General features: G+C 36.5%; 1 protein-coding gene across 1 annotated transcript; it reads right to left on the reverse strand.

Moving 5' to 3' along the window:
- Positions 1–21298: 21298 nt before the first annotated feature.
- Positions 21299–25186, reverse strand: 18w (18 wheeler). The gene has a single exon (NM_001123349.1). It carries the CDS (start codon positions 25184–25186, stop codon positions 21299–21301), a length of 3888 nt encoding a protein of 1295 aa, NP_001116821.1.
- Positions 25187–72089: the final 46903 nt, after the last annotated feature.

Consider the following 72089-nt stretch of genomic DNA (forward strand, 5'->3'; position numbering starts at 1 on the left):
CAGCGCATCGGGCTTCGTCCACGAGATATTTTACCATTGACCCTACCCTGAACAACAAGTTTCTCAATAGACTCAGCTGGCCGTCGCGATACGTGTCCAAAATATAGCAGATACACATATTACGGGTACAATTTCATGATCAAAAGCGCACTACGGTAGCTTGTGATTCTGCTACCAGTTAAGGTGCTCATAATCTATACAAAAAGCAGCCCAGTGCCTTACACGGCTGCCCTCGCATTGACTATCAATTGAAAATTAAATACGAAATGATGCATGACCTACATGACCTAACACAAGATGTGCTTAGGAGCTTTTGTAAAAAACACAAAATATAATTTTAAACATAATTAAATGCGAAAATATATCATCATCATCATCATCTTAGGCCTTACAGCCCACGGTGGGCCTTAGCCTGGTCCAGTATGTCTCTCCAGACTGCTCTGTTCAGGGCTTTCTCCTTCCAGTTCTTGACGCCGATATTTTTGAGGTCGCGCTCCACGCCATCCAACCATCGGAGTTTGGGTCTGCCACGACTTCTGCGGCCCTCTGGTTGGCCATAGAGCAATTGTCTCGGTATTCTGGTACTCTCCATTCGAATCAGTAGTAGTCAGAAAAATATATCAGTTGTTCTTAAACAGATAATCCATAGATCGGAAACATTTGAATTAAAAATGAAATGAGATTTTGTTTATTTATCAGTGTTAAGAATTTAACGCGTCAGATACCGTGTACCCTAGTTGAATATAATTTGTGTAATGTATCTATTTAATGTTTTTAATAATCTGCTTAGTAATGGTTTTGGTATGGAAATCTTACAAATAGCTTTTAATAATTTGTTTAACAAGTGAGAAGTTTTTTACTGTGTCGCAACATACACTGATTTGTAATTCATGGAAATGATTTGGAAATGATCGAGGCATTACATGAGCGATTAAAACATCAAAAATATTAATGAACGGGAAACCTAACTAACATACGCAGATTATATTAGAAAGTAACATATTTGGAGGGCTATTTTTATATAATTAGTATATCTATGACAATTAGTATATTATCTGCCAGTATCTTTCTCTATACCAGTTGAAACATTCTAAATCTTTATGTATTCTATCAAATTTCAGTTGTTTCAACATGTACTTTATTGCTTTTTTCCTTCGAAGCAGGAATTCGTTCCAGTTTGAGTGGTGAGGTAGCTGCTCTTACTATCGAACTGAGACTCATGTCTAAAAGTGGGTGGTGGCATTTACGTTGTTGAAGTCTTTGGACACCGGTAAACAACTAACATCGAGTAGGATCTAAGCTCGTTCATCTGACTAAGTATTAAAAATATATTATCATCAAAAGCCGAAAAAAGTATACCAGCATTCCATAGCATCCCAGATATACCAACATGAGCAAGGCAATTCCAATAAATCAATACCGACAACAAAACCCGGAATAGCGTGTCGTAGTTTTGCTAATTAATTAATACTAGAATCGCGCCTACAGAATTCGGTAGCCAAGTAAAAGTGTCGCCCACTACACCCACAGTGTAACTCATAACACGCCACATCCTCTACCACTGGCTTCGTTCTTATGGTAATGTGTTTAATAACTCCAAAAACTCATTATGTAAGGCGCGTGTCACATTTGGAGTGAAATTCAAATTCAATTTTTCGAGTTCGACGAGTACGGCTACCGGGATAAATATCCACTCTTGTTCTAGTATTTACAAATGTAAAATTAGACTTAGTCATTGATGATATTTGACTAAAAAAATAAACCATTAGCAGTATGAGTGGAACTTAACTAAATGAAGAAGTTGACTAAGAAACTATCGATTTAGTTGCATTAGTATAAAAGAATGAATAAAAATCATGTTATCATACACCTACAGATTAAACAGTATTTATTTATAATAAAATTAATCAGTTTATAATATATGAAATATTTCTAAAATCAATTTACACTTTCGAGATAATAAATAAGGTGAGGCCTAATAATAAAACTGTTTGTACGAGCAAATAAAATAAAATTTAGTTCATCTAGAAAACTCAAAAAAAAAACTAACAATATCTATTTGCAGGTTTTGTTAGTAGTACTTTATGAATTTTAATATGAAAAAAATGAAAATACTAAAACAATTTAATTATCAATTAATAATTCGTCCCGTTGTGTCTCGGTATTAAACATGAAATGTCTTCCATTACCGAAAAGATATCTCACCAAACTTTATGCATAGGTAGAGGTGTTAACGTTTTGTATGAAGTCATTCCTTTGAACACCCGTTATCTACATTATGGATATTGTAGAAAGTGTCACATATAAAATTTTATTAGTACGAGTGAATGCGATAACGTATTTTACGATTGTTGCACAATTATCGTTCTTTAATGGGTCGTTGATTGGGTGAATATGGGCAGTTGTCGACCGATCGTGACGTCGTTTCTTAAGTACTGACCTTGGAATGCTTTACTTAAAGTTTTCAATCGTGAAATGGAACATATTGTAATATTAGAAATGCTTTCTTTTATCATAAATAAAGCTTAAATAGCCTATAAGATATACATTGCTTCATCGATTCGATCTAATGGCCAGGCGACCTTACATGATAAAATAAATCTACTTACTTCCACTTTATTAGTCCATAGTAATAATATTCTAATCTTATATTTCTACCTATTTTAATATCAGTTGTAGTGGGTATCGTGAATCGAATTCTTCCCGCGAAACAACCACTTAATTGTCCATGGACCACAGCTACTACTCAACATTAGGTAAGCTCTGAGCTCAAAAGCTCAATTTATCAAAAACAATTAAAGAACCAACTATTCAAGCATACTACTATAAATAATATAGTTATAAACATAAGTAAGTAGACTAATTGAGATCAACAGAATACCTACTCCATTCCCTTTAGCGTTTATAAAATCAGCGAACAACAGCCACCTCTAACGATATGAGGTATTGTAAGCTGTTGAGCTTTTTACCTTTTTTTGGCAATTTTAAAAGAATATCCCCAGTAAGTTTAAAACACTACGAGTAATAGTTTCATCGACTATCCCACCGAACGCAATGTCGTCAGAGACTTGTGAAAGTGGTACCTATTACATATGCATCGAACTATAAATATTTACGATAAGGAACGCTAAGGCATATTCAATCGGTCCGCTTAAAGTTCCGAACTTCATTATTAATTGTAGGGCAAGTCGTCATCCCGCATCAGAGAGTACAACTACCACCATCTTGCTCCCATTCAATTCGTATGAAGCAGCAATTTTTTAAAGTCGTAATTACCCGATAAGTCGTTCGATGCACACCTATCAAGCAACGAGACTATGCCTTGTTTCAAGTCTCGCAGGCTAGACCAATTATTTTGAATAAATAAGTCGAACACGTATTCACGATGTAGGGGTAACATCGTGTAATAATTTGGCTGTGTCGTATCCTAGAATAGCACAATCCTTTCTCTTCCCCTGAGTGTAGTAAAGGCGACTAAGGTATTCACCGGGTAGTACTGCAATGCTCTCTAAGTATTAATAATATATGGACTATTTATTTCATAGAGTTTTATTTATAATATTATTTAAATTATAAATAAAATTATAATATTACGATACTGCCATTGCAAACCGGTATATTATAAGCCTGCACAGGTACCTATTGCCTATTTCAGCCGTAAAGCAGTCATGGGTTCCAATTTCAATAGTTTGGGACAATAATTATGTGATACTACACAATAAAGACTTGGGAGACCCAATAACTCGACTCCTAACTCCATATGGCCGTGAGAAAGTTCACGCGTCTGTGCAAAAACAAAAGTAAGTAATTTCTCAAATAAACAATATTTTTGGGTAATTAGGTATTTGTGTTGTAGTGGCAATGAGCTTTTTTTTTATTCCTACCTATGCTGATAGCCTTGAGAGGCTATATCAGCTACACCCTAAGGTGTAGGTGAGCTCATGGGGCTCAAACCGGAGTGTTGCTAACACTGGCCTTAGCAAGAGCAGTGCTTCGCAGAATCTACCACCGGATTGGAAACGCGACCCACTGAGAAGATCCGGCAAGAAACTCAGTAGGCTGTATCTGTGGGTTAATTTACTCGTCGAGCCCTTCGTCGCAAGCGAAGAGTTCGACTAGTACGGTGACCGGAATGAGCTTAGTTAACAACTTAACTTTACTAAAGATTTAAAACATTAATGTCCACCAAAGTTTAGCGTACTCGAGAATTTCACTTACGAAATACACATTTGATTGTTGCATTCATATGTTTCGAGTGCGGGATTACAAGAAACATACCAGATGTTCGATTTAAAGTTATCCAGATAAGAAATGACCCAAATCTCAGCTTTGCGGGAGCGAAAACGGCACAACTGAAATATTTCATTTTAAATACGAACTTTTAAATTGTGTTCCTCTGTCTTAAGGTGAATACAGTATTCATATTCTACTAGACACGGCTGTTATTTACGCCAGCTTTGTTGAACCAGTTTTAGTTTTTCATACACAGATGCAACCATCTTATACAAAGCCCAAGCACAACATAAATACCACCGCAGAACTTAAGATCGGAATCTTAAATTTACTGCCTAGCGACTGCTTTACAATTGATAACAATATGTTTCGTAGCAGGAATAGGCAATCCCTATCAATACGTATTCAAAAAATGTACCAGTAAGTAGGTCTACAGTAAAAGTACAGAGTATTGCGTCTTCAATTCGTTGTTACCTCTACCTACACAATGTGTAGTTACCTCATCGTGAAAATCATTCGCGAACACGTATTAGGTAACCAAAATAAAACGGTAAACAGATTCTTTTCTTCAGCACACGCGAAATTGTCGCTCACTCAAATAATTACGATTCCCCGAACAAAATTAACAAAGAATCAAAATCGGGTACGTTTGTACCAGAAAAAAAAAGGTTGTCGTAAAAAGGAAATCGCTTCGGAAGTATAAGTTCCGAGCGCACGATCGTTTCAGTCCTTGAATAAATTAGTTTTCGGTACGGACCGACCCAATAAAGTTTTAAACAAAAGAAACATAAAACCGGCTGAAGTTCAGTAGCAACAGTAGTACAATGATTTACGATAGGGACACAATTGGCTCCGAAACTTTTCAAATAACTAGCTCTGGAATTGACTCAAACACGTGCTCATCTGGTTCGCCTTCGCGTTGTCCTATATATCTTAATATTGTTTATAGTTGTAGTGTAATTGTTCTCCCTGCGTCACCAAAAACGCTACTGTATATAATATTAATAAATGAGATCACTACTACTGTTTGCCAGAGCAAGATCTCTCTATTCCGCTTCCACCGGCTTAGCTTAAATAAGGATTTTTCGAGTCCGCAAGGAGTAGGGAGTTAAGTTCATCCATCCTGATGTCCATAAGCGACGGTAAACGCTTACGATCAAGTGGGTCGTATGCTCGTCGTCTACCTACGAGGACAATAAGAAAATCTATTTTCTTGTATTACAAACTCAAACATTTTTTACGTTTACTATATAAAACGCGATATTCCAGGACAATGTTACGTCACTCATTTGAGACTTAAAATAATTATCTTCACTAGCACAATATCTAAGCATTTGAAAAATAATAAATTTCCGACACCAAACTCACTGTTAAGTTATCATGATATACCATCGTTATTATTAATTTGGCTCAACTCCTTATCTATTATCCGAAGTTCATTAACATGTATGTGATCAAAGCGAATGCAATAACACTAAACACATAGATAAAACGCGATGGGCGATAAAACCAAATTGAATTTGCTACCTAAAAAGTGACCATTCGAATATCCTTAATTAACTCCAGCATGTATAAAATACTGCATAACCAGTATTAAATTGTGCAGAGCGACTGCTATGGTCTGCTGAATTCCCATATGTAATGCCGACAGCTTACAAAAAAAAAGTAATAAACTATAACCCTTTTTAGCTTTTTTGTGTCTTAGCACCGGCCGCTTTGATGTATGCGAAATACTTTTAAAATATTCTAGAAACATCGAACCTATTACGTTAATTCATATCAACAGTTATCAATATAAATTAATGATGCTAGAAGTATTGTAAGTTTTTACTGGGAAGTATAAACTTCAAGTTGATCCGTTCGCTGTTAACATTTAATTGTTTTTATCTGTTTTAAAGTATTTTTATTTGATCGTCATTTAGATAGGAGATTATTTAGATCTGTACATTTAACGTTTATTTATTTTAAAAAAACATATTAGAACCCACGCTAATTATGTTGATTTTTCAATAAACACTTTATTTTAAAGAAACGAGTGATTATTCAGATTTAACGGGTGTAAAGAAGATGACGATATTAAAAAAAATTATAAGCAATTATTTGGACCAAAAATAAACTATCCCGAACAGGAATTCGAACTTCCTATAAACGTTACGTCTTTCAAAAACTAAAACAGCTTTACGACTCAATAAAAACAGGACACAGAACAATAAACGTCATAGTCCTCAAATCTTTTGTCGTCGGCTCATTACGAAACAGAAGCCATGTTTACCATTGTCCCCTAAAAAATTTAGTCAATACGAAGAAAAAAAAGAAATGTTATGTGTTATACCGTCGCAATAAACTTAGCTGGAAGTTTTACAACATCCCTTATTTCTCTGTCGGTAGCAAGCAAAGTCCTTTGTTTTAGAAACGGGCAAGTCAACATTTTACGGCTCATTTTGCTTTATTCACTCACGTTGCTTTTAACTTTTAAATAAGATGTTCTCCGTGTTCGAAATATTTGAACGGAACTTTCTCTTTATCTGTTTCGGGCCTATTTTATGGTCATTTGTTTTTTGACTAGAGTAAAAATATGCGTGATTAAGAAATAGTTAAGGATGTACATAGTGACGAACAATAGATAAATAATAGATAAAGATATAATTAGATAAATAAAAATAATCGCGGAGTGATGTTTATCAATACGGTTTTATTAGCTACAGACGTATGTATGTTAGTATTTAACGGGATCTTTGAACATGATTTTGACCCCCTTCAAAACGTCGGATTAACTCGAAATTTGGTATACTTATTAAGAACCGAAGACAATTCAATATTAAAAAAAAAAAAAAAAAAATTAATAATAGTTTACAACACAATCAAATCATTTTTTCTTACACTACCTATTTTTAATTCAAATTTATAAATATTTTTTTTCTATTTTTAGTTGGATTTTCTATAAAAGCGTATTTTGTTAGTTTTCTTAAACTATTATTTATTTTTATGTTCATTTTGTATTCTGGGGCGTGCTTTATGCTCGCATGGGTAGCTATTTACTATGATCATATCTATCTGTGCCACGAAACATAGTGCGTTCAGGTCTGAAGAGTGGGTTAATCTTTGATCAATTCAGTTGAGTCTTGAACTATAATATGTCTTTTGAAGGTAACTATTTAATTTTCTGCAAATGTTAATAATAATAAATGTAAATTTATTTTTGCCCGTGTAGGCAGACTAGCACCTGAGGGTAAGTAGTTACCATCGCCCATGGACTTCAGCAATTCCTGTGGCCAAGCCGCAGGTAGGCAGAGCCAAGCCGCTGCCTACCGTTAAGCACTCTCCACAAGCCTCGTAATAATATGTTTACGGGTAGACATTATCGACACTTGCTAATTGACGCCAAAGCTATACCAATACCGAAGTTTGAGAACTTCAAAACCTTCCGAAAAATATACCTACGTATTTCACGGTCCAATGAGCCCTTTGTACCCGTAAGCCGGTGAATGGTAATCATTTTATATGATGCGATAAAAGATAAATTAAAATCACGCTTCAACAGTTCCGACACAATGAGTTATTAAAGTAACTCATATTTGTTTGAATATTCGTTGCGTTTCAGTCTCCCTCCATTGCTTTCAACGCGTCAAAATTCAAACTTCATTTTCGAAATAATTTAATTGAATACACCTATTAAGTGGTTTAATAAAACTACTAGTAATCATTAGGTGGTAGGACCTCTTGTGAGTTCGCACGGGTAGGTACCACCACCCCGCCTATTTCTGCCGTGAAGCAGTAATGCGTTTCGGTTTGAAGGGTGGGGCAGCCGTTGTAACTATACTGAGATCTTAGAAGTTATATCTCAAGGTGGGTGGCGCATTTACATTATAGATGTCTATGGGCTCCAGTAACCACTTAACACCAGGTGGGCTGTGAGCTCGTCCACCCATCTAAGCAAAAAAAAAAAACGTTTTAACTAAAATACTTTCATAGCTGTAAGTACTTTTTTTTTTTTATAACCTCTAAGAGGCAAACGAGCAAGACGGGTCACCTGATGGTAAGTGATTCACCGCCGCCCACGGTCACCAGCGTTTACGCCAGTGCGTTGCCTACCCTTCAGGTAAGAATATGCTCTTTTCTTGAATAACCCAATGTCGCAGTTGTTGGGGAAGACCGCTGATGGCAACAAATTCCACTTCTTCGATGACTGATATATTAAAGAGCGTTTGCTTGGAAACATATTATTATGGCCTACAGGAATTTTTAAATAGGTACATAGTAAACTGTATTTAAATTATATAACTGTGCATGTCTTGCAAAAACACATCGAGCCGCCGTGTATCGATAATTTGAAAAATGTAATTTATAAGGCTTTTTTTTGTATGAATTTCTCTCATATCCTATTTTGTTTTAAGTAACTCACGGAACCTATAAATACATACAAAAAAAGTGAATACTGATATCTAGTAAAATTGTATTAGTGGCTGTTTCAGAGCAGAAATACACAGAACGCTTACACGTATTTACAATTTTTTTTTTTTTTTTTTTCTCTTGAGTTTGAGCTGAGCTGAAGTCACGGGGCTCAAACCGAAGGTGTTGCTAACCCTGGCACTAGCAAGGGCAGTGTTTCGCAGAATCTACCACCGGATCGGAAACGCGACCCACTGAGAGGATCCGGCGAGAAACTCAATAGACGCCATTGCCGTACAGCCAATTATTACCCAAATAAAAACAATTTTTGATTGCGAAAACGATCTCCGCTCGGGGTCAGAATCATGCAGAGCAGGGGTGTTCCCGCGGTGAACACTACAACCAGACTCTCGGCGCTACCCCGAAGATGTCCAACCTACGGGTCGTCGAAGCGATCGTCGACGACCAACGACGCCGACCTTCGCGGGGACGACCAAGCGATCCTTAAAAAAAAAAGTGTGGTGTCTTGGAAGACCGGATAGGAACGAAGTTCCTTATTATAAAAATATTAATTTTATGTGCAATTCGAGGTATAAAGTAAATAATTATTCGGGTAAACCTATTTTATTATGTTTTATTTATTGATAAAAATAAAAATAAAAACTACTTTACCATGTTATCAACTTTATTTTATTCACATGATTTATAAAAATTATATAATAAAAAAATATGTTATTTTTTGTACATTATTACAAAGTTAAGTCGTAAACTGTGTACATTACTAATAAAAATCTTACGTTACGGACGTTTTAACCTGGTTAGGGTATACCCCTCCGCATCGTCCCATAAGGGACTTCGTTCCAAGAAAAAAAGGAAATAGAAATGGTATCCTTCAAAAGCCTCAAGCAAACTCAACTTGAAAGCACCGATGCAAAATGTAACTGTTGTTTTAATGATTCTGTTTCGAAATCCGAACATGAGGCAGGTAGTTCGTGACTATATTTAATTTCGTCACAGTTGAAGTATAGATTTATTGGAAAGTGTGGTGAATTAGCAATGCGTTGTAGAATTTACCGCCATGAACGTGAAATTGTCAAAAATATACGTTTCACTGGAAACAATCACTTTTTACTTACTTGCTTGAAGATTCTCTAATTCTTATACTGGCTTAGCAGTTATCTTTTTATTTATTTAAATAATTCTGATACTGGCTGAGCAGTTATATTTTTTTCTATTTAAATGGATATGCAGCTGAACCACTGTTCACATGATATTAAGTGACGCAAAACGAATAGCGTTCAATTTTTGACATCATGTAAAAGTCTCAATAGAATTTTCACTTTTATAACCTGACTTTCTTTTTTCCCACGGTCAGATCAAAATTAATTCGGCTGCGACGTTGCTAGATATATTTTTCGTACCTACGGTATCTAGATCTACTAGTTTTTAGGTGGCACATATGCATGTTTGTGGCAAAAACAGTGCGATAAAATCGTACCTTAGATCTGTGATATGGAATCTTTAACCTACCTAATATACATATACCTAATACTTTAATTTATGGTAAAACATAAAACCGTACCGATCGCGTTCAAGTCCAAATTTACTTTTTTTTTAGACCTATCCTTGAGAGGCTATTTCAGCCTCGCCCTAACATGTAGGTAAGCTCACGGGGCTCAAACCGGAGTGCTGCTAACACTGGCCCTAGCAAGAGCAGTGATTCGCAGAATCTACCACCGGATCGGAAACGCGACCCACTGAAAAAATCCGGCGAGAAAGTCAGTGGGCTGTATCTATGGGTTAATTCGCTCGTCAAGCCCTTCGTCGCAAGCGACGGGTTCGTCGCGGACGGTGACCGATGCTTGCGGTACCTAAAAGCACCGTTAATGGTTCGGGAGGATCTGTAATGACGTGTTTTGGGCGAAGTCGACTACAGGATCGGGTATGTAATTCCCAAATTAACAATACCGTTTTTCAATATAGAAAACTACTGACATGTCTATAGACATGCCTGTCTAACAAATCCGACCTCTTTGCGATTCCTTTTTTTTTTTTTTTTTTTTTCGGGTAGAGGGCCGAACCTCCTACGAGGTCCCCGCGCAAAAGGGGCGCGCGGGGTATGTGAGACTCAACGATCTGCATGGTGTTGTGAGCAGACCGCGGGCCCAAGGATTTTAGAGCCCACCCACTAAACGACTCCTCTGCACTCTTACACCCGACGTCCGATCCCCTCCGAGGTCAGAACCCGGATGAGGTAGGGGGGCTACCGCGGTCAACACTACAACCAGACGGCGCGGCTCACCCCAAGGACGCCCAGCCGACGGAGCCTTCGAGGCGAATCGAAGGCTCTGAAACGTCGGCCGTCTCGGTACGGCAGCCCGTCGGGCCGCCCAGACGGTGCCGCTGGTGTCCCGGAATACCCCGCTGGACCAGAACCAGCCTGCCGGGTCGGGACGCGATACACCGTCGACCGGTCGCTCTTTGCGATTCCTCCTCCATCATTGTTTTTGACCAAAATCGTGAATTTATCACCTAGCGAAAATTCACATTCAGGTTTTTGCACACTATATCATTGTCAAAAAACGAAACGAAATTTTCGTAACACAGTGAAAGTATCGTCAGATGTGAACGGTCCTACTGGAGCGTAACATACATGCATACATACTGTAACGTATTTATAATGTACGGTTTGAATTTCGTAAAACGTAAAGAGAAAGCATGTAATGAATCATGAATATGTGTGAATGGGGATTAGTGAATGAAATGACACACAAGTCAATGTTGTTAGATTGTCATTAGTGTAACACAGTGATTCTCAACCACTGTTCCGCGGCACTTTTGTGTGCCGCCAAATTCCAATGGGTACCGCCAAATTTTGCGAATATATAATAATGTTAATATTATTAAATTATATCATTTTAAAAGAAAAATATTTTAAACATGAATATATATTTAAATCCAAAAAAAAAAAAATTATAGTATATTTTACTTTATTTCGTATATTAAAAATTTTTGATAAACTATTTATGCAGTGTGTTGTAGTAAGTAAATAATTTTTATCTATTTTTTTTGTGTGCCGCCAAATTTTGAAATCATTAAATATGTGCCGCACCAAAAAAAAGGTTGAGAATCACTGGTGTAACATAATGAAAATACTTAAAGTGTCATTAGTGGCAAAAGTACAATATTGATGATACTCGCAACACAGTGTTTGCTCAAATAGCATTAGTTGCAAAATCAGGCATTTCTATTTTTAATGTTCTAAATTGATAGATTAGCTCACATTTTCTCGGATATTAAGTGGCTACTATACACACCCAGTACTCCATGAATAACGACTCAACTGTTCCATCCTGCCTATTGACAGGACGAAATCGCCTGTTTTCAGCCTACATTTTGCCGATTTTTTTTTAATTACTTAGATGATTGGACGAGCTCAAAGCCAACCTGGTGTTAAGTGGTTACTGGAGCCCATAAACATCTATAACGTAAATACGCCAACGTGGCCTAAAGGATAAGACGTCCGGTGTATCCGTGATGAGCGATGCACCGGTGTTCGAATCCCGCAGGCGGGTACCAATTTTTCTAATTAAATACGTTCTTCACAAATGTTCACGATTGATTTCCACGGTGAAGAAATAACATCCTGTAACAAAAATCAAACCCGCAAAATTATAATTTTCGTAATTACTGGTGGTAGGACCTCTTGTGAGTCCGCACGGGTCGGTACTACCACCCTGCCTATTTCTGTTGTAAAGCAGTAATGCGTTTCGGTTTAAAGGGTGGGGCAGCCGTTGCGTTGTAACTATACTGAGACCTTAGAAGTTATATCTCAAGGTGGGTGGCGCATTTACGTTGTAGATGTCTATGGCCTCCAGTAACCACTTAACACCAGGTGGGCTGTGAACCCGTCCACCAACCTAAGCAATTAAAAAAATATTTTAAAAATTCGGGCGAGAGTATTCATGTTTTTTGTCTTTAGATTCAGGTAGTATCTCCTTGATATTAAGCAGTTTCTAGAACAGTGGGCGTTACTATCCAGTTAAAATTCGTATAATAATGGTAACAATTGAACCACAGCTAGATTTCGTGTTTAGAATTTCGTACTTGGATCTTCCATACAAAATACTACAATTACATTGTTCGGAAACTTAATACAAAAAAAACAGCTCCAGTAGGTAGTACCTACTCATTTTACACCATTGGGTTCACTGAGTCGTTTATCTTCACTTTTATCCGCCAATATAATATAAATAAATAAATAAAAACCTGACATATCTAAAGTACTTTAATAGCCACGAAAACATTATCGTTTCAACTCATAATTCAACCAGACTCATGTCTCGCTGATATATAAAGTCGAAATAATTCTTTCTATTACCACTAATTATTGTTGAACAAGCGCAATTATTGCCGGTCATTATGCTGTCATTCCAAATTTAAAGCCTTTCGACTCAAAGCAAAACGTCACAAAGACGTTCATTTTATTTTTTTACAGACCACACACATTGAATTCATATCTATATATTAATTAATACGTGAAGCAAAAACTTTGTATCCCTTTTTGCGAAAATTGCGCGGACGGAAGAGTATGAAATTTTCCACACTTATAGAGAATATAGAGAAGAAGTGCACAAGGCTAATATTTTTTTAAAATAATGCATAAAAGATACATTAAATCAATAAAGAAAATATTACACACACTACATACCATGTATTTGACGCACACACGCATGTATACAACTTATTGTCAAACTTTTGTTCTTGACGTCTGTGGTCAAACTGAGAAAAGATTAAATATTGTTTGTCTTTATTAATATTTTTTATAGTGTAGCCTTGGCGAAATTTGTGATTATAGAAATATAAAATACAATCATAATAGTGTACAAACTTACAATTCTAATTAATTATATTCAAATTTCGACTACCGCGGGACCTCTAGTTTTTTGTTAATATCTTACTCCTATATCAAATCAAATAGTATTTTAAAGGATTCGATGCTTAGATAAATGTTTTAATGTATCTACACTTTATATATACACACAATATTTCGAAATACGTACGACGTATAATATCATAGCGTTACCGGTGATCTATGTTGATCGATATCATTAGAACCACTACGCTGAGAACTTAACCTCATTTTGAAGAAAGACATGTGAGGTTAATTCCGTATGGTACGTACAAAATAGTTTTATTTAAAAGCGTACAGCGAATAAACAAAGCTACTTCAGATTGAGCTTTTTTTTTCATTGCTTTGCTGGTTGGACGAGCCCACAGCTCACCTGGTGTTAAGTGGTTACTGAAGCCCATAGACATCTACAACGTAAATGCGCCACCCACCTTGAGATAAAAGTTCTAAGGTATCAATATAGTTACAACGGCTACCCCACCCTTCAAACCGAAACGCATTACTGCTTCACGGTAGAAATAGGCAGGGTGGTGGTACCTACCCGTGCGGACTCACAAGAGGTCCTACCACCAGCTTGACTTTGCTCTGCTTTCCTATAGAACGATGGAAAAAAATATTGTGTTTTTTAAATACTACATAAATAACTAATCCATAGAACATCTAAAGATAGCGGCATTCAATGTAACAAGTCTATTTTAACCCACTTATGACGTCTTACACGAAGACGGCGATCAACATTTCATACTAGAAAAAGCCAAGTTGAAATGTTGTTTTGAAGGAAGCTAAAAATATAGATATATAATTTCAACTATGTATATGCATTTTGAGTCTAGGGATGAAGAAAGTAAGTCTAATGTAGCGGAGTATTTATTTGTGTTCTGCCTAACCATTATATTTATATACGTTCTTCAGTAAAAATTTTTAACAGGGTTTTTTTTTATTGCTTAGATGTGTGGACGAGCTCACAGCCCACCTGGCGTTAAGTGGTTACTGGAGCCCATGGACATCTACAACGTAAATGCGCCACCCACTTTGAGATATAAGTTCTAAGATCTCAGTATAGTTACAACGGCTGCCCCACCCTTCAAACCGAAACGCATAACTTCGCGACAGAAATAGGCAGGGCGGTGGTACCTACCCGCGCGGACTCACAAGAGGTCCTACCACCAGTAAATTGCCACTACAATATGCCACTACAGTATGCAAAATACGACTAAAAAAAATTAGAATCTGATAAAAAATCGACTAATCTAAGATAAAAAATTAACTGTGAAACGAAAATTTAAAATGTTTCAATCCCAATCAAGAGAATTACAAAATTTACTATTCACTATCAATTAATGTTACGATCTATTAATTTCGCAAACTAATTGCTATCGGGTAGTTACTAAAGAGATTAAGAAGAAACAGAAATAGGTATTTCACGGGCATTCTGAATTAGGATTTTTGTAGAGCTAAATTCTCATAAAACAATTCAATTAACTTTGATCGAATGTTTATAGATTTATTTTATTACATTTCTTTTTTCGTTCAACGGAAGAAAAAAAGCTAACAACGAAATCCTTATGAGAACGACTTAAAGTTGATATTTGATTGCCTTTAGTAATGACGTTTTTTTTTTTAAATTCAACCTCAAAACTAGGTATTTTATGAGTATCAATATTTTAACGATTCAATCAGCTGTAAGAGTCATTTAGATTTTGGAATTACGACCTAAAGAATAGCTGATTTTAAATTCAAATTCAAATTTAATACGATTGATATATCACTGTCTAAAAGACTTAGAAAATGGTCTTGTGAGGTTTTCTGATTGTCTTTCATATTTTTTTAGAATGTGATGTAAATTGATATCGCATATGTGCCGAGAAGTAGTATATGTTTTAGTTCGAAGTCTAAGAGCCGTTAGAGAATAAAATTAATTCGAACTAATTTTTAAAACGGGTGACAGCGTTAACATTGTTGTATATGTTGTCTCTAATAACAACTACTTAAATATGCTCCGGCAGAGAAAGAGGCAGCGGCTACGCAACTCTGTATATTTGATAAGTTACAAACTAAATACGAGAGGAACCGAGCGATTGTTTACCAAACCAAAAATTTTATGAACACAACGCTTGTCCTAATAAATTTCCAAATGATTCTTGTCCACGTGATGGTTGTCTGGAAGAGATCGCTCTCAACGATAAGACCGCCAATTGTATTACTTTTTTGTATTTAATGTATCGCATTGTTTATTTATTTATTGGTGTACAATGAAGAATACTCTCTCTCTCTCTCTCTAACCTATAAACCGCAGTATAAGATTTCTTTTATGTAGGTACTCTGAGGAATTGCTTGAGATGACACCATCATCATCATCTCGTTATTACTATCGCATCGCCCGCCTTCGAAGTAGAGTTCGTCCATTCTACCTGGAGCCACTGCGGTCATCCACAGTGCGTTTCCCGACCGCTATGACATGTCCTTTTTCAAATGAGGCTTGTGGAGAGTATTAAACGGTAGGCAGCGGCTTGACTCTGCCCCTGACAATGACATTGCTGACGTCCTTGAGCGACGGTAACCACCCTCCATCATGTGGGCCGTATTCTCATCTGCCTACAGAGGCAATAAATAAAAAGTCTTATAAAAAAAAAGGTTTTTTTTTAAATAATTTGTAACAATCTGGACGTCGAATTGTGAATCTAAATCATTCTCCGATTCGCTGGAACACACACAAAAAAAAAAACATCCAAAATCAGTCCAGCCGCTTAGGGGGAATCCACTAACACGCACACACACAGACAGAGGAATTATATATATTAAGATAAGGCAATGAAATGTATTTTAAGCTTCACAGCACTTAGTAAGCACTTTTAATTGAATCGGTCCCCTGATAATTTACCATCGTCACTAATAGGTCGATTAATGAAAAGTCCATTAGAAATATCTTTACGTCCGAATTCAAAACCGACAAAACAATTCAATGGAACGAGTTACAATATAACGTACACAGTAGCCGAATACTGTTACGATCAAACAACACGCCCATTGACAGTCGAATCACGGCTGGTGATCTAATAGAGCATTAAACATTCAAATCTAATAGTTCGGTCTAAGTGCCAAGCATATAGCCCTATGTTTCGATTATAGGCATTTTCTCTTTGTATACTTTCTCATACAATACGAAAACAAACACATTATTGACATTACATTAATGTGTCATTTGTTAAATAGTAATAAAATTCAATATATCGATCACAACAAATTAGGTTTAGCTGCATTATTTTCTTTAAAATTGTTAATTATAAAATAATATTACTACAACTTCTTTTAAATAGACATGGTGCGTTAATTGTAATTTAAACTTCTCTGACATACAGGCTATCTCAACACCAAAATTTTATGTATCCAAAAATAATGTTTTGGGTTTGTTTTATTTAATCTATATTGCAAGTACAATGGGTTGAATACCTTAAATTGCTTGCTTTCAATGTAAAACTACCACGTTTCGCTATATAGAAACAATGTAGAACCCACTGAGTTTTCGCCGGATCTTTTCAGTGGGTCACGATTCCGAAGCACTGCTCTTGCTAATAATGTTATCTAATTTAGGTTGAGCCCGTGAGCCCACCTACCAGCCCGCGCGTAGCTGTAATAGCTCTTTAGGCGCTACCAGCAAATACGTAAGAAGAAAAACAACTGGTAAGTGTGAAACTACAAAAGCCCACAGTTAAAATGTGTGATATTTTTAGAGTAAATAACTTCAATGAAACATTATCTCTAGTATTCTTAGAGTTAAAAACGAGATACGCTTCATAGATTTGGTTCAAGCTGCGGCTACACCGGTCACGCGTCTCGACGGATGTCACATCCGGTGTCAGACAGCAGAGTGTATAGAAAAAACTTTATTTGTTGACGGATGATTTCATAATACAGAATTAGAGATCGTCGAATACGCTTTTTTGAATTTAATTAGTACTTAAGCGAATAGATGGCGCCATTTTATTTAAGGCTTCCTTTGAATTATTTATCATTCCTAGGCAAATAATATTATTATATTGGTATACTGATGATTAGCTATGAATTCGTGATAATTCGTATTTATCTTAGTTATTCTTACGTTTTTTTAGATCCAATTCCTATGTTCTATTTCTTTCCTTTTTAATTACATACTTGAAAAAGTCTTAACTGTACACTGGATTTTTTTTCTAAATAAAAAAAAAAACCTTTTTAGGTAGGCAATCAACCAGCAAGTTAACTAAAGCGTGAGGCCTAATGTAATTAATAGAAATAAAAAATAAAAAACACTAAAAAAACACATTCGCCTTGAATCATTGTCATCGAAAGATGACCATCAAGAGATATAAACGACAATATAAACTAAGCAATGATAGAAATAGATTGCGTCAAGAAATGAGAATTTTAATTTCGTGATCATCAACAGCCTCTCGTTATGTTGAATAACACGTGTTTCAAAGGAATCAAGTACTAAACGTACCAACTGCTTTTCTATTATAATAATAATAATAATAAGCCTTTTTATTTCTTGTTTTACAATTTTAGGTGAATTATAATATTAAATTAAACAACAAATATTATAACTATTATTAGCAAGTTAGCTTAAATTATGTTAGTAATATAAATACGTGTATTAAAATATTTATAACTTAACAAGAAATCCCGGTTTGGGTAAAGGCCTCCTCCAAAGACGTGTATTAAGACTCAAACCCCAGATATTCCGGGTGAAGTTCCAATGTAGCAAAACATAAAAGTGTTGTGTTCTTCTATTTTGTTACCCTGTCGTCTAACTTCCGAAAGTTCCATGATATCATAGATATTTTTTTTTAAACATTCTTCTAGATCTAATACTCGTTTTCGGTTGTATGATGACAGGGTTCTAACATCGTATGTTATAATTTTTAATTAGCTATGCTTTGTGAGATTTTTCGAGGATTTTATGGTTGTATTTGAGTTTTGTAACTTTTGCTTCTGATTTTCTTTACTGACTATAGCTTAGATTAGGAAAGTGAAGTAAAAAAATTCATGCAATAAACATGTACAGAAGTATAATGATTTTACTGTAACTTCTAGATTATTTCAATTCGTCGCTTAATATTGCTATCATTATAATGTCATTCAAAATTGTTTATGTAAGAATTCGTTTCTACACAGTCCTTTGATACCATAACCATATACTCTAGACTGGTTCTTGTCAGCGGAATCATTCCTAATAGACGTAATCAAAGAGATTAAAGAGATGATGCTCATTTATGTTTAGCATGCGATGCGGAAATTAAAAGGCTCTTGACCTGGCAATTTGTTTTATTCAATCAACCCGTGACCTAGTAGTTTTTGTGGGACAATATTTATTTATATTAACTATGGAATCTTAAATTTAAAATCCAACCCGGTCCGTACAGCTCAATTGTTTTTAATGCCAGATATATTTCACTTAAAGAACTCGTGTATTATTTTGTTAGTTCAGATTGCTAGTGAATAACAGACAAATCAAATGTCACCGCCCAACTTGAACTAAAGAGTCGAATGAGTTTCGTTCCTTCGAACCGGAATGTAATAGCTTGCGGAATAGTTAGGCGGTGGCTTGTTTAGTTGAGTTTTTATCTGGCATTTGAGAAACTGTCTAAGCTGATTCTGTCATTTATTGAGCGATAGAACCACGCACCAGCAGCGCAAAGATCAGAGAAAGGAAGCGAATCGGCTAAGCCTCTCGGTATTGCTGACGGCCATTAATGGAGCCTTGTGTTTGTCTGCTTTTAAATAAAATAAAATAAGTTAATCTCAATTGGAGCCTCACGTATTAAGTGACTGCGGTATCCGGGCTTTGGGCCATATGTGTTGCTTTTAAGATGTCTCAACCCAAAACGAATGCGAAAGTGAGGTAAGTAGTAGCAAATATTGGACTACCACTAGATTTATTTGATTTCAAAAACGGTATTGAGCAATGAAAAATAATTTTATAATCGAACGCTAACTTTATGTTAAATAAATAAACTCTCTATATCATAAAATTGTATTCATTTATTTTTGTGTCGATGCATACTTTTGTTGATGAAACCCAGGAAAAACTGTAGTAGTTTCAGATAATTTAATAATCTCAGTATCTATATATTAATACGTGAACCCAAAACTTTGTACCCCTTTTTACGAAAATTGCGTGGATGGAGAAGTATGAAATCCCACACTTATGGAGAAATGTAGAGAAGGAGTGCAGATTCCTTTTTTTTTTTTAATTATACATAAAAAATATATTAAATAAATTATAAAAAACGTTACACACACTGCCATGTATTTGGTTTATTCTTAAGTCTGTAGTCAAATTCAGAATAGATTAATAAAGTCTGTGGTCTAATTGAGAATAGATTAATATTGTTTGTCTATAGTGTAGCCTTGGCGAAATCTGTGATTATAGAGGTATAGTCTTTGACAATAGAACCTAATAATGTTCAAACTAATAGCTTAAACGAATTATGGTCGAATTTTGACCACTAGGTGACAACTAGTTATAATAAATTCGCGTAAAGCTGCAACCCAAAATGGTTATTAATTATTTGAAACTAATTTAGTTGAAAAATTCTAAGGATTTTTTTATTGATAAAATCGTAAAACTTGTATGTTTTCGCGCAACAAAAATCCCTACAGTTAGTACTTTTTCGTTTTTACTTTTAATTCTGGAAAATATACAGAGATAGATTTACGGTTAAATCAACGAGCACTTCACATTTGTTCTAAAACCTCAATTTGTTTAGTAGCTGCCGCTCACAGTTCCATCTTATTCATTCATAAGGCGAGTGAAATCAGCAGTATAAATTGTTTATGATCCATTACTTTGTCCTTTCTCTTTCAAAGTTTATGTTTTCATTTATGGAACAAAATATCACTGAGACAAAAACTCAACAACATTTACATTGCAAAGAAACAAGATTCAAAAATTGTTATTTTTAATTAATTGAAAAGAATCAAATTAAAACGGAGCCACTAGCCAAATTATTTTTGATTGCCAATAAAACTATAAATCCGATCGAAAGAAGCAGTTTTACTCTTAATACGTGCTATGGCGTCATTCAATAAATTTCGGTCATTTCGTCATAGAAAAGTGCACTGTATTTTTAAGGACCGAACATTTATTTTTATTTGTCTTTACTGAGACCAGAATTCATAAATATGTAAATTTCGTTTGCCTTTGCACTTTCATGATTGAAATATGTTTGAATGAGTTGATGAAATTAATTTTAAGCGAACTCGTTAATATGTAATGTAATCTGAATCAGTGGGTTGGATTGTTTCGGCAAATATTTGTGTTTTAAAATTCATTGTGGCATTTTATTGTATTGCCATAAACCTTAAAGAACTGTAAAAGCAATTTTTAAAGAAATCAATTGTTTTTCACCGTCAAATGATAAAACGGAGATATAGCTACGAAGCCATTTTAAAATATACTACTTTTGTGTAGTTCAGGGGTTTGCTGGAGAAATAAAAGATCGAATTAGAAATTCATTCACATTTTTAATTTACATGTATAAATAACGCCATATTTCTGACAATAATATAGTACGATCACTTGTTTTCGCTATTTACAATTACAATATGCTACAGCAGTCTTTAAAATTTACGAAACTATACACAGGATAACGAACGGGCAATTAATGATCACTTTCATAGATTTGGTATAGCACTTATTGTCTAATAATTACAATATTTACAGCATTCTAAAAACAAAAATCTACAGTATTTACAGTTTTGACTGGAAGGTGGCCGGTGGCCCGTTTAGACTAGGTAGGCTTGCACGGCGTTGCCCGTGTCGACGAGAGGCGGGGGCGGGGGCCACTGGCGGATGTCTCGCCGCCTGCCCGGGGCCATACCATGTTCCAAGGATGAATAGTCAGAATCTATCGAGGAATATATGTGATCTGAGATCGGCCTGCCGTCCGGCCCGTAAGCGACGCCCTGGGTTTGTCTAACAACAGAAGGTGACTGTCGGACCTCTGTGACGTATTCCGGTGGCGCACTAGCCCCCTGATTCGCAACTCCCAACACAGGCGACTTATCAGGAAAAGCCATCGTGCGATTCCCTCCGTTAGGCACAGACGAATCTAATGTATACGTGTTAATACTTCTTCTATAACTATGAGATCGCGATTTATGGCTTGAATGCGTCGAATCGGGCATTATATACCTGAGACGCTCCCAGAACCCTTTCTGTCCCCACCTCAGCCGCGATCCCGTCTTGAGGTAGGGTCGTAAATCGGGGTCGCACATTGCGTCCGCCACCACAGAACACTCTTCTATTAGAACGAGTTTATAAATACACCCTTTTAATGCTTCGTGCAGACCTTGTCGGAATTCGTATCGGGACCACTCGGTTTGCATGAAATTTCTCGTTAGGACGATAATTATTCGTTTGGATGCTTCCGCGGTCTCGACGTCTGGCGGCGCGCATTGCATGTACTGAGCGCCGTGATGTGGAATGTCACGGTAATGAAGGCAAAGATGGTACGATGGATTCCCGTTTTCTAGCTCATTCACTAACGACTGCACGACAGACTCTTCGTCTTTTGGGCTATAGCAAACGTAGGCGTCGTATAATTTTTGATTCTCCTCAAAAGTTCCGGGTAACGAAAACACTCTAATGCCGCAATTTGTATACAGCCACACTCTCAGTGAATCTCTAAAAAGAAACAGCAGGACCAGAGCCAGTAAAATTAACATGAACCCGGTTAGAGTTGAAACCATCATGGGAACATAGTTTGAGACCAACATGTTTCCAATGACTGAATTATCGGCGTAATAATCGCTGCAGGCAGTGCCATTTAAGTTGAGTTCTTTTTTCTGCGGCGGTTTCGCGTCGCCATTCCAACACCACACGTCCGTAATGTCAATAATTTTTTGCGCATTCTCCGCCAAAAACGCAGTTAGCTCTTGCAGGTAGCGACATTTGCAGGACCACAAATTATTTCCTAATGATAATGCCTTCAAGTTTAGATTGTTACTAAAGCTCCATACTCCGAAGTCTACGAGTCTATTGCCGTCAAGGCGTAACAACTCTAGGGACTTAAGAGATAAAAATGATATGTTTGCGATATGACTGATTAGATTGTTTTGTAAGAATAGTTCTTTTAGGTTATTCAACTGTTGGAATTCGTATCCTTTTAATTCTTTGAGTTTATTGTTACCCAAGTGCAGTATTTGTAACGAGTTCAAACCAGAGAAAGTTCTGTTTTGAATGCTATCTACGTTACTATTATTAACATACAGTGTTCTCATCTTCTGTCTTCCGATAAACACGTGATTCTGCAATTCCCGAATATTATTGCCATCTAAAAACACTTCTGTTGCATCCATGGGTATTTTCTGTGGTATTTCCATTGAAGATTGCCCCGAACAATCGACAACATTTGTGTTCCACAATGGATCGTGGTAGCAGGTGCAATTGTGAGGGCAGGTCATTTCACAGTCACACGCATCATAGTCGCAGCAGTGACAGATAGCAAAACAATGAGTCTCATACTTACAAAGAAAGTCTGTCGTCTTAAGGTTAGTTAAGGGCACATGCGTTCCACTACGTGTATTTGTCATCTTACACAAAACATTTTCTAAGTCCATCACTCGCGGATATTGTCTCATAGCGGTCATATTATTTATAATTGGGAGCCACTCCATAGTACAGTCACACTGAAAAGGATTACCGCCAATATAAAATTCCGGTAGTGTTTTGTTTCCCGGCACTGTCGACAAACGTAAGCTATTCAATTCTAAATGATTGATTTCATTTGCATACATATCCACTCGCGTCAAATTCTTTTTATCGAAAAACGTATTCACATGAATTGCATTCAAAAAGTTATTGTTTATGAACAGTAATTCAACACTATTAGGTATTGCCATTGGCGATATTTCCGAAATACGATTATGACTAACATCTAAGGTCTTTATACGAATTTCTTCTTGCAACTTGTAATAGTTGCCTAAATGTTCAATGAAATTTCCATGAATGTCTAACCACTTTAGATTACTAGGCACAAACGCATAATCAAACCACACAAGATGATTTTCCGATAAGTTCAACCACAAAAGACTCGCGAGCGTTGAGAAAACACCGTTGATGTCCGACAGAAAATTGCCGTCCAGACGTATTGCTTCTAGTTGTGTGTTGCGAATAAACGTTTCTCTTTCAATTGACAGAATTTTGTTCTTTGCGATATTCAAAACTTGTAAACTCGGCAAATCCCAAAACATTCCGACGCTCAAGTTTCCTATTTGATTGTCAATCAACCTCAGGCCGGTTAATTGGTTCAAGTTCTTGAAAGAGCCATTTCTGAAGTTAGATAACTGATTTTCTCCTAAATCGAGCGTTTTCAGAAACGGAAGCTCCCACAAAGCTTCGGGTACTTCCAGTAGCTGATTAGAGCTGAGGTCCAATTCTTTTAAGTCCGAGCAATTTTTAAATGCTTTACGGTCGATGTTGACGAGTAAATTGTTGTTGAGGGTCAATTTGCTGAGAACAAATAAGCCGTTGAACAAATTCTCGTCTATTGTGTGAAGACGGTTTTCGGCTAAATTGAGCGTGTGCAGGTTGTAGAGTGGCAAAAAAGCGTTATCTTCGATGTATCCAATCGAGTTGTTTTTCAAATTAAGTATTTGTAAAACGAACAAGTCTTTAAACGTTTTCCCGTCCACTCTTGTTAGTGCGTTGTTAGATAAATTCAGAACGATCAACCGGATTAAGCCCAAGAAAGTGCCGTCATCAATGTGATTGCTCGTAAGTTGATTACTCGAAATATCTAAAACAATCAACTGTTCTAGACGATGAAATATACCTCGAGCCAACTCATAAATGCTGTTATCGTTTAAGTATATTTCTCTTAATTCTCTGGCATTCACAAACAGTCCTTCGGGCAATGTGTGCAAGCGGTTGTGGGATATGTTTAAAACTCTCATAGATATAAGCCCGTCAAATGCTTCATTTGATATGTCGGTGATATTATTATGCTGTAGATATAAATGTTGCAAACTTCTTAATTTCAGCAATTCAGAACCATCCGATATAGTTTTAATCATATTATGACTTAGATCCAGACTTTGTAAACTAGATCCGCATCCTTGTCCAAAGCCGATCTGTCCAACGGTTTTGATTCGATTGTAAGTTAAGTTGAGTGTGTTTAAATTCTCCAAAACGCAGAACACACCGGAAGGAATGAATTTGATGTTATTTTGAGCGAGATCCAACGACTGCAGTTCCGATAATCCATTGAACGCGTTCAAAGACAACTCCAAATTCTTAGTAGGGCTCCACTCGAAGTTTTTCGATCTTAGTTGCAACTTTTTAAGTTTCCTTAGGCCATGGAATGTGTTGTCTGGTACGCTTAGAAGCTTACAGTTGCTTATTGACAAATCAACAAGACCTGGAACGGGCTTAAAGTAGTGAGCCTTTAGAGAGCTTTCAAAGAAGAGCAGGTGATTACATTCTATAGAGAGTCGGCTAGTATCAGAGGATACTGAAGCTATAGCAGTTCCCTCGCTCTCAAGGGTTCGGATCTTGCAGACAGCCGATTCAAATCCTCTGTCGGTTACACGGGCGCATTTGTCCGCGTTGTTCGGCATCAGAGTCCAGCCGAAGTGAAGCAGCGCACAAAACACAGCTGCAATGGCGTACATTATCACAGATTTTTCATTTCACTTGTAATGTCTCATAAACACACCCCCTGGGTCGATATCACCATTTCCGAAACAAAGTCCTCGGTACACTCGAGCGTTAAAGAAAAACTTCCTAACATTTCACTGCACGAATTCCTTAGTACATATCGAAGTTGATATCCGAAACGTATCAAACAGTTTGTGTTTGTTGTCACTGATCAATTTGTAATTTTTCTGTATTATTGGTTTCTATTAATTATTAATATCGTGATGTAAACCGGCGCGTAATATGGCACAAGCTCTCCGCGGCTCGGTTGCTTTGCGACTGGCGTGCGTTGTGTTTGGCTCGTGGAAGTGGCAGTGGGGACGAATCTCTTCCCCCCTCACGCCCACCCCGCGCGTAAGCTCTTAACTCGTACCGCGATCACTACTAGCGTACTCTAGCGTTGAATAGTAAATTTAAGGAGCTTTTTCATATCGTTTTAACCGTTGTGAAGATGATGGTGAAAGACAACCCGTCAAAAGTTCGGTTTAACGTGCTAAACTTAAATGTAAAACTTAAATGTAATCAAAATTAAATTTGTTGTCAATGCTGTATAAAATAAAATAAAAATAGAGATATGCTATCTTACTTTTATAATGTGAATCAAATAATCCCAAATAGTATCTGTATTTAATATCTAAAATATTTAATAGCATGTGCTCCATCGCATTCACGAAAAAATGCTTGATTCAAATTTGACCAAAAAATATATAGGATATTTTATTAATTTATAAGACAACCAAATATTAAGCAATTGCTCCAAAACAAAATGGGCACACAATAATAATAACGTAAGCTCCGTGTTACTCACTCATAGATGTCGCCACTATTATATCGGGTCCCCGACAGAAAAATTAAAAACCTAAGGCGTGTGTTTTTAGATCATTGCATATTTAGTTGTTTGTTTCTTAAATTTATTGATATTAATTGAATGAATGAATGAATTGAAATTAATGAAAATATTCATAATTACTAAAGAAATCATTTTAATAACGATGAATAAATGAAATACATGGCTCGGGCTAAAGTTAACGTTTTTAATTAAATTATTTTGACAGTAGACTAATTTATAGTAAACAATATGGTGACTGATCAATATCGCTCATGGACTGTAGTCCAATGCTCCAATAAAAACGTTGGGATAAGTCTTCTGTCTCAAGTCCCGATTATATTGTTTTAAAATAATGCACTGATATACAATTTAGTATTAAAACAAAACTTAGAACTGTTGGGAGAATTAGCTTAAAATACTATAATAAAGTTCTAAAGTTCTCAAAATAAAGCTGTGAACATCTCGATTACAATAAAAATATTCATACGCTCAGCCACGTAAATATTAAGATAGTCGCAGAAAAGAACGAAGTATATTAAATAATAATTAAAAATATATATCATATTATGTACATTTAGGTGCATTAATCTTAGATATAAAATATAAATTTAACAATTGTACCTAATACATACGTACCTAAACTTATCAACATTCTATAGTTAGATATTAATTTTGAGGCAGTACTTACTACCAATTAACGTAAAATCATTTTCAGAGCTCTCGATTTGAAGCTCGATAAATCTAAATATGTATAATAGACTCGGATTTTCAAATCGCTTTCGATGACTTTTTATAAAGATTCTAAAGATTCCAAAAGGGATTGGAGAGTAAAGAAGTGATCGACATAGTTGTATTGACAATGTATACTGTCTAGTATACAATACCAACTACTACTAATAATAATACTAGTATACCAATATAAGAACATATTTGGTTTCTACATAGAAAATCCTAAAATAAGTGTAGAAAGTAGGATATATTATTAATTTAATCCAAGTATAATATGGTCTTACTCTTCGAAGAAATAAAACCAAGTTTTCCAAGTTTTACTCGAACTACACCCACTAACGACTAACTTGTCTAATTTCCTGTATAAAATAAAAACCAAGTTCTGAAACGCTCTAGTCTTGTACTTCTCGAAGTCTTGTTCGTGACGTTTTTCGCATTAAAGAGGGATAACATATTTTGCGCATTGTATGCGGCTAGCAAAAATGGAAAAGTCTTGTTAATGCGGTAACTACAACGCATGGTTATTGTTTTGTGCAAATATTTATACATTAATACGTGAGGCAAAAACTTTGTATCCCTTTTTACGAAAATTGGGCGGACGGAGGAGTATGAAATTTTCCACACTTATAGAGAATATAGAGAAGAAGTGCACAATGCTAATATTTTTTTAAATAATGCATAGAAGATACATTAAATCAATAAAGAAAACATTACACGCACTACATACCATGTATTTGACGCACACACGCATGCATACTATTGTCAAACTTTTGTTCTTGACGTCTGTGGTCTAGTCTCAATGCTTATAGACACGGAAGAGATAAATAACGTCTATTCCGTGCTTATAGATAACCCAAGCACCGGTCACAGTTCTCGTCGGACTCATTGAATGCGTCAAAGAGTTTAACATGTAACATAATCCACAGACACTGAATTACTCGCCGTATCTTCTCAATCGGTGGAGATTCCGATCTAATTGTAGATTCAGCGAACTCTTGCTAGAGCAGAAGTCAACAATCTCTCTTAGACTAAAAAAAGTGAATGATTATCTTATATATCTTAGATATATCTTAAAGTAGTCGTGGCTTAAAGGATAAGACGTCCGGTGCATTCGTGTTGAAGTGATGCAACGGTGTTCGAATCCCGCAGACGGGTACCAATTTTTCTAATAAAATACGTACTCAACAAATGTTCACGATTGACTTCCACAGTGAACGAATAACATCGTGTAATAAAAATCAAACCCGCAAAATTATAATTTGTGTAATTACTGGTGGTAGGACCACTTGTGAGTCCGCGCGGATAGGTACCACCGCCCTGCCTATTTCTGCCGTGAAGCAGTAATGCGTTTCGGTTTGAAGTGTGGGGCAGCCGTTGTAACTATACTGAGACCTTAGAACTTATATCTCAAGGTGGGTGGCGCGTCTACGTTGTAGATGTCTATGGGCTCCAGTTACCACTTAACACCAGGTGGGCTGTGAGCTCGTCCACCCATCTAAGCAATAAAAAAAAACATATTTTAGAGTTATGTTTTCTCTTTCATATAGATATTAAGTAATGGCAGAATAGTTTACTTAACCCTCCATTAGCAAAGACATCCGGTATTACACCAACCCCTCAGGTAAGCCGCTTATCTGTCCCTAACATTAGCGCTTCTAAGAATTTATATTGTTTTCTCACAATATTTACATATTTAGGCTTGTGTTGGCAGACCCCACAATGGTCCGTTAATATATTTTTATGGGCCATCTAGAATGTTACACAGATAATTTTGGTGTTATCAATTCGATAAATGCGAGCGTGGATAGATTAGAACAGTGCCTTCAACGATTCCATTTGTTTAAAATACTTTACACTAATTGATTTCAGCTATAGATGATAATGATTGAACTTAGGTTTAGGTGAACAAATAAAGTATGGTACAATAGATGCTGTCGCACAACATTTAGTTTGATATGAAAGTCTCAAAGCTATTGTACACGGCTTTGCTGCACACCAGAATACATGAATAGTTGGTGACAGAAATAGAATCGATAATGCTAGTCACTCGTAGGCTGAAATTTTAATGGTATCTACCCGGATCCGAATTTGCTATATCTTTCTACATTTAATTTCACTAAATCGTAAGCAAAACTGCTTTTATCGTTTCAAATATAAAATAAATAATCTGGTAACTTATAACCCAAGGATATTTGCAAGTATGGGGTCCTTTGGACCCCGCAGTGAGGACACAAACTTAATGTGTTGACATCATAATACGGCCGCAATAGGAGTACCACAATGCAGATAAGATCCGTCTGTGGAGAGCTTTTGGGGAGTTAAATATAATAAGCTTAATTATATGGAATTAGCTTATTTAGTTGAAACAACAAAATTAAAACTACTCTATGGTTCGTGAACACGACTTTTTTTATTGCTTTGGTTAAGTGATTACTGAAGCCCATAGACATCTACAAGGTAAATGCGGCCACCCACCTTGAGATATAAGTTTTAAGGTCTCAAGTATAATTCCAAGGGCTGCCCCACCCTTCAAACCGAAGTGCATTACTGCTTCACGGCAGAAATAGGCAGGGTGATGGTTCCTACCCGTGCGGGCCCACAAGAGGTCCTGCCACCAGGAATATATTTAGCATTGAAAAATAATAAACGCGAGATTAAAGGGTGAAAGTTAGTTTTTTTACGTTTCCTATTCGAAAGAGCTCCTAGTGCTTGGGCACTTACCAGGACGGTAGGTACCGCCGCCCTGTCCATTTCTGCCGTGAAGCAGTAATGCGTTTCTGTGTCAAGTGTGGGGCTGCCATTCGACTGTAAAAACTCAGACCTCAGAACTCATGTCTCAAGGTGGGTGGCGGCATTAGCCTGGTTGATGTTTATGGACTTCGGTGACCATTTAGCCCCATGTAGATCATGAGCTCGTCCAGGCATCTAAGCAATCAATATTACAATCTCATGTTTCAAGGTAACTACTTAACACCATTACAGTCTCAAGTCACTTGAATGGTAATGGAGGGTTTTTTATTGAGGAATCGACTAAAATTTAAACTAATTGAAGTAGCAGTTGTCGAAACATCTAGAAAAGCTGCCGTAGGCAAGGCATGACCAGCAGTGGACGCCTTGGGTTTCATGATGACGATGAATAATAATTCCTTTTCCATACTATCATAGCTATTGGCAACGAAGCCTCCCTGGATCCCTTGAAAGTTTCCGGTACTCGTCCCTTTACATAATGAACTATATACAATGTGCATCTTAGTAAGTCACTGAAGAATTTTATGGAGATCAATAATTATATAATAAATTGGCGACGACAATTAGACTATGAAGAATAATGCGTGGCGGTAACTATTATAGAATACGCGGTTTATTAGATGCTGAATATCGCAAACGCATTGGAAATGTGGTGCTGGAGACGAATGCTCCGAATTCCGTGGACGGCCAAGAGGACAAATAAATCTATCCTGGATCAGCTTCGCATCCGAGTCAGGCTCTCAACAATCTGTTACCAAAGGATCCTCAGCTACTTCGGTCATATTGCCCGCCGACAGATAACTTGGGCAAAGTGATTGTGACGGGCAAAGTAGAAAGAAAAAGACTCCGCGGCCGATTACCTAGCCGTTGGTGTGATCAACTATCCGCTCTAACTGGGTTGCCAGTCGCAACCGCCATCCGAGAAGCTGAGGACCGGACGAGATGGAAACGGCTCACGAGACAGGCCACGGTCAAGTTTCAGGGACACGACCTTCAGCAATGAAGAAAGCGACGAAGAAGAAGAAGATCGCTAACTACATTTTCAGGATATGTTTACGTACACACATACAAGTTCCGAACAAAAATTGGGATCTTCGGTCTACCGAATAACTTCACCGCTCTATGGAAGATCTTCCCTTTGCCGCTTCCTCCAAAATTGTGAAATACCGTAAGATTGTCTGACATTATCGTGTGTTATTCTAGATGAATTCCATAAATAATAATAAATACCGTTACTTTAACTTTTTCCTATAAACAAAGATACTGTACTGATATGTTCAAGAAAATGCTTAGAGACTAGTTCAGGGAGCTTTTTATATGTAGATAACTCACCACAAAGCTTTAGCTGAATACACATTAAAATTCACATAAGAAAAATAATTACAGTTCATTGACATGGGATAGTAATAAAGGAGAAACCTAGTATTTGAAATAAAATAAGCACATAATGTACAAATGTGTTCCACACACTCCTTGGATGCGATTGAGTATCATCCAAGTATAAGGAGATACGGAGCATCGCAACCCTACGTAGTTCCGGTTACCGGATGCACTAATGCCATTTAGATGTTACTTCTAATGGATTTACCACAATAAAGATATACGTCTTTCAAGTCTTTGAATTTCACGACATAAAGCGTGTAATTTATTTAACACTAGCGAACCGCCCTGGCTTCGCTTCGGAAACATTAAATTTTATTATTGATAGGCGAGTCCCGCCATGTTGCGCGCGGTAGGACAATAACTGCGGGTGACGCCGCGGGGCGAAGCTAGTCTAAAAAGCCGTCCTGAGATTAGCCGGAACAAACAGACAGAGAGACAGACAAAAATTGAAAAAAATGTTATTTTGGTGTATATAATATTCATATGCATGTAGTAAAAAGCGGTTATTTCAATATTACAAACAGACACTCTAATTTTATTTATATGTATAGAGTATAGATTAAATGTCTTTGGTATAATTTTGCAAATATGACTTTTGGACATAAATTAAAACAAAAAAATGTTTCAGACATTGAACTATCATTTTCATATTATTCTTGCTTTTTTCCTTTGAAAGGATGACGTTGAAATAAACTCGTAGATTATCGTTAAATGATTATCAGGAGCTTTTGTCACCACACTTTGAATAGCACCACCCACCTTGAGACAGGCTCTTTTTAAGCAGTATGTACGATTGCTTTACCACAGAAATTACTAACTGGTGGTAGGACCTCTTGTAAGTCCGCACGGGTAGGTACCACCACCCTGCCTATTTCTGCCGTGAAGCAGTAATGCGTTTCGGTTTGAAGGGTGGGGCAGCCGTTGTAACTATACTGAGAGCTTAGAACTTGTATCTCGAGGTGGGTGGCGCATTTACATTGTAGATGTCTATGAGTTCCAGTAACCACTTAACACCAGGTGGGCTGTGAGCCCGTCCACCCATTTAAGCAATAAAATAAAAGAAATAGGCATGATGGTGAAATAAAACTGATTTTGCGGATTACATTTTTAACACGTAATTATACCAGTCGTGGTATTCAAGCTGAGGCATAATCCATCGGAAGCCTATTAGCTTTATTGTTACTGTTGTAATCTATGGTTGCATCTAATTTTATAATGCTGATTTATAGTAATCTATGGTTTTTTATTTAAATGTGTCTGTCATGGCTCCCTTCTTTCCTTTCCGTAAATACATTTGTCTAGAGCACTACTGGTCTCCTTTATTTAAAAACAACCTCAACAGTTACACCAAGCCTTAAGGGTAAAATCAAATAGTATTAATTTTCGCCACGGGTATTTGAACCAAGCTTTTTCCTGTTCAATTAATAACTGCCATAATTTGTTGAAACAAAGAAGATAAATTTACCTTTGTAAATACAATTAAAGAAATGTAGCAAAATATTTCTATACTGGAGGTAAAACATAAAGTATAATAATATTCACATTCATAACGCAATGAAGTTCCTAAGCAAAAGAAAAAATATCACGTTAATTATAATGAAAACATCCGCCTTATAAAGATCGTATTTACTACAATTTTATTCGCTTAAAATAGGGCGAGGCTAATTTTCAAAGAGCAACGTAATACAACTTAAAACAAATTAACATTCATTTTAAATTGAAATTAGCGAAACAAGTTCTACATTTAAAAAAATTGAAATGTAAACGAAAATACGTCCCCCTATCGAAAAACATTAATTAATCAAGATTAATAGTCTTCAGTTTAGTACTGCACCCCTAATGAATAATAATTCAGAAAACGGCTAGGGAGAGTTTCCTAGTACGCTTTCCTTTTCAACAATGAGTGACAAGATGGTTATCTAATACAAAAATAAACACAGAAATAATTTCTTATTCATTTCGATTTTTTTAATAATTTATTCACATTAACTATGTCATAAATATCAGTCGTGATGAACTTTAAATAATTATGCAAATCTATACTAAAATTATAAAGCTGAAGAGTTTGTTTGTTTGAACGCGCTAATCTCAGAAACTACTGGTCCGATTTGAAAGATTCTTTCAGTGTTAGATAGCCCATTTATCGAGGAAGGCTATAACATCACGCTAAGACCAATACAAGCAATTGAAAATCGTTTTTTTTTCTCTTTCTACGTAAGCGAAGTCGCAGTTAAAATTTAGCGTTATGCCAAAGTAACTATTCCACGCGGAAGAAGTCGCGGGCAAAATCTAGTCAATTATAAATGAAATTAATTTATTTGCTTCTGTTAAATTAGTGTTCATTTAAGAACATAATTAAGAATTTAAACGAAGCAAAAAACCTTTAAACTATTAGGAAAAAAAATGACGTCTCTTTTTTAATCTATGGTTTTTTTATTGTTTAGATGGATGTTAATTGGTAGTCAGTGCCCATAGACACCAACAATACCTTGACACATAAGGTTAAGCTTCAGTTGTACAGAATAAGCACTGCCCCGCCATCCAAACCGAAACGCATAACTGCTTCACAGCAGAAATAGGTGAGATACTGTTTCATTACTGTTTCAAATTGGCTTACTACGATCGCCGATTGCCGTCTACTGGTTTTGGGCCTATTCTGAGCTCGCAACAGTATTGCGTTCTGGTTTACAGGATGGAGCAACCATTGCATATACTGCAATTGAGACTTCGATTTTAGGTCTCAAGATGTGTGGCGGCACTCGCTTGAGGTCTATGCGCTCTGGTAACATCAGGTGAGCAATGATCTCGTCCTAACTTACAACATTGCTACTTTCCTGGTAATTGAAAATCATCAAAGTATTATGACGTCATTATTTGACGTGACTTTACTTATTGAGGTGTTATTCTATTAGATGTTTAGATCATTAAACTCCATTAGTGGCCGTATTTTTTGTAACGGTTGTAGTGCACACAATCTAAACTATAAAATAACAATAATTCTTCAAAATACCTCTAAAGCATTGTCCCCAATTTCACAGTTACTTATGGATAGACACGCTAATATCAACGTAATATATAACTTATGAATACAACTCCATTCAATTGAAGAGTTATTAAGGCGAATAGGATTAACAGATTCGCAAACAAAAAATACCGGAGAACATTGGGAGTTGAAAAATGGTTCGATGCAGCAGGGAAAATTCTGAAGACGAGTCAAGGAAGGGGCGTGTCCTTGAAAAACAAAGAAACTCGATTTGGAACCCTTCAGGGGCCGTAGGGAGCGTATTAAATTTGCATTAGACTAAATTGAAAAACGCCCTTCGATGACTCGTTACAAGGGAAAGCTAATAATGTCGTCAGTTGAGTTCACAAGATATCCGAGTCACGGTGTTGCTTGATTAATTGAATCATTTTTTGCTTCCACCCTCCTTGAAGAGTTATAGGTGGAAATTTATCAATTTCTTGCATTATTTACATTACTTTTCTAACAATTGATCTCTTATTTTTATCGTCAAAATTGGGCTGATGGCAAGTCATCGTGGTTTCATTGGAATATTCGCCATGAAATTCCAATACATATTTGTACAAGAGATTATCATGTCTTTGGGTAAATACAATTTTATAAATAAACGTTAACAATAACAATAAATTGCAACTGATAACTTCACTACAGCTTTTTTATACCAGCAGGCGGTTTAAAAGCGTTATTGCTTTCCAAGCCAATAACTATGTCAACAGACTGCCAAGTAAGCTCACTTGCGAAATTTTTATATCTTATCATTTACTTTTGTTTCATCATCCAAGGCAGATATACCTATAGTCTATTTGACAGCGACTAGCAACTGGTCCTCTTGAATAAATTTTTTTTTTTTTTCCTACCTATGCTGATAGCCTTGAGAGGCTATTTCAGCTTCGCCCTAACGTTTGTAGGTGAGCTCGCGGGGCTCAACCGGAGAGTTGCTAACACTGACCCTAGCAAGAGCAGTGCTTCGCAGAATCTACCACCGGATCGGAAACGCGACCCACTGAGAAGATCCGGCGAGAAACTCAGTGGGCTGTGTCTATGGGTTAGTTCGCTCGTCGAGCCCTTCGACGGTGACCGGTGCTTGTGGTGCCTAAAAGCACCGTTAATGGATCAGGAGGATCCGTAATGACGTGCTTTGGGCGACGTCAACGGTTTACCATTCGGTCTACTGGGTCGGGTATGTAATTTCCAGCGGCTACGATGAGAGGGTTTTCATGTTGTGCCGCCTTCTCAAAATGGCGCAGCGATGCCGACTGTAGATACTTACTAAATGAGTCGAGCTCCAGGTCATCGTGGAGATCCACATTCCTAAGGAACCATGGCGCTCCGACGGCTATCCTGCAGAATCGTGATTGAATAACCTGAAGGGATTTCAAGTGGGTGCGGGCTGAGTGAGCGAACACTACGCTTGCGTTCGTCATGACGGGGCGTATACAAGTTTTGTAGAGAGTTACCTTATTGCGGAGGGACAGTTTGCTTCGACTACAAAGCATTGGATAGAGTCGTCCTAGTATAAACGCGGCGCGGTCGCGTACCGTTTTTATATGGGGACGGAATGTCATCCCTCTGTCGAGGGTGACGCCTAGATATTTGACCTTCGAGACCCACGGTATGGGCTGGCCAAAGAGAGTGATGGGACTAACGGCGGAGGTGTTTGCGCGCCTACTACGGAGTGGGATGCTCGAAGTGGTGTTCGGAGGGCGACCCCTTTTGAAGAGCACCGCTGCGCTTTTCGTGGGGTTGATGTCAATTCGCCACTTCCGGAACCACTGTCCCATGGTGGCTACTGCGATCTGGAGTCGCCGATGAAGCAGCGACATCTTCCTACACGAGTAGTAGATAGCTGTATCATCGGCGAAGAGCGCTAGATGGGTCTCCGGAGACCGGGGTATATCATTGATATACAAACTAAATAATAACGGGGAGAGCGCGGAGCCTTGCGGGACTCCGGCAGTCAGTTGACGGGGACGAGAACGAGTTCCCTCTACTCGATATCGAAACGAACGGTTCGACAAGAAGTCTCGTATGATGAGCACGAGTCTGTCTGGCACTCCCATGTTGTACAGTTTGTAAATTAAACCGTTGTGCCAGACTTTGTCGAACGCCTTCGCGATGTCGAAGAAGAGGGCGCCGGTCGGGATTTGTTTACGCCTATTTAGTCCTATCAGGATGTGCTGAATAATATCACAGTAAAGTTGCTACTTATAGGGGGTCATTTAAAATCTCGTTAGAAGTAGTTCAGATCATAAGGTTTGAGAAACATCGCAAAGGCGAGTTCATTCCAAAAGTATATGTTGTACTTACAAGTATCTCTGGAACGTACTACGAATCAACAGCAGTACACGAATGGTAATTCTGTCATTTTTATAACGCTCACCAATGTTCATTCTCACACACTCATAAAAGAGGCCACTTAAGTTCGAGACTCTTGTAACATAAAAAGTTACTTGCAAACATTAAATAAAAAATTTGAAGTCTGAGCCTGGAGCGCAAGGAGATTTGTATCATAGAGTAGTGACCCGACGTAAGTCGATTCACCGAGTCATGACTCCGCATGACCCAAATCACGTTCGAAGCACGCGCCCCGGTTATATCACGACCACCCATCGCCTTTTAACAACGCTACATACGTGCTGACATTTTTTACTAATTGAATTCAAGTTGTTGTTCAAGTTTTTTTTTTTTTATTTATTTAGAAAGCTAACTACTTATTTTATTTATTTTTATTGCCCTTGTAGGCAGAGTGAGTGGTTACCGTCGCCCATGGACTTCAGCAATGCCAGGGGCAGAGCCAAGCCGCTGCCGCTTAATATTCTCCACAAGTCTCATTTGAAGAAGGATGTGTCATAGCACTCGGGAAACACCGTGGAGGGGAGCTCATTCCATAGCCGGACTTTTAATTAGGTTGCTTCTTTTTTTAACTCTTTTATTCCAAATTTCAAATGAGTAGCAATCTTTTAAATTAAGAAGGAGAAGTGATAAAAATAAACAGGGAAGCTAGCATTATAGTAATTTAAAATGGTAATTATCTTAATAAACAAAAATAAATAAATATGCAAACTAATAAACTCAGAATAAAAATGCTGCAAGGACTGACTGTATTGAAATTTAAGCACTTAGAGTATTTTAATAACAATTACGTATTAAATGGTACGTCACTGGTACGTTTTATTGTGGTAGGAGGTATTGTGGGTCCGCAAAGGTAGGTACCACTACCACGCCTATTTCTGCCGTAAAGCAGTAATGCATTGCGGTTTGAAAGGTGGGGCAGCCGTTGTAACTATACTGAGACCTTAAAACGCATATCTCAAGGTAGGTGGCGACATTTACGTTGTAAATATCTATGGGCTCCAGTAACTACTTAACATCAGGTGGGCTGTGAGCTCGTCCACCCACCCATCTAAGCAATAAATAAATAAATCGTTATGTCATATGAAGACGATTGAATGAAAACTTTGGGTAATTGCGGGATATTATTGACATAGTATAATTAACATTAAAATAAGTTTAAAAATTACTCTAATTGACGTAATACAGCTAGAGCACACGCAAAGCTTAACCTATATTTAACAGTAAAATCGCATTTTTAACCGACTTCAAAAAAGGAGGAGGTTCTTAATTCGACTGTATGTTTTTTTTATGTTTGTTACATCTTAAAATTTGACTGGGTGAATCGATTTTGATGATTCTTTTTTTATTAGAAAGCTGACGGTTCCCGTGTCGTCCCATTTCAATTTAGTCCAGTTCTGGTAATGGTATTCATGAGAAAACCATATAAATCTTAAATTTGCATTAAGTACGTGCGTGACAAATCGATGAACAACCCAATAACTCAGTATCACGCCAACCGATTTCGATGATTATTGTTTTTAGTGTATATTAATTTGTTTTGGATTATCTTTTTTTTTTCTATTTGAAGTCGGTTTTTGTTTAAGCATATCTATTTACAATTATCTTTCTAAAACTAACAAATACAAGATAACGTTACAACCTTATAGATTAATTAGAACATATTTAATGGACTCCTTTATGGATACCGCCTAAAGAATTTAATATATGTATGTATGTGAACAGTGGATTTTAGAGCACGAAGTTTATAAATCTTAACTCTAACGCTGTGTTCTGGAAGACGCCAGAGGCGACTAGACTAGTTCTACAACTCGCTCTGTACCATGTAGGAATATTCTAAGCACATTCTATTGAATAATATTAAACATGATAAACTTAATAGTAAATTTCGTATTTGATTTAGTTAAATTTTAATACATATATTTTTATTAACTTTATTCCTTGGATGGGTGAATGAGGTCACGGCCAATCTGGTGTTAAGTGGCTATCGGAGACTATAGACCAGGCTTGACTTCTGCGAGTTCAACATCTCGAGAAGGAGGCAGCAGTAAGGGAGAAGGAGAGATCTTCTTTCCTCTCGGTCCCGCGCCACGGACGTTCGTTCAGCTTCGGCTCCTGTGAGGAGGAAGTGGGGGGATCACCCGAGGTGGTTGAGACTGCACTGCATGATACCGTCACTCTAGCGCGCTGGTACCAGGAGGATGGGACTACGCGGCGGCGGCTGCGGTCCACGTTGTCATTATGCCGGCCTTATGTGCAAAAGCAGCCCGGTCAGCGGTGTATCGCCTTTCAGCAGGCTGTTTCTGACCCAGCGGGGTATCACAGAACACCAGTGTCACCGCCCAGGTGATGTGGTACCGGGTAGACTGGCGTCGTTGGTCGTCGACGGTCTTTTCGACGACCCGTCGGTCTGGCGTCCTCGAGTAGCGTTGCAAGTCTGATTTTAGCGTTGACCACGGGAACCCCCTTTTAACCTATAGACACAGCCCACTGAGTTTCTCGCCGGATCTTCTACACGTCAAGGAGAAGCTTAAATAGCCTCTCAAGGCTATCAGCATAGGTAGGAAAAAAAGGAACCCCCTGTTCTGGAGACCGGACGTTGGTTGAGATAATACAAGGGTAGTCGTTTCGTAGGTACAGCCCTCAAATCATCCCTGGGCCCGTGATCCGTTCCCAACATCTAGAGACCGTCAAGACATACATACCCCGCGCTCCCTAGGCGCGAAAACCTCACGCATGAAATTTAGCAACCTGTTCGAACAAAAAGAAACCTATACATGTCACAACGTGAACACCACCACCCACCTTGAGACTTGAGGCTTATGTCAAGGATTATGTCTCTTAATTAATTACACACAACAATGTTTAGGATTTAATACACGATGGTACATTTTCATCTGTGAACGTGTGCGAAGTACGTATTTCATTAGAAAACTCGGTATCTGCCTGTGGGGTTTGAACACCAGCACACTCGCATCACGCGATACAACTAATCCGGATAAATAAAAATCCGAATAATTAAGTACAAATATGCAACAGTTTTTGGTGCACCGAGATTAAAATTTATTGATCAGTATTTCGTCACATTAGAAGCATAAAATCCAAAATGGTTACAATATTTCAAATGAATATTTCAATTGGTTATATAATAATATACTAGACATTCGTTTATGCGGAAACATATTAAGTTAAGATTTAATTAAATAATATACCTATGTGAATATAGTCTTTTTTATTGCTTAGATGGGTAGACGAGCTCACAGCCCACCTGATGTCAAGTAGTTACTGGAGCCCATAGACATCCACAATGTAAATGCGCCATCCACCTTGAGATATAATTTCTAAGGTCTCAAGTATAGTTACAACGGCTGCCCCGCCCTTCAAACCGAAACGCATTCCTGCTTCACGGCAGAAATAGGCAGGGCGGTGGTACCTACCCGCGCGGACTCACAAAAGGTCCTACCACCAGTAATATAGTCTAGTCTAGAAGTCCAGTCCAGTCTAGAAGTGGAGTTCCCAAGTAAAATACACCGACAAACCCGTCTACAGGTGATTTTTGCAAAAAAGTTGATCTTGTTCTTCCGCTGGAGGTTTATCTAACAAATCTAAAAGAAGCTATTAAATGTGCGAAATTCCACTGTTATCTTAGGTAGCTCTTCAATATTATCTGCAACATGGGGCTCTCTTATCTAAAGATAAGCTTAACGACTCGATTGAAAAGAAGCAATGGAAACATATTTTAACACGCTATTATCTATTTTCATTTGGAAACTTTTATAATTCTTGAATGGAGAACTATTTTTGGTTTTTGGGATACAGCTGTTGTAAAAATATGTTTAAAATTAGATGTCAAATTTGCTCATAATAAAACTGTTTGAATGCAGACTTTTATGTAATACATAGAAGCAATAAGGATCTCGACTGACTCACTAGTCACACAATTAGACTTGCTAGGCCAATTGCTTAAAGCGACTAAGTCCTTGTTATAACTGTATATTTGTCTGAAGTTTATTTCAAGTCTAGATAAAATGTTTATAGCTGCATTTTTTTAATCATTTCCATTTGTTCAAAAACAGTATATTGCTATCTCCAATTACTTTTATATCCATTTTATTATCATCCATTTCACTGAGACGAGAGCTGATGAGATGACTTGCAGTAAATTGATGTAATTTAGTTAGTTGTTGTGAGTATAATACTTTTACGTATAACCGAGTACTCTTATAGTACCTACTACTCAACATTTTACTGCGAACTGGTAAAAAGTATCGATCCGTAAGTCAAACATAAAAAAACCCATGAGTAAGTAGTTTCAAAATTACAATAATAATTACAAATAACTGTATTATTATTCGTTTTGCTGATTACATGTAAAAGCATTTGATAGTTCTGATAGAATGAAAAATAACAAAAGTAAACCGGTGCAATAATCTCAAAAACTAACTGGTATATCAATTCAATTCGGATCAATTTCCCAAATCTAAAAAAAAAGTTACACCACCCCTCATGCTTGTGCATATATTGATATTTTATCTATATTTTGTAGATGTTTTCCTTTTTTAAAGAAAGAAATATCATACTTGAGTGAAAGTATCCACACATGCTGAATGTCAAAGTTAATTTTACCAACAGTTCCAAGATACAGTATTAGCGCAAACTGCCAAAACAAACTGAGCGATTCAGTCACACTTTCAACAACAAACTCATTCTTTTTCGTTCTTAAATTATTTATCTTGCTTTATGTTAATTTACAAAATTAAATTTATTAAACCGTAACATTTTACGGTTTAATAGATTTAATTTTTAGAGCAAACCGTAATTATTTGAAACCTAAAAACATTCCTTAGTAATATGTAATTATAAACCTACATACATTTGCATGGATGGACGTTTGTGGGATTATGTTAAAGACTAACATAATCCCTATAAAAGGATAAGCCCTAATGTAGACAGTGGCTTGGTTATATGTCTGGCATTGTTGACCTTCACGAGTGACGTTGCCTACTCATTATCTCATGGACCGTATGCTCGTCTACTTAAGAAAGTAATAAAAACTAAGGTAAAATCAGCTACATAATGAACTATTATTAAGCCCTAATATTTTACAAGCTTGTCGATACACGCATCGAATTTATCGATTAAGGAATCGATATTAATGAAAAAAGCAACACAGTTAATTTAACGGCTCCATGGGTTTTCTGTTGTGTTTTAGGTGCTGAACTTCGAATATTTTTCACAAATATAGGTACCTCAGTCGGGAATCAAATTCTGAACTCAAGGTATAGCAGTGCTTAGTAACAAATGCAATGCCAGAGTCCGATGTGTGTTACGTTCCACATCACATTATCTTGAAACAATGTCGTCCCGGGGATCTACGTCACGTACGCAGCACGCGTCCAGATCACGTCTGTTACGTCATCGGTAGTTAGATTAGAACTGATTGGACTGGATTATTGGGACGCTATGGAAATTGGAGTTGTGGAATTTTCGTGATGAGTGAATCAGAACGATATTTGGGTATATTTAGTTTTATTTTCTTGTAACTAAGGTATCATGTTCTGAGATGTTGTTTTTGGTTAAAGTACATCTGGCTATTAATATTAGATATTTTTCCAATTTTGTTATCATCTGTCATTGTCATCTTAGTTTTTTCATATGTAACCTTCTCTGTTTCTGCCATGAAGCAATCATGCGTTTTGACTTGAAGGATGGGATTAGCATTACTTCAATGCAATTACGACATCCATTGAGGGTTTCAACGTATTCAGGTATTGGTGTTTACAGATTAATGGCTTAAGGATAAATGCTTTGCAAAAATAATAAACATGGCTATTGCAGTCACTTAAACAGATCGGTACTGGGACCTTCCATTAGCTGTTATCCAAATATATAAACATAAACACACATCACAGGATGAGAATATTTGATCATGAAAGTTTCTCGACGCTTTTTTGGTGGGTAGGTTCTGATTTTTGACACAAAGCATGACAAGGGCCGAAGAGCTTTACAATTGTTTGGACAGCACCTAAAATACACTACAAATAGATATGTATTAATATAAAAATATATATACCTGCCAAAGGATTTGGATATCTGCTTAGTTACATCACTGGATATAGGTCCATTGTGTTAATCGCCTATGACGTCACGGTAATGAAAATTACACATATAATACTTTCTGACTCATCTCCATCTTGTCACATTCTTTTCCATTGCTATGACCATTTTTAGACATTCTTCATCGTATCCCCTCAGTGTTGATGCTGCTAATGGCCGTTTATATTTTTAAATGCGTGACGAAAGACAGATCGACGCGACAACTTCGCTGTAGGTAAGGTAAGTCGCTTAATGACAATACTAAAGTTGGGTACTAAAGATTTAACGAGATATATTGGACTTTACAATTTACGAGTTAAGTATCATTTTAAAAACAATAAATAGATATGTTATCTTAGAATATAACGAAAATTGATTCTTATTTAGTTAAAGATATGGCTTGGTATAGTTTAAATCCATGTATGACTAATCTTAAGAGTATGATGAATGTCTTCCTCACTTGTATCAATAGTCGTAACTGAGAATTAAGGTAATTACAGTTGGAGCCATATTAATTCATATTGCCCTTAATTTTTTAGCAACTCACTTAATTGATGTGTCACCATCCTTCTTACAGTAAGAGGAATTTATATAATTTGCTGCAGAGAATTTTAGGTTGCATTTCATACTTTAGTAGTCAAAGATTTTATAATGTAAGAACCTCGTAACGAAATTACTTTTGTTGTCTGAAGATGCCCGCTTGAAACCGTGCAAGTAACACTTCTTCTTTTTAAAATAATATATTTTGGAGAAAGTGGACGATATTATTAATTTATGAGATTGACGCAAAAAGATCAGGCATTTTTGTTATACTAAGATTCTTTGCGGTTCTCACTGCTTGTATCCTGTACTAATTTATTTATATAGAATTATTAATTGTAGTCGCTTGTACGCTATTAATTGGGGTCTCTACTGTGATTGTATTAATTCATTCCTGTTTCTCATTAACACATCGCACTTCTTCTCCACCACCCACATCTCAAAAGGGTCTAATCTTCGACATCTATGAGTACTAAGAGTGCCCACGCGTTATAGCTTTACAAAAGAATTGAGAAAACGTGGTAATGTACTAGACAGGTATGGAGTCAGATGTTAGGGCATCTTAAGTTAATCTTAATGTCAGACATTTACGCTGGATTATCTTTATTTTGAAGAGCTCTGTTTTACTTGTTCGATTCAGTCCCTTTTCTCCTAACTGTGATTAAAAATAAAATCCTAAGTATGTACTTAGGATCCTAAGTATGTACTTATATTTAGAACACTTTTAGAATACGAATACCAAATATCTTTCAGAAATAGGCAAATATTCCGCGTACGCAAGATTTACTAGTAGCGTAATGATAAAAATATTTATTTTTTGCTAATTCACTTTTGTTTAATTCCGAATAAGTACATCAGATGAATGGAAGATGAATGGTGGATGGAAGAAGACCACGAGGTAGAGACCCGACACGTTGGACTGACCAGATCCGCACTACCCTCGACGCCACAGTTCACGATGCTCTACACTCGGCGGCAGATAGAGGCAAATGGCGTGAAATGATCCGGAACACACTCTTGTTGCGAGGAGGTGGTCGCGAACCTCAGTATTGAGGAAACCGAAACAAGAAGAAGACGTCAGATGAAACCATCATCTTAATTTTTATTGCTCACTATGAGGAGATATTTTCACTGCTATTCAGATATGAAGTGGTGATGAGTGCCCATAGATAGATATAACAATATCATTGCTGACATCAAATTTGAAATGTGCTTTCGAAGACTTCGTCGAAGATTGCATCGAATAACGTTAACTTAAGTTGCGAGAGTTAATGTCATTTATACGCAAAATAAAATTACAAACGTGCAAAATAAATTGATTCAAAATAACTAAAGATTCAGCCTTTCCATTAAAATCACGCAACAATTACATTCTCCGTACCAATTTAAAAATAAAAAATAAAAATCTACTATTACAAATGTCATTTTTAAAACGTTTGATTTTACAACATGTCGTAAAAATTTTAAAATTAATAACTCAATATTTGTATTGATTCAATTCAATTGATACGCACGCACTTTGTAGGTTTGACACGTTTTTTTTTTGTTCTATAAAATTTACCGGTTCTGTTACTATAAGGACGAGGGCATATAGGAGTGAACGAATATTTTGTAAAAGTGTGGTGTGATCATTGCTGAAGTCACTAGAGTTATTAAAATGGTGGAACAATAGAAAACTAAATAAAAAATAACCAAATAACAAAAAGTTTTTTTTACTGGTGGTAGGACCTCATGTGGGTCCGCACGGGTAAGTACCATCACCCCGCCTATTTTTGCCGTGAAGCAGTAATGCGTTTCGGTTTGAAGGGTGGGGCAGCCGTTGTAACTATATTGAGACCTTAGAACTTATATCTCAAGATGGGTGGCGCATTTACATTGTAGATGTCTATGGGCTCCAGTAACCACTTAACACCAGGTGGACTGTGAGCTCCTCCAACCATCTAAGCAACAGAAAAAAAAGGTTGCAATTTATCCGTTTGTTTGAATTAGAGTTAATTATTCATAAACAGTGGATATTTCTATAATTAATCCGAACATAATCATCCATGTTGATCTTTAGATAGTTTTTAACCTCAATGGCCTCGCGTACTACTTGTGGAATACGTATCAAATAACGAGCTTCATTCTCTTGAGTAAGTTGACAAACTGCAGAATTGTTATCACAAGTTATTCGTCTCAAATAATTTAATTTATATTATTCAGCTATATCAAACAAGTTTGGAAACTTTAAATGATAAAATATTTCTTCAATACAGACAACATTTTGAAATATATTAGTGGTCATCAAAAGACTCCAGCAGTAATTAGTTCATAAACAACAAACTATAAAGTACGATACTCATTTGACATGAAATTAGAAGTCGGTTAGATAATCGTTTATTAAACAGTGAAATATCTGATATTCATTCCGTAGAGTATACACACGACCTAACATTTACGGCGCGAAGATTTTTTATTTTACGACAAAACAATCCCAATTAGTAAGAATCCAATAGGCGTTCCGTGATCACAAACATCTCTAAAATTAACCAAACGTTTGTTTACAACCATGTAAGTTTATTGGCTTTTGGGACCAGTACTACTAATTATAAAAGGTTATGTAAGACTGCCGTCTGAAAAAATGTCATAAATGAAGTTAAAGCAATTGTAATTGGTCTGAGATAAAGCACCATAAAATTTTAGTATATAGGTATTATAAAATTTTAAAGTTCTACTACGCTTACATACATACATGAATGCTTCACAAGTTATCGATCTTCTTAATGTGAACTGTCAGCTGGAGTCTTTCGTAATTTTGACAGCTTTGTTCAGATGTCAACTTCCAATGGTAACTTGCATGATATCATTCTGAATAGATTCAATCTCAAAACTCCCGTATACTCACCAAGACCTTTCCACGCTTATATGTACTTTGATGAAATGGATTTTTTTTTATTGCTTAGATGGGTGGACGAGCTCACAGCCCACCTGGTGTTAAGTGGTTACTGGAGCCCATAGACATCTACAACGTCACGTAAATGCGCCACCCATCTTGAGATATAAGTTCTAAGATCTCAGTATAGTTACGACGGCTGCCCCACCCTTCAAACCAAAACGCATTACTGCTTCACGGCAGAAATAGGCAGGGCGGTGGTACCTACCCGCGCGGACTCACGAAAGGTCCTACCACCAGTAATAATGTATTTAATTAAACAAGTTCGGAATAAAACTTAAGTATTATAACGAAAACAGGTCAAACGAAAAAAATTGCTCTACCAGGCTCGTGCTGAATCTAACAACTTACGAACAAAACTTTTCTTAATCTTTCACTAACCCAAACATTTAAGAGCAAGAGTGCCGTTGTAATCAAAATAAATTTCAGTAATCACAAAGCTCCGGATCTTGAGAGGCTATTCGATGAAGCAGTAAGACGGTTTATTTCTAACACTAAGATAACAGTCTCATTCCAACGTAAGATACTAGAATGTGCAGGGCCAGACAATACGGTACTAAAACGGGATGCAATAGAGAATATTTTGTTTTTAAAATAATTGATGGATTCCATAGCAATTGTATAGAAATCTATGCTGTTTAATTAATATATACCTCAAAGGGGCTTTCATAATAATAATAAAAAATAGAAAATGACAAATGGAAAGATTTTTCATAGATCGGGTATTTTTGTTGATAGCCCAAATATCCGAAGGTTTTAAAATAACCGATGAAGTGAATCAGGTTACTTTTTATTCTGTAATACCGCTACATACTAATACATTGGAACTTCGAAATAAATCAGCAGATATTGTTTACTCGACCATAAAACGTATTGTAGTCGGCAGCAGTTTGGATGTACCTGAACAACGATGACTACAATTTTCATAGTAACTTGTGGTAGGCAGTTGTGAGTCCATACGGGTAAATAAAACCAGCCTGTCTATTTCTGCCGTGAAACAGTAATGCGTTTCGGTTATAAGGGTAGGGCAGCCGTTGTAACTATACTGAGACCTTAGAACTCATATCTCAAGGTAGGTGATGGTATTTACGTTGTAGATGTCTATAAGCTCCGGTAGCTATTTAACACCATAAGGGTCGCGTGTACGTTTACCCGTCTATGCAATACATAAACAAAGGTACATTTTTTACATTTTCTGCGACATCCAGTTTGAAGATTAAAAAAAGTGAAAAATTAGCTTATTTAAATTTTATCCCGAAATATTTTTATCCACCCATACTTGGCACAACCCTGGTAAAGCTCCTTCAGACTTTAGCCCCGGCAATGAATGGTTCAATTTGCTTTCCCGTAATCGACCGTTGAATGGACTACGCGCCATGAAATTAGATAATCGTCCCACCATATATAATCTCGAATATTTTATATTTAATGTACTAGCAAAATTGTTTTTTTTTATAATCAAAACATTCTCAAATACTTAACAAGTTTTGCTGATGGTAGGCACATCGTGAACTGGATACCATTCTTGGCTACCATCATCATGGCTATTTTTGTCATTCGTTCCGGTTTAAAGAGTGAAACGGTCGTTATACAAAACAATTGAAATTTCAACCTCATGTCTACTATCAGTTAAATGTCTGCGTTTAGTTAGTAACATTACTTGCCAAACACTTGACTTGAGGGATACATTCGAATCGATTTAATTTATCTGTAGCCAATTTAAATTGATCTCATTTTTTCTTTCCGTGGCTCAATCGTTGTATCCACAAAGATACCATTATTCTTAGAAATCGGTGATTCCATTAAAACAGTTCCCTATATCTTATGAAATGCCAAGGCACAAGTTTATCGAAAATACTTACTATAATCGACTTAAATTTTGCTCGATTGAAACTTGTAATCTTGTACTATCCGTACCAAACCACAACGTATTTAAATTCGTGACCTCACACAAACAAGGCGAAATCGAAATTGCGTATCAAAATAAAAAATAAGAAACTTGGTCCAATTAAAATTGACATGTACAGCTCCCAGAGGTGTCGGCATTCTCATCACTCGCACGCGATCTCGCACGACTATTAATCGCAGCCATTAATTTTATTTTCATTCGATGTCCCCGACTGAAAATATTCTCGAGTGTTTTAATGAGCGCTTAAAATTTTCAATAAAAGGTTACTTGGTTGTTTATGACATAAACTCCTTTTGTTGATTTTTTTGTTGCCTGAGAGCATTTTTGCCAGTTGAGTCACTTAATACGATAAAACAATTGAATTACGATTTGTACTATGACGACATTGATTGAGCATCACGTTGGAGTGGAATGCGAGAGTCTACATCGCCAATTTATGAACTTATGTATTTTTCTTTAAATAGAACATTTCGAATTGCAATTCTAATGGGAAACCACATTAAAATCGGTTCAGTTGTTATGGATTTTGTTTATAAATCTGCGGACATTTAAAATTTTCGATACTCATGTAATGTAAGTGCAGGTCGAATTCAACCAGGCACTATATAAATCTATGGTGTTTATTCAGGAGAAGTAAGAAGAAGTTAGCTACGTAATAAGTGAGCTACTGTTTTGTTTTCATTACACGATGTTAGTTCTTGATTATTGGAAGACGTTGGTGAAGAGGGGTTTCAAAAATTGTATCCGTTCTACGGGATTTGAACCCTAGTATAGTCGAATAGCTCGATACCAGTTCACTAGTAATTTTATGCTTTAGGCCATTACGACCTCTAGAATTAAATAATTTTGTTCTTGACCGTCATAATGTTAATAAGTTAATTTTAAATTCACATTAACGCCATCATTTGGAGTTTATTTTTACCCTTAATATAAAGGGGTAGATAAGTTGTAAGGGTGTGTAATTAAAAACAAAGCGACGTGTGACAGTCGTGAGGAGTTGTGTCTTATCGGCGCCATTTTAATTTGAGACTGCCATGACACGCAAGGGGATCACGCGACCGAACGCATCGGATGGCGACTAACACGACTGTTTTTTTTTTTTTAATTATTCCTTTCAACATTATTATCGTAAACTCGTGACTGACCAGCGAGTTTGATAAGGAATGAGTTAAAATTGATATATTCTTTTAATTTAATACTTGATTTAAAATGTGGAAATTTTTGGCCAAGTATGGTTAATTTCTAAGTCTTGTTGATTTTAACGAACTCGTCTGTCAATGGACCGACGATCGACATTGCAATTTACATGTAAAAGTTATTTTTGATTAATCAGGCATATCACGAATCACCTCAGAGAACACACAAGAACACCCTTTGAAACTTTTTTCATGACGCAGGACAAAGCTAAGTTAGGAAATGAGATTTAACGTCAAAGGTTTTTTTTTCTTGGGAAGTCCAGGTTGCGTGTCGGATTGTAAATAATTAGCTCATTGAGCCGTGCCGTGCGGGAACGACAGACCTCACTCATTGTTTATTTAGAGAACAAAACAATATTTACAAATTATTAGCATATGCTTTAGCAGAAATATAGATTTTATTTTTGTGCAAGTATAGTTTTTCTAGAGATTCGTGTGTGGTTCTATTGTATTTTTCTTGAAGTCTCGGTAACACATGCCCAGTAGGTATTTTTTAGATCCGTAATAAAATAGAACCAATGACAATTTGTTTGGTTAAGCTGTTTATACAAGGGCACGCATTTCTGTGACTTTGACTGATGTTAATAATACTTTATTTGAATCAGATTTTATTCACATTTTCTTCATTTCCATTAATTTTAGTTTTCTACTAAAATATAAGTAGCTTAAGTTATTTTATATTTTACGACATCAGATATCAATAGCCGCTCAAAAATAAGCGGACCCTAACATTGTATTCTACTTTTTTGTATTGTATTGTATACTACTAAGAAACTAGAAGTATTATCGGAGAAGGTAGAACCTAGGCAATGATGCTTTTCACTGATCATTTAGATTCTTGATTAACTTTGATAACCACACGTGCATTCTAATGAAAATTTCGAAATTTTAATTTTTTTATAAGTCTTACCAAATTTCTAGTTGAATTCAACTCATGGCCACATTGTAAAATATTTAATAAAATTGGCTTACATTTTTTGGATGCAATGAACCGTTCTTAGTCTCTGCAAGTGAAAAAGTCTGCAAACACTCCCCCAGAATAAAATAGCAAGCAAGGTTTTAATTAAAATCGAAAGTATTCATAAATTCCAAATGTGAAAACTAATAGTATATGTTTAATTAAAATATGACCGAAAACTATTAATTACTTTAGATTTGAATTTCAGCTGACCTCTAAATATTTTAATATATTTTACTTACGAAAATACCTCTGATTCAAGCAAGATAATGAGAAATTTCCAAGTATTCGGAATCTTTAGAGATAGAAAGCTTACACATTATTTATAATATTTCACATTTCACGAAATATATGAAATTTCAAAACAATCAGTTTGGTATCTAAAATTTCAACTCGGCTTGTAACACCGAAATTTATCGGATAGGAGAAACTGAGTGTCTGCGATACCTTCATTAATGGGAGTTTCAGATTACTATTCAAAGTTTAGCAATATTTGATCCCGCTATTTGTCGCTACATTGATTTGGATTAATTCAGTAACAGGAGGCGTCCTGAATGATTTACTATGTCTTGCGAGATTAATTACTCAAGATTGTTAGGATTGTTTGAATACGCTAAACAGTGTATATTAAGAAACTTCAGCGTTGTACATAGCTTAATAAACTTTTCGTATAAATAATTAGTAGACATTAAGTAGGTTAATAGAGAGAAATGGTAGTATATCTTGGTGGCTTAAATGATCTTTGAAAACGCACTTTGTGGGTTAGTAAGGTTTAATACAAATTTGGAATTTGGAAAATTGGCAAATTTCAAACGCTTAACAAAACAAAAATAAAGACTTGTACTTACTTTTATACTGACGAATGTGAGCTTAAGACTTCCAAAACACAGTTTTTTTTTATTGCTATATGGGTGGACTAGCTCACAGCTCACCTGGTGTTAAGTGGTTACTGGAGCCCATAGACATCTACGACGTAAATGCGCCACCTACCTTGAGATATAAGTTCTAAGGTCTCAAGTATAGTTACAACGGCTGCCCCACCCTTCAAAACGCATTACTGCTTCACGGCAGAAATAGGCAGGGCGGTGGTACCTACCCGCGCGGACTCACATAGAGGTCCTACTACCAGTAAACAGTTGTAAATTAGTCTTCAAAAAGGAATCTTCTGACGAAGCATGTTGCGGACAATAACATGTACTTTTAGGTTAGGAATATTGTGTTCTTTTTTTTAATAATAAACTTGAAATAATTATGATTATATCAATTTATAAAAAAAAAGGAATAGAGATATATGAACAGTACTTTGTTGTAAATCGCGAACTATGAGAAAGCCACCCCTGGCATCGAGAAAGATCAAGTCACAATCTATTGTTTATTACCAACCTTTGTAAGGGCTGAGTTATTAGTTTACAAGTGTATCGAGCGCCCCTTTGTTTATTGACTCGATACTCGTGGGAGTACAATATTACTTCCCAACTCTTTCGGAAGTTTGCCTTCTTTGTTGACATCTGCCATTCGATATTATTGGAAACAGCGGAACGACTTCGATAAACTTTATTGCAGTTATTAATTTCCAGCCTATGTTTTTGATTTTCGTTATTATCATTGATTCAGATTTCATTAAATGTTGATGGTCCAGTTGTTTATTTAAGTACAATTTTTTGTAAGTTTCTTGTTTATTATTTTATTATTTTATTTTGTTCATTGTTATCAATTTCACAAGAATGTATCGCTAATAGTAAAAGTATTGACTTAGAAAGTGTATTTACATTTTCAGTACATTTTCTCAATTCTATTTTAAATAAAATGTTATACATCACGATATCCACGATTGATTTTATCTACTACTAGCTAACCCGGCAGACTTTGTAGTACCTTAATCGATAAATAAAAGACCTAAACTTTTGTTTAAAATAAACAAGACATAAAAGGAAAAATAAAATTGTTATTTTTATTTAATTCCGAGAATTTTCATATTTATCTACCTTTTAAACATTCTCTGGACTTCCACAAATAATTTAAGACCAAAATTAGCCCAATCGGTCCAGCCGTTCTCGAGTTTTAGCGAGACTAAAGAACAGCAATTCATTTTTATATATATAGAAGAAGAAGATAATAGATAAAGCTCTCTCAATCGTTAACGAATCTAAATATCTAAGTGAAATTTAATTTCGATACTCTGTTAGCAACGATACATAATCAAATTTTACAATCTCATAAACCCCATTAAACGAGACCAAACTCGAATTTAGCACCCATTTATAAACGCAAATATCTCAACGCCGCGATCCGCACAGCAAAAAGCAATAATTGATACACAACGAAATACAAGTGAAAATAAAAGGGCACGTTTATTGCGTTTCGGATCATAACAGTATTTCACGCTGATGTTGAATTACGATCTCTCATTGGACACGAATGGTTCCGTAACGACGGCTACCGGCCACTAATCTTGAAAGTATTGGCTTGTTAGCAACACATTCTGTGCACTCTGTACTGTTTATCGGTATTTATTTGGACCTTTGTTGTAGTATAAATATGATTCTTTATCGCTTGCAATGATAGTACCTTTATTTCAATTTTTGTGTTTAATTATTGACTTCTAATATGCAAAATTTTTTTTTATTTAAATATTTTTAGTGTTTCAACAGAATCGAGAGTAATACGGAATTATTCGTCCCAAATATAACTAGTCAGGTCATAAGTATTGTCACACAGTAAAAACTTTTCTTTTAGAATGCTGGCCACAATAAAGTTTATTGAATTCGAATTTTGAATTGTTCATGAAAATAAAAATGTATACTTTTAGAATTTTACTCATTTTTAAATATGGAGTGGACGCTTAAAGAAGACCGTGTTGCAGTTATTGCGTTGCATCGTTGCGGTTACGCGCCAATTCAATTTTTTAACATACTGAAAAATTTTAATATAACCAAAAGATTCGTTTATCGTACCATCAAACGATACAATGAAGACTCTAGTGTAGATGACAGGTCAAGAAGTGGTCGCCCTCGGTCAGTTAGGACTCCAGCAGTGATAAAAGCTGTGAAGGCGCGAATTCAAAGAAATCCCAAACGTAAGCAGAAACTGTTGGCCCTTCAGATGGGGTTAAGCAGAACCACGGTGAAAAGGGTGTTAAATGAAGACTTAGGGCTTCGGGCATATCGAAGAAAAACAGGACATCGTTTGAATGCTCGTCTAATGGACCTGAGACTGAAGAGATGCCGCGCTTTGTTGAAGCGGTACGCGGGAAAAAAATATCGGGAAATTCTTTTTTCGGATGAAAAATTTTTTACCGTAGAAGAGAGCTACAACAAACAAAATGATAAGGTGTACGCACACAGTAGTGAAGAAGTGAGCAACCGTATTCCGCGTGTCCAACGAGGTCATTTTCCATCCTCGCTCATGGTATGGTTGGGAGTTTCTTATTGGGGCTTAACAGAAGTACATTTTTGTGAGAAAGGTGTAAAAACGAATGCAGTTGTGTATCAAAATACAGTCCTGACAAATCTTGTGGAACCTGTTTCTCATACCATGTTCAATAACAGGCACTGGGTATTCCAACAAGATTCGACGCCAGCTCATAGAGCGAAGAGCACACAAGACTGGCTGGCGGCGCGTGAAATCGACTTCATCCGGCACGAAGACTGGCCCTCCTCCAGTCCAGATTTGAATCCGTTAGATTACAAGATATGGCAACACTTGGAGGAAAAGGCGTGCTCAAAGCCTCATCCCAATTTGGAGTCACTCAAGACATCCTTGATTAAGGCAGCCGCCGATATTGACATGGACCTCGTTCGTGCTGCGATAGACGACTGGCCGCGCAGATTGAAGGCCTGTATTCAAAATCACGGAGGTCGTTTTGAATAAACTTTAGTGTCATAAGAATCTATGTTTTGTTAAGTTCATTTTGGTATATGAATGGTTACATAATGAACAAACTTGTTTCAATTATTTTACATTAAACATGTGACAGAATTTATGACCTGACTAGGAATATGCTAAGTAATCTACTGTTCTATCTAAGTAAATCTATTTAAGTAATTTTTCAACGAAGAGCTTTTCAACGCATGATTGAATAACTTTTGCTTTTAGATTTAGCAGTTTATATTGGTGAATTTATCTAAAAGCATATTCGTTTCGGAGAAAACTTTACTTAAATTTATTTTGTTGATCTACATACACATAGAGCTGAATTTGCATCGGAGTATGAAATGAGTAGATTACACGCTAGAAGGGCACGTCGATATTAACGTCTACAAATTAACAGTTTAATTAAAGTTCATATCTCCGTAACAAAGCACTAACACTGTGTAGTGAACGATGAAGTATCTATCGTTAATGTAATACCTTTACAGATACTAAGAAAGAGTCTATTCTCAGCACCATAAATGGGTTGATGAGCTCATAGTCTAGCTTTTTTTAGTTGTTGTTACTGACTGGAACTAAAAAATAATACAACGTAAATAACGCTATTTTCAGACGAGGTTGGAGACAATAATCATCGATGGATATCTTTTTTTTTAATAAGGTTTTAAACTTTTTATACTAATCCCTCCAGACCCAACATTGGGTATGATTTCACTTGGTTATTACGACGTATGCTAATGTTATATGACGCCAAAAACTACCAAACATAAGGTATAATAACACTAGTTAGATAGAATGATTATTGATTAGCTTTTCGGGCAGTTTGGTTGGATTAGCATGGGTAGCATATGCGGTCTTACCAGGTAGCTTCTCTTATTTTCTAGTGGATGTAGTTTTAAAAATTAACATTACTTACTTCTTCATTGTCTGAATCTAAATTTCCGTCTATATTATGAGCATGCAATTCTAGTCTCTTCGAGATACCACTAATGTGATATGTACTACTGTCTATCATTTTCCTGTTCGCTGACAGCCTAAGGGGCTATTCTAGCTATACGCGGACGGTGCATATTATAGGAATAGTATCCTCCTTTCTTATCTAAATTCCCGATCCGTAATGTCGTATATAATAAATACCCTGAGTGCTTGTAGTAAGGCTCAACTCATACGAAGGTACTATCCTTCACATTTATATCACAAAATAATTATGCGTTTTGATTTAAAGAGATGCGAAATCTGTTTTACTAATACAAATTAGACTCAGTCTAATATATAAAATTCTCGTGTCACAATGTTCGTTCCCATAGTCCTCCGAAACCGCTTGACCGATTCTCATGAAATTTTTTATGCATATTCAGTAAGCCTGAGAATCGGCTACTATCTATTTTTCATACCCCTAAGTGATTAGGGTTGTCCACCCCTAACATATTTTTTTTTATTTGGACTTTTTTTTTTGTTATAATGAGGTATTATGTGGTTGAATGAGGTTTTGTTATTTTTATTATATATTCCCTCATCGTTCACAGCACTACATACCTCTTTCACTAATTTACCACATCCTTACACACTTACAATAAGTTAGTTTTTTTTTCTACACTAGAAATTCCCTAGAAATCCTCTATATGGCAAAACAATGTTTGCCGGGTCAGCTAGTATTTTATAACAAACTGAGAAGCGGCCGCATTCGTCATCACTCAACACTGTAACATCGGTTCTAAAATTACTTCATCAGATATATCTGTTTTATTGCTTAGATGGGTGGACGAGCTCACAGCCCACCTGGTGTTAAGTGATTACTGGAGCCCATAGACATCTACAACGCAAATGCGCTACCCACCTTGAGATATAAATTCTAAGGCCTCAAGTATATTTACATCGGCTGCCCCACCCTTCAAACCGAAAGGCTTTTTTTTTTCCTACCTAAGCTGATAGGCTTGAGAGGCTATATCAGCGTAACCTTAACTAGTAGGTGAGCTCACGGGGCTCAAACCTGATGACGTTGCTAACACAAACCCTAGCAAGTGCCGTGCTTCGCAGAATCTACCACCGGATCGGAAACGCGACCCACTGAGAAGATCCGGCGAGAAACTTAGTGGGCTGTGTCTGAGGGTTAACTCGTTACTCGTCCAGCCCTTCGTCGCAAGCGACGAGTTCGACGAGAACGGTGACCGGTCGAAACGCATTATTACTTCACGGCAGAAATAGGCAGGGTGGTGGTACCTACCCGCGCGGTCTCACAAGAGGTCCTACCACCAGTAATTACGCAAATTATAATTAATAATTCTTAAATATCCTTTTTGAAAAAAAACAACTCCTCTATTCAAATATCTGTTTTCAGCACACCTTCAAAGCTACCGCAGAACGATGACTCCTGTAGTCTTAGGTAAGGAAGCCCGTAGTTAATAATGAACCTGCAAAGTGTGATAGCATCCCATTAGTTCCCTCTTACGTTTTATTAAGGCAGTAAACTATTTTATTATATTTGAACTAGTAATAGCCGAGTATGCAGTGTAGGATACGATCTTTGTTTGTTTTAAATTCAATTATTAATAACCGGATTTGATTGGGACGAAATTCACAGTTATATTTTCTACAATATATTTTAATTAATTAAAATTATAAAAAACATTAATTTTTAAATTCCGCGACTCAAAATATGTAAAATAAATTATATGTTGTAATAAAAATTGTTATAATAAATGAACTGCTGGTGGTAAGGCGTTTTGTGAGCCCACACCGGCACCACAACTCTGCCTATTTCTGCCGTGAAACAGTAATGCGTTTACGGTTTGAAGAATGGATCACCCGTTGTACTATAAAACTGAGTCTTAGAACTCATGTCTGAAAGTCAATGACGGCTTTTACATTGTTGATGTATGTGAGCACAGGTGACCACTTAACGCCAGGTGGGCCGTAAGCTCTTCCACCCATCTAAGAAATAAAAAAAAGATTTTTGATGTTAAACATATATAGCCGCACGTAGAACCGATTTCTGTCGCGGCGACGGATGCCGTGGCGACGCGTCGCCATGCGCAATAGACTGTGCGATTATCTCCCACTCGATCCGGCGTTAAGCCATCTCTCTCGCTACACTGAGCTCGGATACCTATAGTGTATACTCCGTAGTGTATACAGTGTTGTTTACTACAGTACACATAACCTGTGTTTTACTTGAAAACAAATTATTTTTTCGTAATATTTTATTTTATCAGTATGACATATTTAGTTCCTATCACAATCTGTTCTTTTCTGCATATTACTTTTAGAAAAGATTGTCGATGCTTCACATCTGCCAGGCGTCCCGTGACGGCTCACATTTTTTTAATAAAAATTTGTTCATTGTGTTTCCCAAAATGACGGGCAAGGTATTTAAATAAGCTCCGTTAATTGAATAAGTCAATTAAACGGCTCTGATAAGAAATTAATTAATAACTAAAAGCTCCTTCGGAGTCCATAGACATTACAACACAAGTAGCGCCACCCGTCTTAAAACATCAGTGGACGAGTAAAGCGAGTTTTAGACTAGACATATGAACAAGCTCACAGCTCACCTGGTGTTAATTGGTTAACAAAGTCCATTAACGTCGGTCTGGTGTAGTGGTAAGTGACACTACACTAGGGGGTCGCGGGTTCGAATCCCGCCAAGGGAAGATATTTGTATGATAAATATAAATATCTTTTCCAGGGTTATGGATGTATATTAAATATATGTATGTGTATAATAAAAATCTTACATTTATTTCTGTTATCTGGTACCTGTAACACAAGTTCTTTACGAACTTATCACGGGACCAGTTAACGTGGCGTGACTGTTAGTAAAATATTTATATTTATATTTATAGACATTAATATCGTGCGTATCGTTGCGCACTTTTAAGACATTATATCAAAGTCTGCTACTTATAAAATGATGAGTGTTTTTAGCGAAACCAAGACATAAACATATTCTAATGTACTAATAGGTTATCTATATATTAATACGTGAAGAAAAAACTTTGTATCCCTTTTTACGAAAATTGCGCGGACGAAGGAGTATGAAATTTTCCACACTTATCGAGAATATAGAGAAGAAGTGCACAATGCTAATAATTTTTTTTTAAATAATGCATAAAAAACACATTAAATTAATAAAGAAAACATTACACACACTACCATGTATTTGACACACACACGCATGCGTAATATTTGTATATTGTCAAACTTTCGTTATTCCTTAAAGTCTGTGGTCAAATTGACTATAGATTAATGTTTGTCTTTATTAATATTTGTCTAAAGTGTAGACATGGTGAAATCTCTAAGTACTAGTATAATAATCTTTGACAATAGAATCATAATAATGTACAAACTTATAATTACAATTAATTATAGTCCAATTTCGACTAACAAGGGACCACTAGTAAAAACTAATGAATGTAAATTAATATAGTATCCGTCAATTTAAAAACTTCACAGCCCAACACTAGCGAGTCAGATTGACGCGTTGTTTGAAACGCTACCAGCCAAGACGTAATTACTTCGCTTGCAGTTTGTCAGCCAATTAAACACCTTTGCTTTATTAAGAAGCCGCAGGTACGAGCTTCAAACAGGTAATGAAGTCTTCACAGCTATTCCGAGTTAAAACACCTTTGCCGTGTCTGCGGTTCCGTTCGCTTCAGCTAAAATTGTTAAATGAGATACAATTTTAAATGTCTTCGAAAGTTTTAATGGGTTTTCGTCGAAACTAGGTGTTAAGGAAATTTTACTTACACAGAATGCACTGCTGTATTTTAAGTGCATAGTAAATAGTAGCAGATGTTGGACTTTTACAGAACATCGCAGCGAAAATTGCGTCATCCAAAATTGAGACTTGCAATAACTGCCATTAGCTGACATGTTTTTTTTTTATTGCCCTTGCAGGCAGACGAGCATACGGCCCACCTGATGGTGAGTGGTTACCGTCGCCCATGGACTACAGCAATGCCAGGGGCAGAGCCAAGCCGCTGCCTACCGATATGTTTGCTTCGAAAATAATATGAAGATTACTACGTCACACGAAAGACGAGAAAGCAATTGAAGTATTCTTCTTCTCAGTCTTACAATTCTGGCGGAGTGGTCGTGGTTATGTATGTCGTGTTGCTTGGTTGCGGCTTTTGAGAGACTTCTCCATCTTTTTATTTTATTTTATTTTATTGCGTAGATGGGTGGACGAGCTCACAGCCCACCTGGTATTAAGTGGTTTCTGGAGCCCATAGACATCTACAACGTAAATGCGCCACCCACCTTGAAATATAAGTTCTAAGGTCTCAAGTGTAGTAACAACGGCTGCCCCACCCTTAAAAAATCTCTCTCTATTTGTGGCGGTACCTGTACATTCAGAAGTATTAAGAACCGACATTTCATTAATATAAGCGGTGTAAGTATTCGGAGTCCAGAATATCCGAGTATATACCTGTTTTAATAATAGTCCAAAGTCTTCCCTCATTTGATTCATAAAGCAATAATTCACGCGGGACCATGTTCTTATAATAGTAACAATAGACATACACGTACACATGTACGGCCATTAGACTCGTCCCACTCGCTTCCACAGAAATGGAGCCAGTTTCCATTCGTAGTCACATAAAATAAAAGATAGTGAAATGAAAAGGATTATTGTTTTAGTTTTATCTTAATCTAGCGATATGGACTCGCAGCCCGGTCTTACGGACAAGAGTACGATGGAGTAGACTTTGATAGCGGTAAATTTGTGCAGCAATTAAAAATTAAATTAAAATGGAATTACAGAAACAAATCAATCAGCGATTTCTAGATAAATTACCAATAATGACAAAAATGTTTTTATAAGTTCAGACAAATTTATAAATAATCTATAATAGTATTACTGAATCCAAAAAACGATGATAACCTCTTAAACAATACATTCTTAGAACATGACATATTTCACAGTAATTATTCAAAGTGATAAATTTTGCAGACGGAATTATTCCACAATTAAGTGGGTTTAAGTATAAAAGTACTGGTAATTATTTAAAAAAAAAATGTCGTAACTTACCTACTTTTAATCATTAATTATTTTTTGTTAACTGTTAAAAATAAACATCCTAAGTACAGTCAATGCCGTTTGCTGTCCAATTATAAGTCATTTCATAGTCTCAGTGATTAATTATACGTAGCTCTTTGTCCCCGATCTCGGGTCTATTGTGACAATATTTGGGTCGCGTCTTTCAAGCTGGATGATACCAACAATGAGCTAGTTACATAGACAGATCATCTTAGCGATGGGAAAGGCTGTGGGCCATTCAATTTTGTAGAGTCCTAGAACTCACGACCAATATTTTAAGACATTTTAAATTTTGAGGCACATCATTTTAATGACAATGGTGTATCCAGGTCAAAATCATCTTTTTAACGGAATCTAAATGAAAAGTGCTGCTCTAAATAATTTGACACTTTTAATATAGTAATGCAGCATTGTCTTAAACGAACAATGTAAATCTTCTTTCCCATTTTGGCATAATATTCTACTTAATCATAAACCAAGAAACTATGATAAATTTCTTGCTACCATTTGTGACTCTCTTAGACTGGATACTTGCAAAATATAATTATATTTTTACCATTTAATTTAGATTAGCGTTTGCCCAACGATCGTAATCCGCCCATAATTCTTGACACCTTAGATTTACATTCATTTTATATATTTACAATTTCTTTTATATTTTGTTACTGGCATTTTTGCTTTTCGAGATTGAAAACGTAATTGACCATAGGAACAATTTAAGCCTATAAGAACTTGAATTTTATTGATTGAAGATGTGTAAATAAAACCGTATTATCTCTTTTATGTATGCCATCAGTTTACCGATTTAAATATTAACACTTGAGAGAGTGTTCACTTCGTGATGTCTGTAAGCTCCGACAACAACAAAGCTGTAGAAGTCGCGAAATTCTCGGTAAGCGAACGCTTTGTACCTCATCACACAAAGGCAGTAATATCATTCTAGAATGTCATTACTGGGAATAAGATGCCAACGGCATGGCTTCAACAAAATTCTGTTAAATTCTTTGTATCGAAAGTATCGGTATGTTTTAGTTTTATTTATATAGATACCTAGAACTAATTATCTTGTTTTGTAAATCTACAGCGCGAAGCAGAATCCGACACTTATATTTTATATAACCCAACATTAAATTAAAAGATTCCACACAACTAAATACTATACATGATACTCCTAATAGGTGCGGGGATTATTCTGTATAAGTTATAACGTAGTATAAATTCTATAGCATATCACAATACTATGAAGTACCCGAGCTAATCAACAGGGACGTGTCATCAACCCCGTGGTCGCGATCAATCGGAATCCATGTTCCAATTATACCAGCTTCACTAACACTTGTGCGTATCCTGTATCGACGTTGATCGAGGGCTATTTGCCTAGTAATCTGTAGTTCTAACACACACTCGCACAAATGTGTTATAGCTTTGTGGAGTTGTTTTATCGTAACAATGCTTTTACCATTTTCATTTGGAAAACAGTTGGTTTGTTTTTAATTTTTCTATTATTGGGTTAATACGGTGATGACAAAAAAGTTGAACATGTGAAATCTTGATAAGGTCTTTGAATTTTTAGCCCCTTCCTTAACATCTCGTGCTTCCTGAAATTTAGTTTTCTGATTACATGAACACAAGCTGCAAGCATCCATTTCCATATCTAATATATGTATTTTTGCATATTTTTTTGAGTATACTATACTGCAATTCGTTCTGAATAGTATTTCATTTTATTGAATATAGAATGGTTCGCGAATGTACCTACTATCTTGTAGAAATAGGCGGTGGGGTATGAGAGAGCTCATGTTCTCTTTACATCAACCCATCGCCTTGAAGCGGGAGTCGAGATAGCACTCTTCCTCGAATCGCCCCACAAGTACTTCGGGTCCCCCACGTGTGCCGGCTTGGGGACCGATTAAGCAGATCCTAGAAGACAATGTGTATGTTTCTCTACGCGTCTCTTGCGAAGAAAAACCGGGCCATGGATGAGCGCATTTCCAAAATCAAATTCATCATCATCATCTTTATCATCTCAGCCTGTCCACTGTGCGCTGCTGAACATAGGCCTCTCCAAGTGATCTCCAGTGCGGCCAGTCCGTTGCCACCTGCATCCAGCGAGACCCAGCGATTCTTACCAGGTCGTCGGTCCATCTCGTAGGTGGTCATCCCACACTGCGCTTGCCAGTACGTGGTCTCCACTCGAAAATCCTTCTGTCCCATCGGCCGTCCTATCTTCGCGCTATGTGGCCTGCCCACTGCCGCTTCAGCTTGCCAATCCTACGGGCTATGTCAGTAACTTTGGTTCTTCTACGGATCTCCTCATCTCTGATTCGGTCTCGTAGAGAAATACCAAGCATAGCCTTCTCCATAGCTCGCTGCGCGACACTGCGCTTCCTAAAAAGATCCCTTGTGAAGCACTTGTGAATGAAATTCAAAAGTTGTAATTTGTTAAATTAGATTATTGTAAGGATCAATTCGGAACGGTCCCAAAAACGAGGGCAGCTGGAAGTTTTGTTAATTTCTACAGTGATAGCACTAAGCAAAACGCGATCGAATTTGATTATTGGGATTCCCAATACATGCAATGTTTTCTGATTACCAGTTTTCTATTGAACCGTCTGCGTATCTGTTACAGAATAGATAAATTTATTCTGGCTTGTTGAATATATTTCACAATCAAAATAAGAACAGTTTCAACTTCACAATACCGATTAGACTGCAAAGTTATAATTACGTATTAAATTAATTAGCTTACTGAATAGCATCCGACAATTGTGCCCTCTAATGAGCCGACCGGTCGAAACTCAAATTAATTGTCAAACGTGCCTCGGGTACAAATGCGGCCACTTCAATTAGACACCTGGACGACCATTTAAAACCCCTCACGTAACCAATTTACTAAGAGATGGAACGGACGCGGAGGCTCAAGAATAATTGGAAAATTGCTAATAACACAGGTTTATGATGGCAACTGTGCATAGAAATGAATATTTAGATACTGAATACTGCAAATATATTAATTTCAATGTAATCCATTTTAACAGGATCCTGCATGAGCTCCTCTGAGAATTACTATTGCAAATAATATGTAGTTCGTATTTGAAGTAATTATGTAAATTCATTTATTTTAGTAGTATCTGGTAAAATACAAACATAATATGGAGTTTTTTTATTTTTATTGCTTGGATAGGTCGACGAGCTCACAGCCCACCTGATTGTTAAGCGGTTACCGGAGCCTATAGACATCAACAACGCAAATGCGCCACCCACCCTGAGATATAAGTTCTAAGGTCTCAGTATAGTTACAACGGCTGCCTCACCCTTCAAACCGAAACGCATTACTGCTTCACGGCAGAAATAGACAGGGTGGTGGTACCTACCCGCGCGGACTCACAAGAGGTCCTACCACCAGTATTGTACTTTCAACTATTTTTGAGGAAAACTGTTTAATTCGATAAATAGTTCTCATTCAATATTTCATTCCCATATATTTTTGACTACAACAACAGAATAGAACTTAGAATTAAATTTGAGTAAAATAGATTAGCACCAGAGCTATTATAAAATTATTATTAACTAGCTGACCCGGCAGACTTCGTAATGCCTCAATCGATAAATAAAAGACCTAAACTTTTGTATAAAATAAACTTAAAACAAACAAAAGAAATCCGTCTGACGGGGGACACATCAAAGGAAAAACAAAATTGTTATTTTTTTTTTATTTCCGAGCGTTTTCATATTTACTTACCGTTTAAACCTTCTCTGGACTTCCACAAATCATTCAAGACCAAAATTAGCCAAATCGGTCCAGCCGTCGAGTTTTAGCGAAACTAACGAACAGCAATTCATTTTTATTTATATAGATTACCTACCTACAATATTATAACTATCCGTAATACACTAACTAACAAGACAAAGCTCATTTCTTAGTTTAATATTAATTTTAGTTAATAACTCACAGCGTAACGAACATAACAGAAACGCAATCTCACTGAAATACTTTAAGAAGAATTTAAATTAATCGTACGTACGTGGAGAATAAAACAAAACGTTAATATCAGCAACGAGTCACGTAGTTTGCGACAAGCAGCGAGCACCTCCAACGACGACGTAATCTGGGTCATATCTAGGGTTGGTGGTCTTACTCAAATCATTCCTACTACTTAATAGTTCCATTTCTTTATTTTCTCGATGACAGTTCTAATTAGATAGTTTTAGTGTTGTGACTAAATAATTAATGATATCGATCACATATATTTATTATGTTTTGAATAAATACAAATACAACAAAAACATTTCAATATATTTTTTCAAGCTGGGAACACTCAACGGCCCACCGCCATTTTGTGTTTATTGTAATCTGTCACTCGCAACAAGACGGTCGTGCTGTATAGTCACTAAATTTCTGTTCGCTGAGTTTTATCACATTATCCATACGTTACGTAATACCGTATAATATACACCCATATGTTATAATACATAGCATAGGTACTGTCATGATGATGGGACGAGATTTATTGAAGATTAGCAATAAATAAGTGGCAACAAAAGTTGTCAACTTTTAGAAAATGTTACGTAATATATTATGTATATGGTAGTAAGCTAATTTTTAGTAATGCGGCTTTAAGTGGTCTTAATATTTGTATAGATTTTATGGTAAAAGAAGTACTTTTGTTATCTTTGAGTAAAAAAAGGCAAGAGAGTAACTCAAATAGTGATTGGTACTCCAACTTTGTCAAGATATATTGGGGAATAAGGGTGTAAAATTAAATGAAAATAATTTCATTACGGACAGACGATAATAAATAGCAATGTCTCGATTACACAAATCTTCTGATTAATAAATAATAGGTTGACTATAACTGTGTTTGATCCTCTGGACTAATAATAAACAAAATGCTCCTTAGTTAAATTTAAACCACTGAGTTTCACGCGGGATCTTCTCGGCGGGTCGCGATTCTAGGACTAATAATAATAATAATAATAATGTTTTTATTTCAAGTATCCATGACTCATATAAATTGTTAATAAGACTTAGACCTATGTTAGTAGTTATATTTACAACACAATGAATTACTGTGGTAACATCCCATGGGAGATGGCACCACAGCGACCCATGTATATACAGTCCAGCCTGCTTGCGATCATGCTCAGGATACTGTTGGAGCTGGTCCTCACTCTGTTTACCAGAGATGCACACCTCTTACGCATGGTAGCGTAAAAACAATCGATGTGCGCGTCTGCAAACATCCCTGATGCGCTACAATTGCGGGGCAGCACCACCAGTTAATTGAATTAACTCAGGTAGAGCTCAACTACCAGCCCATAAGAAGTCAGAATAGCTCCTTAGACTAACGGCAATTAAGTGAGGGAAAAAAGTTGAAATATGCAAATATTAAATGTGCTAATAAAAAACAAGTCAGGTTGAGTTTGGCATGGGCCTTTGGTCTGTTCGTATTTCACCGTGCTTAAATAGCACTGTACGCCTTAATTAAAAATGTTAGTTAAATGAAAATAAACATAAGTTATAAAAAACTGACACATTCTGGATTTTTAATGTAATTAAGTAAAAAGTTTGAGAATATGAAGGAATTGTCCTTAAATGCAATTTTTTTATAATACTCATTATTTTAATAAATTTCTTTTCAGAAAATCGATGAATTAAATTTTAATAACTTAGTTGCTGAAGTTTTGAAAAGTTTTCTTCTTGTGGCTTCTCAAAAATGATTTCTTTTGGCGGCACTGTTCCGAAGGTAGGTAGCCCTTAAAGTATCTCATTCCTGTATAAAAATCGTCATAAAGTGAATTTTTATTTGTTACTCATTAAAAATGTTCATTAAGCCCACAGCGCGACCGTTAACAAATACGTTTACGGCCACTTCCGTCTCGATTTACAACCGAAATGCGGTTTACAGTTCAAACAATCGTGATGCCGAGTTAATTTACCAAATTTTCGTTATATGATTGCTTTTGTTTAATTATTCTACACGGATTATGTGAATGCCGTTGGGTATTTGTATTACTTTTTATCAAAATTAACATTGGCGTTAATACGAAATAGTTATTGATACTCAAGAAATAACTTTTCCGAAAGATTGTTATAATTGTGACAAAATTTAAGATTAAATCCGAAACTAAGCAATTAATACTTACAAAATTTGTTTCGGAATGTGAATCGTCATTGTACTTTGATGTAAAAAATAATTTAACAAATGTTTACACAACAAGAGCCTATTCACGATTTGTGACACGATAAAATATTTGGTTTTTGTGTCAATTTGTCTGGGAACAATGTTGAGAAATTAAAACCCACTTTTTGCGGATTTATCAATTTTCCTTTGAAGTCTTAAATAGTTTTAATAACTCCAATACTATTCCTAGTCATTGTTCAAAACGCTAAATCTTATTAAAAATATTATCGAAAAACCAGAAATTCGGCCATACAAACAGTAGATAATTAATACAGCACTTAATAATATAACAACGCAAATAAGAAAATTACTGAACTGAAATATTTATTGGACACGAGCTGAGAAGACAAATTCAAGCATAACAGATATTAAAATTCTAGGCAACTAAACCACAGCTGAGCTGTATAATAGAAGCGTTTGTATCTCTGACGATACCTCAAAAAGGGATGTAACCACTTTATTAGTCTCTGACTCACAATAGACAATTAAGGCCAACAATTTCTAATCCTTTGCATCAAAAGCGTTTAGATAATCAACCTCTGTAGTGGGACAAAGAAGGGAATGTAATGATGTCGTGACTGACTTTGGGGGAATTTTATAACGCTCACTAAGTTTCGAGTGTTTCTTGTGATTTTGATCATTGAAGCGGCAAAGAGCAGCCACACACGACGGTCGTTCTTGTATCTTTAATCAAAATATATCTACCCAATATGATACGGTTTGTTCAAATACAGTACATATTTGTTTTTGTCTCTTAGTAACGCTTTCTTCGTCGATCACTGTTTTGGTATTTTTGTAACAATCGAATGTTCGAATTACAAACATATATTTGGAAAAATTGCAAATAAATGTGCATATTTTTATTTTAATATATTTTCTAAATTCAAGTAGGGGAAGTCCGGGCATAGTGGATTAGGCCAGGCAAAGTGAATACGCTCTATTTTTCGTCAATAACATATCGGAACACGCGCGCCTCGCGACATTACATTCCCCCGCCCGTCTGCATCATTTATTTATTACCGTAAAAGAGGAATTAAATGTGGAGACCCAGTTCTTTTCACACGTTTCTACTTTTTTATGATCAGTCCGTAATAGGATAGCATATTTCCTTACCTAATTAACCACTATTCCTATACTATTGAATATAATGATGAAGAATAATTGTAATGTATATTGTGAGCGCATTCAGATTGATACCATCATACGACCTGTGACTGTCGCGTGCTCTCTCTGACATGCTGGAATAGCCATCCCGACGTAATTGACATGTCGATCTATTGGTCCTAGTAGGATAGTAGCCGTCACATTGTATCATTCATGAATACCAAGTGGCGATTATCAAAATGTGACTCATAGTCTCAGCCGTTCATTAACACAATTAAAAATACAATTAAATTTAAACACGTTCAGGAAGCACAATAAGACCATTGCCTCTCATCTTCAGATATATTTTATATCCCAAAATTTTATTTTAAAAATTTGAAACTCGAATAAAGCTTCAGCATACAATTTTGGCCATTATAACTATAAAAATAGTTTTTTTTATTGCCTTTGTAGGCAGACGAGCATACGGCCCACCTGATGGTAAGTGGTCACCGTCGCTCATGAACGTCAGTAACGCCAGGGGCAGAGCCAAACCGCTGCCTAAATAGGTATAATTACGATATCAAGAGACTACTGGACATATCCCTTCCCGAATATTCTTAATAGGCACCATTCATGTATTTTCTGAATCCAATGAATGTCCGCGACCTTAAAGAGGTCATCGGTCTATTTTGTGACAGACTCCATCTTAAGTGAGCTATTTCCACTCAAAGTATATACATTTTATTTTATTTCTTAGATGGGTGGACGAGCTCACAGCCCACCTGGTGTTAAGTGGTTACTGGAGCCCATAGACATCTACAACGTAAATGCGCCACCCACCTTCAGATATAAGTTCTAAGGTCTCAAGTACAGTTACAACGGCTGCCCCACCCTTCAAAGCGAAACGCATTACTGCTTCACGGCAGAAATAAGCAGGGCGGTGGTACCTATCCGCGCGGACTCACAAGAGGTCCTACCACCAGTAAAAGATATATTTTACAGTCTTTTACAGTGTTATAGAGTCAACGTAAAATTCCTAATACTCATTACTACTATACTACTATTAACTTTCTCTTTCATAGTTTTACTTATTTTTTTGAAATGTCATTAAATCTATTCATATTTTTTTTTAGGTCAGAAGCTTATATAACAGCCTTCATATTGTCCTTTTAAAACTCAGATGGTACCGCTTTAGATGTTATCTGCGACAGAATGTTACACACAATTGAAGGAAGCCGCGTTTCGCTCCGCAAATCATAATAACCAGTCGAAACACGTGCTTGGGATCACAGTTCCACAGATATAAAGTGGATTGCAAAAGGACATTGCAGTTATAGCTTTGTGAAGAAGCAAATTGACGCTTCTTACAGTGAGACAACATGAGAAGTATCATACTTTATATTACTTCTGTCTACAATTTTCTAGCATGACTAGACAAGCTAAACACTAGGATCCGTAATTGAACATAAATTCACAAAATATCCAGAAAATAGGTTTTCTTTTTATTATGCAGATCTTAGTTTAGTACGTATGAATTTTAAATTTACAGCCTTTTAACTTGCTAGTTCGAAATACTCTAATTTATTTTGTATTAGTGTAAACAACGCGGTTTTAGAAATCATAGGTGCCAATATATCTGAGCTGAGCGCTTGTGTATTACACGACTTACAAGACATATTATCACTATAGGAAATTCGATTTTGACCTCATGTGTGAACGTGATCCAGCTGGATTTTATAGCACTAGGTATGATAAGTTCGTTGACCAATCAACCACCAAAGTCTTTTATTTTTTAATGCGTATATGGGTGGACGAGCTCACAGCTCACCCGATGTTAAGTGGTTAGCCCATAGACATCTACAACGTAAATGCCACCACCGACCTTGAGATGTGAGTTCTAAAGTCTCAGTATAGTTACAACGGCCGCCTCACCCTTCAAACCGAAGCGCATTACTGCTTCACAGCAGAAATAGGAGCAATAAAAATGTAAACACTTAGCTGTGCCTTTAGTATTGGCCGGGTCCATGAGCGACTCAATCCACTTACCGCGATTTGGATCATATACACCTTAATTATCGAGGGCAACGACGAAAATGTACTCAAATTAAGATTACATAATTTATATTTATATATTTTATGAAATTTCTCATTATTTAATTCCCTATTTCCCATTATTTTCTAGATGAGAACCGCCTCTTACATGACACATATTACTATCCTCAATGCGCTTTACATCTTATATTCTAGTCAGAAGCAAGCTCTTTTAAATCTTGATAAGTCGATAATTCACTCAAAAACATTTTCAACCTCAAAACTGAGTTTATCGGCTTTCAATCTTGAAATCTGTTCGGTACACACATGTGGGGACGCAGCTATATTATCATAGGGATTAATCGCGGTTTTCAAAAGCACGAGACCCTGGCTCTCGTCTTTTCTTGTAACTTCGTAAGCAGCTGTAGTTTGTGTTATTTAAAATATTGTTTTTTTTTATGTCAATAGTTTTGACTTTATGTTAGTTTCAAGTAAAATCTAGGGAAACTACACGCGAGACACGAGAGAAAATCAAAAGGAAGCAAAGGGATAAGCTAGTCAAAATATTGTTACTGTTTAAAAGACACTTAAGTCAATCGTCGAACTCGACAAAGAGTTCGACGTGCAACGTAATCCATGCATCAGCTCGCTGAGTTTCTCGCCGGATCTTCTCAGCGGGTCGCGATTCCGATCCGGTAGTAGATTCATTCGTGAAGCAGCCGCTCTTGAGTTTTAGGTCTCCTTCGAGAGCGCTCAGGCAGCTGTTAGCAAATTCCACCCTTCTTGGCTGAGCCTTTGCTCGCCCACCTGTCCTGGTGAAACTGGAAAGGCCTCCAGGCCACCAGTAATCCTTCAATGATAAAAAGAAAATCATTTATCAATATAATAATTTCCTCTAATTCTTCCACTAAATGCATTTAATTTTTTTTATTTGTATGTTTTCCTATTTATATTTTATTAAGTCAAACCAGAGACTACTTGAGCAATTATTTTACTGTTTATCTCGGTTTAAGCAAATCTTCAATTTTTAGCAGTTCTATATATTATTATACTGTGAACAAATAAACTTGCGTCTAAATGAAAAAAAAACATAATTTTCTTTACTTGAACATTCAACGTGTTAATTTTGATTCCATTGATTACATTTTGAAGTCATCATGGCCCAAAGGATAAGACGTCCGGTGCATTCGTATGTAGCGATGCACCGGTGTTCGAAGGAATAGCATCGTGTAATAAAAATCAAAGCCGCAAAATTATAATTTGCGTAATTACTGGTGGTAGGACCTCTTGTGAGTCCGCACGGGTAGGTACTAATGCCCTGCCTATTTCTGCCGTGAAGCAGTAATGCGTTTCGGTTTGAAGGGTGGCGCAGCCGTTGTAACTATACTGAGACCTTAGAACTTATATCTCAAGGTGGGTGGCGCATTTGCGTTGTAGATGTCTATGGGCTCCAGTAACCACATAACACCAGGTGGGCTGTGAACTCGTTTACTCATCTAAGCAATAAAAAAAATATCTCATTTACAAACTAGAGGAAACAAAAAATGTAACATCTAACCATCCAATTAAAGACTATAATATAAATAGATCTGATTCCATTAGAAGCTTTTGAAAAAGTAATGCGAAGGTAATTATCGAGGCTGTTAACTAAATTGATCCGTACAAAAACACACATTATTTCCATGCCAATAGTATTCTAAATTTAAATACTTGATTGTCCATCTAAAACGATTGGATATTTTTGTTGTTCGCTTAATTGTCAAATTGCAGTTTTTTTAGGTTATTCGCTTTTTTTTTTCCTTAGCAAAGCGATGTTGCGACATGGTTTGAATTTGACATAAACGATGTTAGAGCCAGAGAGCCAATTCTGATTTTTTGCCCTATCTAGTCACTAGCAGCTTCGGAGGGCTATTCTAGCAACGCAGGGTTTGGTAGGTGAGCTCACGGGGCTCAAAATGGGAATGGGAAGTCTAAGTAGTATCCCTAGCAAGAACGGTGCTTCGCTGAATCTACCACCACACTGGTTGGAACATTTTTTTTTTGTTGCTTAGATGGTTGGACGAGCTCACAGCCCACCTGGTGTTAAGTGGTTACTGGAGCCCATAGACATCTACAACGTAACTGCGCCACCCACCTTGAGATAAGTTCTAAGGTCTCAGTATAGTTACAACGGCTGCCCCACCCTTCAAACCGAAACAGCAGGGTGGCGGTACCTACCCGCGCGAACTCACAAGAGGTCCTACCACCAGTAAAATTGCGACCCACTAAGAAAACCAGGTGAGAAGCTCAGTGGCTTTAATCTGTGGGAGTGTTCCCACTGTTTTGAAACTAATAACAAGCAATTTCCAATAAAAAGTTCATTCGTTTACTCCAAAAAATGAATTTGAACGATCACAGTTACATATTATTACGTTTTGACAAATCATATTTATATACCGGATCAGAGGATCGGTTTTGCTTTTGTTTTCTGTTTTCCATACAACGGATCCCGCTGGTACATAAAATTGAATTGAAAGGTTCACGTATCCGCAGAATCAAAGTAGGCGTGTTTTATTTATAGTCTGTTTTGATCATTGCACAATTGTGCAGAAAAAAAGAATTGAGCAAAAAACACGCGTGCTTTATACGACCCGTGACGAAAGAACGGAGGCCGTTTTGTGTACGTACATTTTATTTTTCTTTCCTTCTATTTATTACGCGATTAATACCTACCTACTTCAGCTTGCAGCTTATTCTATTATATACTTAAATATATTATTAATTTGCCTGACATATTTATATTGAATAGTTCGATTTCGGCACTGGGGTCTTGCTAATAGCCATTTTTTTATTGCCCCTGTAGACAGACGAGCATACGACCCATCTGATGATGAGTGGTTACCGTCGCCCATGGTGTCAGCAATATCAGGGGCAGAGCCAATCCGCTGCCTACCGTTAAGTACTCTTAACATGCCTCGTTTGAAGAAAGACAT

The sequence above is a fragment of the Bombyx mori genome, chromosome 23 (assembly GCF_030269925.1).
Source record: "Bombyx mori chromosome 23, ASM3026992v2".
Lineage (NCBI taxonomy): Eukaryota > Metazoa > Arthropoda > Insecta > Lepidoptera > Bombycidae > Bombyx > Bombyx mori.

Bases quoted from the DNA above. Each gene is read 5' to 3' on its own strand.
- 18w (NM_001123349.1), bottom strand. From the start codon at position 25,186: ATGTACGCCATTGCAGCTGTGTTTTGTGCGCTGCTTCACTTCGGCTGG.